This window comes from Hibiscus syriacus, unplaced genomic scaffold (genome assembly GCF_006381635.1).
Source record: "Hibiscus syriacus cultivar Baekdansim isolate YM2019G1 unplaced genomic scaffold, ASM638163v2 tig00111842_pilon, whole genome shotgun sequence".
NCBI lineage: Eukaryota > Viridiplantae > Streptophyta > Magnoliopsida > Malvales > Malvaceae > Hibiscus > Hibiscus syriacus.
The window spans coordinates 489,823-561,911 of record NW_024063197.1 but is presented as its reverse complement, the minus strand read 5'-3'; the positions used below and the strand labels follow the sequence as shown (position 1 = coordinate 561,911).

Sequence of the window (72,089 nt, the reverse complement as noted above, 5' to 3'; positions counted from 1 at the left end):
GTGGTTCGAATCAAGAGATCTCGTAAGAGAACTCGTAATTTCAAGTAAAGGTTCAATAGGTCTTATAATTTTAGCTGACAGATGAAGAGATCATGTAATTTTGGGTGAAAGATCAAGGGATCTCATACTTTTGAATGTAAGATAAATGAGTCTCATACTTTCATATGACATATCGAGGGATCTCACGATTTCAAGCGAAAGATCAAGATATCTTAGCTTTAAGTGAAAGATTTAATCTCATCATATGTCAAAGGTCTATAACTCAGATTCTCAAAATAGTATTTAATCCATTTAATTTTCAAAGAACTTCAAGATTAAAAATTATTTCATTGCTCATAACACAAAGTTTAAAAAATTTATTTATTTATTAATTCAAGAGATTTCAAAAATAAATCTTTATTTATTCAAGAAAATTGAAAAAAAAAACTTAATTTAAAATTCTTACACCATTGTGTATAAATATTTCAAACCTGGAAAATTATGACAAGGGTCCTCTTTGTGTGGGCATCGAAAAAAAAACTCCCACTTGAATTTTCTTATCTTCTATCATGTCGTTGGTGTTTGATCGTGCATGTATGCTTTGGAAATACAATGTTGATGATTCGATGCAAGAATGCATGAGAAAGTATTGGTTCAACAAACTGATCTCATAAAACAGAGAATCTTCGAATAATTACAACTTTCTTTACTTTACTTTGGAACTTTTTTTTTCATTGCAAAATTTTTTTATTTCTCCGAACATTTATAAATCAACACCTCTAAATAATAATGATGCACATGCATGTGGATGAAGAAATAAAACATCACCAAAAATGAGTTAGTACAACATGATAAATCATAGAGTAATGCCATAAAAATTAAATAAATCTTATCGATCAGACTATAAAAAATCACAACTTATATTGAATGCGAGCGCATAAACAAATGAATTTTTGCCTTACTTATGATGGTATTCCCTAAGGTTTAAAGGTTGACATGACTCTAACAAGGGTAGGCTCATATGGTTCAACATGAGATTTGATTCTAAAAAGATACCGAAATGTCCTTATTAACGCCTACTGAGGCTAGTAAGGCCTTTGATCCTCACCCACTATAGGCTCCAAATGGATCAGATTCAACTCGAGAAGACATATTTTCCTATATCTACACGGAGGGTTACTCACGAAGTCATAAGACATATGCACCTCAAAAGTAATTACTAGGCTTACACGGAAGATTACTCATGAAGGCGTAGCATTTGCTCCCACTTTAAAAGGACGGACCTTGAGTAGAAAGAACATGTTATGAAAATATAATCATGATGAGACGTTGACAAGAAATAACTTTTAATAGAACAACCTTCTCAATTTATATATTATGAAAACCTTCTATTTTCACTAGTCATTCGTTGATCAAACGCCTTAAAAACAAAAACTCATTTTATTTTAAAAAAATTTCAAAAACTTTACAAAATATTTTTTTAAAATGTGAAATTAAAATTAAAACTAAATTCATATTCGCAATTCTTTTAAAAAATGTGAAATTGAAATTAAAACTAAATCTACATTTGCAATTCTTTGAAAAATGAACATTGTGTAATTTTATTTGTGGTTTGACTCTCAAAATAAAAATAAAAAAACTTCAGCGAAATCGCTAAGCTGTCGAAACCATTTTTGGGTTGTTTGAAAATAGTTATGGTAAAGTTTTTTTTTTGAAAATAGGAATTGCAATCGGTCGTTTTGGGCTGGGTATGAATACCTTTAAATTGAGTTTGCGTTTAAAACCATATTAAAATGAGTTTGGGAGTCTATTACATGTGGGGAAGGTTAAAGCACCCCCACAACGCTCAAAATTGGTATCTTTATAAAATAAATGATGTTCAATTTTACAAGAACTGGGAATACAAATTTAGCCTAATTTTAACCTCACATGTGAATGCAATTTTTAAAGAAATATAGTAGTTATCGTTTGGAAGCAACAATTTATGTTTGCACCCATTTAAAAAGGAGACTCACGTCATTTGAGGAGAATGTCACTTTGTTACATACAACTAAAAAGGTTGTAATCCAGCTACTTAGGACACTTCATCTTTTAGTCGACATAACAATGTAACATTGCCTCAAATTTTTAAAAGAGGAAGACAATTTTCATATAATATAATTTTAGAAAACGTTGTCACGAAGAAGATCACATCAATAGTCGTCACATATAAAAAATAGGATAAAGTATAGTAATGGTCATTGAACTTTTCTAAAACTTTCATTTAGGTCCCCCATCCTTTAAAACTTGCAATAAAGTCTCCCAACATTTAGTCTGTTTGCAATATGATCCCCCAACAATTACGTTGGGGACCATATTACAAACATACAAATGTTAGGAGACCATATTGCAAATGGACTAAATGTTGGGGGACTATATTGCAAGTTTTAAAAGTTGGGGACCTAAATGAAAGCTTTAGAAAAGTTTAATGACCGTTACTATACTTTACCCTTAATTTATTTAAAATTTTATTTGTAATTTTACATTTCTTCAATTTTGTCCTTAAATTTATATTTTTTTACAAAATTGATCCATGATTATTTTTTTTTTTGTAATTTACTCGGAATCATATACAATTACAACTTGGAATTCAACAATCACGAAAAATGACAAAATAATTAATCCAAAATTAGAAACGACCCGACCTGAACTCAATCTGTATCTGGTAAACATCCGACCTAAATTTTATCTATCAATGATGTAACCCGATTTGAACGAGATCCGACTAAAGTCCACCTGAACCTGAATTAACTGGTCTTTATCTGCTTCGGACCTGAACTATTTTGACCTAAACTGACATCGATCCGAACTGAAAATGACCCGACTTGAACCCGATATGGATCTGGTGTTAATCAACCTAAAAATAACCCAAACTAATTTGACCTGTACCCGACCTGATCCGATTCAAACCATCAAATTAACCTGACTTAACTTGTACCCGATTTTACCCGACCTGCCAGGATCCGACTGAAACCTGACCGATTACCTGATTTTACAGCCTTAATTGACACCTTCTTAAGTAGACACTCCACCACGTCGGGCTATTGAGGTCGCCCTCTAAGAACAAGGGTAAGGATGTTGCTTGGTAAAATTATTGAATTCTTACGTAATAAAGTTAATCACCAAGAAATCTTTAATCATTCAAATTATAATAGAATTTAATTTAATAATTAATTAAAATTTGAATAATCTAACAATAAATTATATAATACTCTAATTATATTATAACATAAAATAAGATTAATTAATACTTGAATATGATATATTATAAAATAAAATATAAAATAAATAATAGGGTAAAGTATAGTAATGGTCACTGAACTTTCCTAAAGCTTTCATTTAGGTATTCCAACTTTTAAAACTTGCAACACAGTCCCCTAATATTTAGTTCATTTGCAATATGGTCCCCCAACAGTTACGTTGGGGATCTTATTGCAAACGAACTAAATGTTGGGGACCATATTGCAAATGAACTAAATGTTGGGGGACTGTATTGTAAGTTTTAAAAGTTGGGGGACCTAAATGAATTCTTCAGAAAAGTTCAGTGACCATTACTATACTTTACCCATAAAAATAATAATGAATGACTATACACAAAGACTAACAAAGAAACAAAAACAATTTTTTTAATCAATTTGGAATTATGATCTAACATCGAATTAATCAAGAATTTGAAGACATTTAATAATCATCTTCAATTTATGGATTAAAATGAATTAATTAAAAAACTAGTCCAAAGTTCATTAATTAATTTTCAAATTATGAACGCAACTAGAATTAATTAAGAAATTAAAATTGAATTTATTAATCAATTATGAATCATGGATCGAATTAAATTAATCGAGAAATTTAAGCCAAATATCAATTAAGAATTAAATTAAACTTAATTAATTATTATAGCATAATTAATCAATTAAACTCTAATTAGGATTCAATTGACGAAATCGATGCCAAATTAATTAAGACATTCTGATTCAATGACCTAATTAAGAGAAATGAAAAATAAATGGGCTATATGAAAAAAGGGCGCGCAAGTCCGGGCTCAAACGAATAACACACAAAGATAAAGGATTGAAAAATGAATATACCCATGAAGAAATGAAACACCTTGATAGTGCTGTAAATGAGACGAGACAGATCGTGAGCTACTCGAGATCGACTCGATCAAGGCTCGATAAATACTCGGATCGAATGGACTCGACTCGAGCTCGAGCTCGACTCGAATTCTTAACGAGCCGAAATGAGCTACTCGATACTCGACTCGAAAAGCTCGTGAGCAGCTCGAAAAAAATGTTATATTATAATTTTAGAATTTTTTAAAATTACATTATTAAAAATATATTAAAAATACACTATTGGACAGTATTAATTTACATGATGTCAACTTAAGATGTATGTTGTTCACTTTTTGGGTCGGGAATTACAAGTTTGCTTTAACTTCTCCCTTCTTGAGTGGTACTTATAATTCCTTGGCTCCGAATTGAACGGATCCGCTCCAGATATAGAATCTTGTGATTTTTGAATCGTCAACACAAAGCTAAAAATGTATAAGTCTTTTATACATGGAAATAGGGCAATTCATCAAGAACACATATTATGCAGTAATGATATAGTTGGTATTTGATGTGTAATTTGACTTCATGTTAAATGAGCTACTCTTTAAGCTTCCTAAGTAGCTTTTGTTTGACGTGACATGTCTAAATCCTTCCTTTGCATGTGTTGGGTGTTATTATGGTCATTTGACTTCGATTTCTTTCCGGTACCATCCGAACTAACTTCCTTCTTTGAACAAAATAGTCAAAAAGTTGGGCTTACATTTCTAATGCAATTTTGGTCAAAAAGAAAACAAGAATTCTCAGGTTGCTCAACTCAGAAGCAAAAGCATTGCACCAGAAAAATACAAACAAAAGCATTTTGTCTTCCTTTCACTCTTTTAATGAGCATGTTAAGCAACACAAAGGTAACATCTTTACTAAGTTCCATTTACATTACCATACAAATTAGTACAGAAATATACCCAAGAAGAGCCTAAAAAACCACTCTTCTCACCATTTCTCTTCACACCATTCTTTTCATTTATGCATCAGTATTTGTCAAGAAAAAAAAATGTTTCTAATACAGACCCGGACATTAGCACAACATTCAAAGTTTAAGTCTTAGTATATATTGTTTTCTTGAAGGAGAAAAAGGGGATAAAAAAGAACCCCTCAAGATAGCCTTCTGTTCTTCTTAATGGATCTCCATTTATTCAGGTATATATGTTGTTTTATTTCCTTCAGGCAGCTGCAACAGTGCCTGTTCGGAAGGGGTAATCTTCAGACTTCCTTTGATCTTTCTTTCTCAAAGCTCTCATTGATGAACAGAGGTTCCTATTCTTTTCCATGGCTTCATCCATGTCGATTTGTTCTTGCTTGCACTCTTCACTACAGAAAGGCGTGTCCCCTCTGCAACACAATCCAGTATCCCACATCGGGGATATTATAAAGGATACGCGGGTTTAAGGCAGCATTGTGTTGGGGGCAATGACACAGCTACATTCGAACCGAGGTGTGTCTATTGCTAGTTGAAAATTATTTATAAACGCCCTAAATTGAGCTCAAAATTGAGCTCAAAATCGAGTTTCAATTTTGTTTTTGAATTTTTTTTGAATTTGAGCTTTTTTAAGTTCGAGTCGAGTTTCAATATTTTTTTTGAGTTTGAGTCGACTTTAAAAATTTTAGGCTCGCGAGTTTTTGAGTCAAATCAAATTTATATTTAAAGTTTTTGAGTTTGAGTTGAGCTCAATAATACTTAAGTTCGGCTTGTTTACACCCCTACACTTTGATTCCAGATCAAGTACGCTGGTTTTGTAAAACAAGCTCACATCCATTTCTTTTTCTTTTGAAAAATGGATACTTTGTATTAATAAGATACAAGGTATACCATTTCATGAACCTCATTAAAAAATATCTCTAAACTTATTGAAAGAAAAAAAGTGAACCATGAGGTGGAAATAACAGGATTAACACATATGGAAGAGCAGCATACACATAGCCACAAGACTCTCCTGCAGAAAAGCACTAAAACAGAACTCAAGAATTGCGACTATATAATAGGCCAACCTCAAACTTCCGGCTAAATCGAGAACAACATGGGAACTACACTGGCCATAAAAGATCAACCAAAACTCCAATCTGGAATACCTGCAGCTCCAGAACATATCAACTAAAGAAAAAACACAAACCAGAAAATCAACAAACAACATCATCTACCACCCAACAAGCCTCCACTATATAGCCCGAGACTCACTCCAGCTCAAACAAAAACTACAAAAAATCACACTAAAACTACCTAAGACACTCCACAAAGAAGACAACACTGATGCACCCCTCGACACATTTCGAACTACTAAAGCTCCTATAGAACCCCAGTTTCGGGACTACCAAACATAATACCAAGTTGCTTATCTAAATACACTACCTCCTGCGCTTCCACAAAAACTTCAGCCTACCTTTGCTTTAATACAGAATCTGAAATAGAAGTACCTGATAATTCAGAGAACAACAGATCCGACTTATTAAAATTAAATTTCTTTAGCACTCGATCTCTTCTTCTTCTCTCGGCTTTAGATAGGACTTTACCTTAAATATCAAATATATATCCGAATTTCTTCAATTTCATATTAAAACTAAAGAACCGATGCGGCACGACCTACGACTCCTCAAAGTCATGCCCAACATTCACAGAATTTGAATTTGGCTTATTAAATGAAATTCCTTTTTCACTAGCACATGCAAGAATTGGACCCACTTTTAATTCATCATCCTTTCCCCCTGGGCAAACATTATTATACTCAACTAATGTATCAACCTTAGTGCCTATCCCACGTGGAAACCCACAATCTGGTGAACCATCACCATCTCCTATAACCATCCCACTAACCTCCTTCCTTGAAGCATCTACTAAAAAGGACTTAGCAATATTAAAACCATCACGCACTACACCATCAACCTCCACTCTCTGAAGCCCCACGTGATTGGATGAATTTGGAGTTTGAAAACCATCGTGCTCTCTACCAACTTCGATACCACAACCTCCCATGGTCGGATCCCCGACATGATCCTTGAAAACATCTCCAAAACTTTCTTTATTGCACGCTTCAGAAAAAATGCCACCACTGGAAATGGGGTTCCCATTCTTGCAGACTGAGCTTCCCGACGTAGCAGATTCCACCTTCAGATCAACGGACCGATTAGCCAATGGAACACCCTCGTTAGTAGTCCTAAACTCAAGAACTTTAATAGAGACTACAAGACCTTCAATGAAAATGGAGACTTTCTCAGATAAGGAACCGTCGGACTGAACTTCCACCAATACCTTGGCAACAGAAAGCTTGGAAGGAAACCTTGCTACACCGTCATCACCAACCCTAACATGAACACCTGCAACAGAACTAAAATCGTTTGAAAATTCTTCAAGCTTCGCGAATCGCTTGAAAACAAATCGACTTCCAATTCTTGGTTGCTATGGATCCAGGCCTAACAATTAGACCCGATAAAATTTGATAATGATAGTTTCTATACGTATTTTACAGATTTTATAAATAGTGATGAGACAATAACTTTATCATATAGTAAAGGGTAAATTACACAATTCCTCACTGAACTTTATTATCTCCTATTTTTCTCACCCAACTTTTAATTTGATCAATTTGCACACTAAACTATACAGATTGAATCTCTACCGTTAACTATTTAATGATGTTATGACATGGCACATGCATCAAAATGACGTCATTTTGAAAAACTCAAATATACTCCAAGATGACGTCGTCTCGGTGAGTGAAACGGGAGAGAGAGTAAAGTTCAATGACTCATGGTGTAATTTACCATTTTTCCCTTCTCTTTTTCATTTTCTCTCTGTCAACCTCCGTAGATGGTGTCCGTTCGGTTCTAAATTTCATGGTTTAGTTCATCTCGACCCCTTGAGTCTGAATTTGATGGTTGTTTCACCGAAAAATGTCTTAAAACTCGTGAATTTGGACTGAAACGTTTTGGTTTTGTCACTTTCAATCTCAAATTCGTGGACATCGGAGCAAGTTCTGACAAAATGGAGGTTGTATTCGGACTCAAGGTGTTAAGGCGAAGCGACCCATCCCATTTTAGGACCAAACGACCACCATCTACGGCGGACGACTGTGGAATCTGATATCTTTTGTTTTTATTTTATTTTTTAAAATTATTTTGTATAAATAATAATAAAGAAATGCCACATGATCAACCGTTAGAGACAAAACGGTCGAGTGAGCAAAACTATTTGATTATAAAGTTTACTGAGCAAATTGATCAAATTGAAAGTTGAGTGAGGAAAATAAGAGAGAGTATAGTTTAATGAGAAATGGTGTAATTTATCCTATGGCAAATAGATGGTTAGAATGACATTTAAGAATTGAATTTGATATCGAGCCAATTTGTAATTTATTGTTAATAGCTTTAAGAAATTAAAAGAGCTCTAAATTTTATACAACTATTTTACTATAATTTTAGATTGTATTGTTCAAATTTTATTGGACTACTCCAATGATTCAATGTGGCACCCGTAAACTCATTGGAGATTGTTCATGAGGTGTTATATTTTTCTTATATATTTGTACATTTTGCGTACTAAATCTAGAAAAAGTATATTAATTGGAATAATATAATTTTCTCAACGTAATTCATATATATTTTTTTATTTAGAGTAAACTAATTATTTGGTCACCCTATATATTACTTAATTTATGTTTTGATCAATTAACTATTATTTTCTCAAAATCATAGTCAACTTTACGATATGATTTTATTTTGATCACATACCATTACAAAAATTAAGAATGATGTTAATATGATATTTTTAATTATTTTTCAATAATGACGAGATATTATCTTATAATTATACATCAACATCACCACTAATGTTTTTAAATACGAGTGATCAAAACGGAATCAAAATGTAACATTATGTATGATTTAAAATAAATAATAGTTGAGTGGCTAAAACATAAACTAAATAATAAATGGATGACTGAATAAATAATTTACCCTTTATGAGCATATGGGGGCATGGCCTAGGTAGGCCTACGCCTAGATACGCACCTAGAACATGATATAAGTTCCTCTAACAATCTAGAGATTTTATATATTGATCCCTTATATATAACAGTGTCAAGCCCTGAATTATGATTATTATTCGTAAACTGATTAGATGATTAAATACAACGACAATCGAATGAATTAGATCGTTACAAATTTGTTGAGTTTATCACTTACAAGGAAGTGATAGTCTACCAAATAGTTCAAATAATTTGAAAAATATAACGCTTTAGCTTCCGAAAGTATAACATTTAGGTCCAGAGGTATAACAATCCTATATATATGTATGCAGTAGCTTCATTGATGGGTCTCTCTCCTTACTGCTGATGTAGCTGTTGGATTATAAATGGCTGGCCTAGCTTACACCATAGATCCTATGTATATTCAACTCCAAGGAACCCCTATCTCTTTGCCTTTGGAACATTGTCAGTGGCTTGTCCTTGTAAAGCATAATAATTATACATGCCTTTTCAGGTAAAAAGACCCCTACCCTCCCACTGCTTGTTTGGGTAATTTTCTCTAGCTTTACTAACAGCTAAATTCAGTAAGTTGTAGTATCCAACCAGACTTAGTTAACAAAAGATTAACTAATATCTAGTTTTATTAGATTATAAAGGCTAGTTAGAGTTGTATTTGATCCCCGTGATACTTCCATTTTTTTTAATATGGAGGTAATTAGCTCTAATATCATATTCTCAACATTTTCTTGTCATAGCATAGGAACAAGCTCTTCTATAAAGAGGAACAATAATTGTTCATGAAAATAATACTCAACAAACTCAAGTGGGGTCAATAATCTATGGAGCATGTGATTAAAAGCAAAAAATTGATATTTTCTTACTTCCGTAAGTTATGAATTCAATACTCTTTAGGAACAAAATTCTCCTTCTTTCTTCCCTGGATAGAAATTGTTCAGAAAAACAAACTCAAGAGGGGTGTAGAGAACAAGTGAGGGAGAAAAGGTTTTCAATTTTTGTATATTTAGAATGAAAAGAAAACTTAATATTTACAAGAGAATACTTACTAAAATAGCAAAAATAGTTGAGACAATTATAAGCAGATAATTTTTAAAATTTAAATGAAAATAATAATAATTTTTAAGAATTTGAAATAGGCTAAATATAATTCAGTGGTTAAAATATTTTTAACTTAGTCAAATTTAAAAGTTATCAATGAAATCATTTATTATTCCTTAGGCTCTATCGTAAATAAAATAAAAACATTACACATCAGATGGACTCAGTTCTTGTATATGAAAATTCAACACCTCACCTTGACTCTTACAAATTAAATAAAGTACAAAAACTCATAAATAAAGTTGTAATAATTTAAAGAATGTGTTTGATTCTTTGAATATCTTAATTTTACAACAATATTAACATATGGATATGGTTAATATTTACCCAATGCATAGACCAATATATGGAATGGATATGGTTAATATATGCTCTAAATATGGTTTAATATTAACATGTCCAGGAATGCATACAAGGATATATTCATTCAAAAGAGAACTGATCATTATAATGTAGATAACATTCCACATTCATCCGCTTCCGATATGGGGCATTCCAGGTTCACCCCGAAGAGCCTTAACCTTTTCGGTGAAGCCTTGGTTTGGACCACCAGCTCCGAATCAAACACAACAGGCTGCTGCCTCTGTACCATTAGCGGTGGACGCCGTGAGATTGAGCGGTGTTGATGGGGATGGAAAGAGACGTCGGGTCTCCTCCTGCAATCAATAAAAAGACAATCTTTACTCAGCTCACCTGCTCCTCTCTCGAATGAAACTATATCCCCAGTATCAAGTTTCTTATCCTTGACAAAACGGCTCCAGCCTTTGGTCATCACGTAGCTTTGGCTGCTATTCCAATAACAGTATCTGAATCTCCATGGCTTCCCATTTCTGTCCTCAAATGTCAACAAAACACCATTCTCGTTGGAGGAAGAATCCAATGGAAAATACTTCTCAGCTTGTTGTTTTAGGATAACAAGTGGGTTCAGTTTCCCACATCGCTTGGAGTTACTATTTTGTCAAACATGTGTTTCTTCTCGATGTCGGCAGCTCTTGCATCACTCCTAAGCTCGAGGGTTGAATGAGCTGCGCTTGCAGTAAGGAATTTGTGCTGAGAAGAAGAAGAAGAAGAAGAAGAAGAGGAAGAAAGGGGAAAAGGGAGCTTACGTTTACCCATCTGTTCTTGTTCATTAAACCCTTGTATGCCTGATGAACCAAAATCCATGGACTTTTAGCAGCAATTGTGAGTTTTGGTGGTGGGTCTTGACGATAAAGATAAAAGGAAGGAAGACCAACCACCAAAATCTAACAAGGAAAAAAGAAAAGCAAGGACTGATTGGACTAGTTGAGATTAAATATAGTAGACCAGAAACCATGCCGTGTTACTATAAGCTTCTACTTTTCTTGGTTTTGCGAGGGCTCAACACAATGGGGAGATTGGAAGGTTGCTTTTCTTTTTTCTTTGGGGAGGGTGGTGCTTTCGTTGGCTAATATCTCCCACCGACCCCTTTCACTAGAATCACTAGTACGAGAGAAGTAAAGTGGATGCTTTGTTCATTTGACCCAACAATTACATCTATGGTATCTCTTCCTAATCTCCTCTTAAATGACTAATCTTCACATAAATCTCTTTTACATAATCAAATTTCTATGATTTTTTTATAGTGAAATTCCCCAAACAACATCTCCAAAGATTGAATATCAAACACTTTACACTTCTTGAGAAATCGTAAATTCTAATAGTCTCACGTGACCTATCAGAGTTAAATTTATTGTCAATCGATGATATGTATTAAACTTTTCAACCTATGAATAATTATCATAACTCTACATCTAATATCAGTACTAAAGATTGTTATAAAATTTTTCAACTAAGATTAATATAAGGATCTGGAACCTCTTTCTTCATTTATCTTTCTTCCACCTCTTTACGGAGACAAAGGATTTTGATAGCGATCAACGACCATGTGATCATCGATTATGACTCTCAGTGATAGATCCAGAAATATTTTTCAAGGTGAGCACAAATATATATTAATCACATAAAAATCTTATACAGAGCGGACACAACTAAACTTTCAAGGTGAGCACAACCATTAAAATATGTAATTTTCCAAATAAAATTCAAATTTCAGGATGGATATGCTGGATCCGTAATGGATCTACCATTGACAACTCTACATCCATACTAAAAAGGATGAATTGTTTCTAGTCAACACAATCCACTTATTTTCATCTACAACTACAAGATCCAAATACAAAAACAAAACAATAGACAACAAAGGACTCCCCCAAATGTTACAACCAACTTCATCTTATATAAAAAAAAACGTCATCTGCCTAAAGAATCAAGTGGCCTCCGTGGTAACAGAATTGTTGTTATTCCTTAAGGACCCGAGTTAGAGCACCATAGATACTAAGGGTGTTGACTTTGACAGAGTAAGAGAGTGAAAGAGAAAACAAATGAGTTCGCTTATTTGGTGTGATTGTATTTTCAGGTATTTTCCTTCTCTTTTTCTTGGATAAATTCTCAGTTTAGTTTCGTGTAGTTATGTCTTAGACAAGTTAGCCTCTCTTTTCCTTCAAGTTTAGTTTTCATACGTAGGGAAGGGGCCTCGTATATTATCTGGTTATATAGTTCCAATTTATGCTTTTTTTATTAATTGATAATGTTTGCTTATCCGACTCCTTTATCAATTTATGCTGCATAAATTTAGATTTAATGTCAGCAACTATCATTACTATCAATAATAAATTCGTCTCGTTCTTAATATTAAAAAAACACCAGGAGACAGGGAGATAGAGAGAGTCCCAGGAGAAACACAAAGGTCGTGTTTAAGTTGAAGCTAATAACTCTTGCCGCCCCTTCTAAAAACTACAAAATCTGATAAGTTCTATGATCTATTAAAACTAAATTCGTTGTTAGTTTGTTATATTTACGAAATCTAATAGCCTACTAGTATTATCAGAATCTTATGTCTAACACTAATATTAAGAATTCTTATAAAATCTCTTTACCAAAATTAAAATAAGGATATAAAACTTCTTTCTTCTACCTCTTTACACGAGAAATTATTAGATGGTCTCGGGTCACCACGTCACTCGTGGTCCCAATCAATAATCTTCACCTCTTTCCTACATGTAAATAAGAAGGTAGTTATTTGAAAGTTATTTTAAAATTTATGGCTCTCATTCACCGGGATCACGGGTGATGTGGTGAACCGAATCCATCAAATAATCTCTCTTTATAGAGACAAAAAACTTTGATACCTATTAATAACCTCTTAATCATCGACTATGATTTCGCGTCTAAATCAAAAGAAATAAATCACCTATAATCAACGTAATATATTTATTTTCATCAACAAAATTTAAATACGAAAATTAAACAGAGGAAAACAACGAATTCCTCTAAATGGTACAAGCAATTTCATTTTATTTACAATAAAAAATAACATAAATTATAATAAGAAAAATCTATTTCTTAGCACTAATTTGTTAACATCGGGATGTGTAGCTTTGATGAAGATTCATGTCGGGCGCATATGTTTTGCAACCCTTTGCTTTTATTCCAACCCCCTTAGCCTACAGCTAGACTGATCTCTTTGAAAAATAGGGTCACCATCGATCCCGGCTCTGTTTCGCCATAATTACATGACGACACGTATCCATAAACGGTTTCTGATTCAATGATCATTTGACAAACCCTAAATCACTTCAAATTAAAATTAAAATTAAAATATGATATACGGTAATAGACGAAACAATTTAATTTGTATAATACTCTGTCATGATCGGGGCTAATAAAAAGGGAAAATTGATGAAAATCAAGAGTTAAGGATTCTGAAATCACAATCGGGGAAAATGTTCACTCAAGACAAAATGAAAACACACGACAGCGTTTTGGGAGCTGAAGGAAACCAAGGAAACGACAACGCTTTAATTAATGAAGTGGAATGGTCCAAGCAATTGTTATGGAGCAGGCTACTGAAGGTAATTGAGAAGAACAACTAAATCATCAGCATATGACAATTTTATAATATTATTGCACTAAAGGACAAAATAGGACACCTAAGAAAATAATTGGTTACTCCTAAAAATTGGCATATTAAACAAACGGTTGTAACGGGAAAACACTCATGATTTTGGCTTTATGGATTCTCTTTTCTTTTCTATAATCTACTCTTTTTCTCTGATTTTCATAGTTAAATTGTGACCATCGGTAATCAGAGTTGAAAAAATCCATCAAAAAATTCAAGCTGGTAAGACCAAGGAAATATCAACCTATGGGAGAGAATTTTGATTTGATTGCTCTACAAGAGGAAGTTAAGAAATGCAAGTGAAGATTAGTTTTAAATAGCGGTCCGCGATCGTAATAGCGTCCGCGAAATAGCGGTAGCTCTACCTTTCGATATACCCGCAATAGAGCCCGCTATGGTCGCAATAGCGCTCGCTATGGCCGCAATTGCGGTAACCGCGACATGACCGAAAACGCGACTGCGATTTGAATCCCTGATGAAGATGACTCAACAACAATGGTTGAACGACAAAATAAACTCTAGGGAAAATAGAATGGGGACTATAACGGCAAGAATGGAAGAAAACAAATCCAACATGGACAAGATACTAAAATATTGACTGGGAAGACGGAGTAAAAGCCACAAGGGGAGGAAGGTATTTCATTTCAACCCCACACATCCATCTCTTACGCAAGTCAATATGATTGATGAGCATGAAAGATACTCTTATTTGCATGAACTTGAGCAAATTAGTGAATTTGTTAAAAAATCATTGGTGAAGAGCTAATGTAGTGGATGTAGAGTTGGTCGAAAAGTTGAACCACTATAAATCGCTGTGCAATTATCTATCTTTTAATCTCCTTACTCCATAAACATAAAGACCAATCCCAACCCTATTTGCAAACCCTTTCGGTTGTCGATTCGAGTTTCCGCAAATCCCAACAATTGGTATCAGAGCTTGACTCATTAGAATGCTTCACATCCTTAAGACGATCCTCGAAGAAGCTCTACCGATTCCAGACGCAACCGACAAAGAAATGGCTTTAACCTCCGGTGCCTATTACATTGAAGATTCACACATTCAAGATTCAAAATCGGTCAACAAGTCACCCTTCTTCAATGGAGCAAATTATGCCTATTGGAAGAATAAGATTATGTTTTTTATTCAAGCCAACGATCTAGGAGCTTGGAACTCAATCATGAAGGGTTACTTCACTCCACCCGATGGGTTCGACGATTGGAGTAATAAAGAGAAGAAAAGGTTCCAGCTTAATGCTAAGGTTATACATATTCTCTTTTTTGCTTTAGGCCCAGATGAATATGGAAGAATATCCTCTTGTTCCAATGCCAAAGCGATTTGGGATAAACTCCAAGTTACTCATGAAGGAATCAACGAAGTGAGGGAATCAAAGATAAGTCTTCTCAACCATAGCTACAAGAACTTCAAAATGAAATATGATGAATATATCAAAGCTATGAAGAATAGATTTTCCGTGATTGTTAACGATCTCAATGGATTTGGAGAAGTAATCCCTAATAAGAAGCTTGTGAGGAAGATGATATACTCTCTTCATAAGTTGTGGCAATCGAAGAAGACGACTATTATCGAAGTTAGAGACCTAAAGTCTCTTGCTCTCAACAAGCTAATTGGTTCTCTTATCACTCATGAGTTGATGGTGAAGAAAGAGAAAGAAGATGATAAGAAGAAAAACAAGAAAAAGAATGAGGTAGACATTGCCTTTAAGTCCACCAACGAGAGCTATCAAGATTCAAGTGAAGAGGAGGATGAAGATTATGATGAAGAAGATGAGATGGTTAAGGTCTTCAAATAACTCAAGAGATTCATGTCTTCCAAAGAAGTGAAGCATGAATCAACCAAGAAGAAGAGTCCCCCAGTGTGCTTCAATTGTCAAAGAACGGGACATATCAAATATGATTGTCCCCTTCTAAAGAAGAAGGGATCAAGCAAGAAAAAGAAATTTGTGGCAGCTTGGAGTGATGAAGATGACTCTAATGATGATAAAGAAGTAGTCAGTATATTCCTCATGGCCATCGAAGAAGATTCTGAGGTATCTTCTAACTCAAATGAATTAAATTCATATTCTTTTGATGAGTTACAAGATGTTTATAATGTGTTGTATTTGGGATTTGAGACCATGAATTCTAAATAAAAGAAAATAATTTCAAAATTTAAAAATGAAAATAATTGATTTTGAAAGCAAAAGTTGATTTTGAAAATCAAAATGAAATTTTGCAAAATGATTTAGAGCTTTCAAAAGTCAAAATCAATGATTTAGAAAAAGAAAATTTTGATTTAAAAGTTAAGCTTGAAAGCTTAACAAAAGAAAAAGAATTAATTTCTAAAAACAACTCATTATGTTTAAAAATGACAAAATGCTCACATTGTCATTTTCATGGTCATTTGGAACATGATTGTCCTATGAAGAAAGGAAAATGTTTTAAAATTAGACAAGTATGGGTTCCTAAGGGAACAAGGGGCATTTGAACTAACGTTCAAGGATCCAAAGTAATTTGGATACCAAAATCCAAATAAATATCTCTTGTAGGTGTGTGGGAGCAATGGTGATGAAAGTGATGATATACAAATGCTCTAGCCACACTTCAAAAAGGAATGAGTAATCTTTAAGCTTAATATTTTTATTTTTGGTTATTTGGTTGCTCATTTGATTTTAGGCATGCATGAGCTATGAGTTTAAATAATTTTATGTTTTTCACCTCATGTATGTTGAAAATATGTTATGATGAACATTTTAAAATTTTAATGATTTTTTTCTTTAGTTCATCATAATGAATTTTGGTCAAGATTGATTTTCAATGCAAATGATATCTCTCTAACAATTAATATCAATTTTTCAAATGCTTTGATTTTATAAATTTTTATTTTTAACTTAAATTTAAATGTTTATGCATATGTTTTAAATGAAAAAGATATTACTCTAATAATTGATATCAAATTCTTCAAATGCATAACATTTTTAAAGGTTTTATGCAAATGTACTTAATTTCATTATTTGGTATTACATAAAGTATTTTAGACTTGGATATATTGAATTTCATGTGCTACTAACATGTTTGTTATTATTTGTTGAAATTCAATTTTGTTTAAGTGTCAAGATTTTAAAGCTAATTTTTGTTTGGAATGCACTTATTGAGGGGGAAGATTTGATTTTTCAAATGATTTTTTAAAATGTGAAATTTATCATTTACTCTCCAAAGTTATTTTAGAACTTTAAAGTTGAATTATTTTTTATATAACAAAAAGGGGGAGAAGTATGGGTTTGAAAAATTCAATTTCTTAATGAAAAAATACGAGGTTAACACTTTCATATACTTTCCAACAATTAGTAACCATTTGTATATTTTTCATTAAACATTTTATTAAGGGGGAGTTTTTCCAAAAATAATTTTTCAAATGTTTTGTTATATCAAAAAGGGGGAGATTGTAGAACTATGTTTCGATATAACAAATTAAGGCAAAATGTTTTTTGTTTCAAAGATTTCAAAAATAATTCAAAGTCCATTTTAAATTGGAATAGAGAAAAAATGATTTTTGTACAAGTAGTACCAATACTGTTCTTTGCAGTATCGATACCACATGAACGGTACCGATATTGTTCTTATGGTATCGATACCATAGGCAAAGATAGTACTGATACCATCAAGGTAGTATCGATACTACCATGAAGGCTCAGATTCCAGAATGAAAAAATGGTATCGATACCATGAAAGGGTATCGATACCATGGTATCGATACCATAGTGCAAAGTAGTACCGATACTCCTGAGACAGTATCGATACTACAAGGCTCCAACGGCTAGCAACAACTAGTTAATTTGAATTTAACAAAGGTAGACCGATACCCCATAATGGAGTACTGATACTTCTAGTTTTGGACAACCTTATTTTGTAGAAAATTAATACCCAACAGCTAGATACGACTTCAAACTCATTTCAAGCTATAAAAACAAGCTGAGGACACTTGAAGAAGTAAAAGAACACCTATCCAAGCAATCAAACACAAGAGAAGAGTTTTTCAATCTTATTTAATCTTTCTCTTGTAAATATTTTGTTCTTGTGAGCTTAATTATTTGTAAACACCTACCTTAGAGAGTTTTCTTCTTTACATTTCTTTTCCTTATAAAAGGGTTGATTCTATCTTAGCCAAGTGAAAAAATAGGTTTTGGTTCTAGCTAAGCCTGCTAAAAGCTAGGGATAAAGTTCTGTTAGCCCGTGAAAAACTAGGAAGTTGTAAAGGTTACTCTTGATCCTGTAAAAAGAAAGAACAAATTAGTGAATTTATTAGAAAATCCTTGGTGAGAAGCTAAGGTAGTGGATGTAAACTTTGTTGAAAAGTTGAATCACTATAAATCGTTGTGCAATTCTCTATCTTTTAATCTCCTTACTCTCTAAACATAAAGACCAATCCCAACCCTCTTTGCAAAACCTTTCAGTTGTCGATTCGAGCTTCCGCAAATCCCAACACATGTTTTTTTTCTTTTTTCTGTTTTCTTTTTTTTTGCAGTTAAAATACTATTCGAACCAATTTTTTTAAACGTCAGTTTTTTGCTTGTGGTAGAATTCAATCTCTTGTCTTGACAAGGTAACAAAAGAGGGTAAAAATAAAATGATATTGGGTTTAAAATGAGGTAAAAACAAAGAAAGGGTAAAAGCACAAAATTGGTAAACTAAGGGAAATAAATGGGTAGACAATTTTAGGTAGAGAAATGGGTAAATCCTAAGTGTCTCTATCATATTAAAGCATCAAGTTCAAACATGCAGTCTCAATATGCATTTAATTACATGTTCTAAAATATCAATATTAAGTTTGGGACACTCAATCAAACAAATGAGCAAGAATGAAAAAGATTGCTCGTTTAAGCACAAATCTTAGAAGAAAGTGTAATATTTGTTGAGTCAAGTACATGTCAACCAACAAACTCATGGGATATCAATCGAAAATTTCAAGAAAACACTAATCATGTCATTTTCACATCTCAATTCAAATAAAAGTGTGATCAATAACTCATATATCATTCAAGGAAACAAAGAAAGAATTAGGATCAACAACACAAAATCTCAACATATCAATCAAGGCATACTCAAATCTAATCATATAAACAAGTAAGAGAAAAATTGATGCAATTATTGTTTATGCCCTCACCGCGTATTACCCCAATACGAAAATTTAAAATGTAGGAGAAGGAATAGAGATACTCTCTACGTCTAATGACGACTGGGGCTACGACCACGGCTAGGTTTGACCGCTTGAAAGAGAAGTTGTCGGCGTGTGGATCGATGCTGAAGTTTTCCGTAAAGACAAATAGTGGTGCATCAGTAATGAGGTAATAAAACTTAACTTGTTATTTACTTCAAAATTTTCTAATTCGATAGTCGGTATTGGATATGATGGAGCGGTGGTAACGATGTACACAATTAATCGGGAGAAGGTAACTATTAAGTTTTTAATTTCTTGTTCAAACCGTGGCGTGATGTGCGAGCATTAAGAGCGGTGAAAGTATAGATGATGGTAGCATGACGAGTTTGGATGAACTGAAAAACAACGAGAGGGTTGGTTTCGTGGTGACATGCGACTAGGTGTTAAAAATCAAAGAAATAAAACAAAGTTCAGCGGCTGGTAGGGGGAATGAATAAAGAAAAAGGTTTTTTTGTTGTTTTAATATTAAAGGCACATAGGGTTTATGAATAAAAGGGAAAGAAAAGAAATTGAAAAGTGACATGGGATGAGGCTATTTAATTGGTCGGTTAATGGGTGGGGTATGAATGAAGTTTATTTTAAATGTTATTGAATAGGTGGGTCGGTCAAAAGCCATAAATGGGAAGGGAATTGTTTTAACATTTAAAAGAAAAGATGATGAGAGTTTTTTGTTTAACGTCATTTAGCTCGACGATCTGATTCAGACTACAAGTTCTATGAGAGATTTCTACTTCATACGTTTTTTCCAACTAATTTTTTATGAGAAATTCTACGATAAAAAAGTTTCTTCATTTTTTCCTTGTAGATTCGAACATTCTCATAAGAAATTCTTCGGATCTTTCCCAGTTTTAAAATCTTGTCTAAAATAATGGCCGACAATATATCGTCTTTATTAAAAAAATGAGTTCTTCAAACGTTCTGACGATGGTTTCACCTTTATTTTTGGTCCCTGCAAAATGGAAGGTGACAATTTAGTTTTTGATGGAGTTAAGTGCAAATATGAATCAACAAACAAAATATTTTTAACTCCTTGGACTCGTAGTCTTTATCCTTCAATTCCCTGTGCAAATAATTGGATAAGTTATATTCTATAAACTCATCTACTAAAGACTCATAAATATCGATGAAACTAATATTTGCAACATTATATGGGTACTTCATCGCCTTGTATATGTCAAATGTAATAGTGGTGATGTCAATGGGAACATACCGAATGAAAAGGTGATAAATGCAGTCATCCAAAAATTCTTAGATAGGTTTTATAAAACAGATTGCACTTAAGTTGGGTTGTGAGATAGGGTGTCTAACTAGTTATCAGTGAAGCAAAAAGACTTGTTAGCTAGTCTGAAGTTGTCATGAATGTACCTCTAAAATATTTTGGTCTCGTTATAATAACACTTTTGTCTCAATGAAGGTTATTATATTATAACATGCACTTTTTAGATTAACGTAATGAGTTCATCATGCATTTTATATTTTAATTCAACTAACTTTTCATTATGTATTCATGATTAAAACCTAAATGACTAATAAAGATTATTTCATTCATAAGGGAAAAAGGTACATAGCCCACCACATCCGCATAACACTCGATTCTAATCAAAGAAAATTGAAGTCAGGCTCAAAGAGATCGAAGAAAACTTCACTAATTTGTAAAAGGAGATGGAAGAAAACCACAAAAGCACCATGGACATAATCGTAAGAAACCATAATAGCCTGGTTGATCAAATCGTGGCCAGACTAGCAGAACTGAATTTTACAAAATCCCCTGGGAAGGGGATTTAAAAAAGTTATGAAACCACCACCGAAACTGATAATCATACTCGGAGGTCTCCAAGGATACCTGAGGAAATCTTCTACAATGAAGCCATAAGATTTTGTGACGAACCCTTTGAATAATCCAGAAGAGTACCACATCCCGAACTTTAATGAAGATGATAAGTCCAAACAATTGGAAGAGAAAATAAACAGTTAGAGGACCAGATTGTTGAGTATCTAGTGATAAACAATGAAATCATGTATATTGAATAGAGAAGATGAATTGTATCTATGATCTACATCTCTATTTTCCTTACATACAACTCTACATTGTTGTTATAGTCTTAACATACTTTGTAACTAAACATTAATAACCTCAGCTAATCATTAACAACAGTCTTCTAGAATCACTATACAACAAGCTCTAGAACATGGCTTGCTCTAGAACACGAGCAGTGTAAGAGCACACACATTGATGCTCACTGACTGATTATGCTAACATTCCCTCTACTTCTACTTCTTCTTCTTCTGTTCTTTTCTTCTTCTGGTATCGCCATAGTTCCTGGGACATTTTTCTTGTTTTCCTGCTGCTATCTCTAGATTTGTTTTTCCTCATCATTTTAATGAATATCGGTTGTGCTGATCAGAGCCCTATATGGAGTTTTCAATATCTGGAAAAAACCTTCACCAACAAGAAGATGAATATAGCACTTGATGAGATTAACTTTCTTATCTGGAAACAAGTGTTGTTGACTGTTCAGAGCCATCGGTTAGAGTGATTTATCACCGGAGAAGTTCAACCACAACCGAAAACTATTCTTGATGAACCAGGAAATCAGATCTTGAATGAAGGTCATGAAATTTTTGTAGCACAAGATATTTCTCTTGCTTATTGGCTCATTTCCACGATTAGTTCGTATCTCCTTCCTTAGTTTGTAGGTATTGAACCGGTAGCATCAGTTTGGTGTACGGTTCTCAAGTTTTTTGCTAACCGATCCACTATGACTGTGATGAGCCTCCATTGTAAGCTCGGTGCAATGAGCAAAGGAGAAAAGGGCATAAGGTCTCTTATCACACAAGTCAAGGAGATTTGTGATGCTCTTGAAGCCACTACATCTCGTGTTTGCAAAACTTTCATTTCTAAACTTTCAAAGTCATTTGAGAAAGGAATCGATGATCTCCGTAACCGATTTGGAACGCCATCCGCTTAGAATTGATGCTGAAATCGGAAGACACTTCCTCTGGATCCTCTTTTATGGTCTTGTATAATTAGAAGGGCAATGGAATTTTCCTGATGGGTAAATGGTGAAGCGTAGTATTAATTTTTTTTTCTTTTCCTTTTCTTGATATCTAGCTGTTACTATTCTGAAACACGTGGGCTTTATTAGCTCAAACAGGAGGAAAAAATGGATTCGTGTAGCTTAACTCTTGATTAAAAAAAAGTCTGTCAAGGATCCTTTTATAAGAGGATGAAGAAGAAAGAGATGAAGGTGAATAAGAAGGACGAAAGGAAGCATCGACACTTTCGATTCAAGTGAATGGAAGAAAGCATCAACACTTTCGATTCAAGAAGAATGAAAAGAAGCATCGGCACTTTTGATTCAAGTGAACGGAAGGAAGCATCAACACTTTCGATTCAAATGTTCATCTTTTCATCAAGAAGGTTGAATGTTAGAAATTAGTTGTAATTAGTTTTTTAGAGCTTGTTGTAATAGTGTGTTCAAGGTCAGAAGAAGCAGAAGTAGAGGGAATGTTAGACTGCTATCAATGCAGCATGTGCATGAGGAGGCAGTTCATCTTTTAGGTTGGTTAGTTAAGATTGTTAGTTTGTTAGACGGTTAATGGCAGCTGATGAGAGCCTAACCTTCTCTTATAAATGTAATGTACCAGCTGAGATGAATGGCAGGACATTCTTTCCTGTGTATACTTTCTGTTATACTCACTTCCTAACACAGATGAAAACTGTCAAAGGGAATGAATGTTTCTATGAGGTTGATGCCCTAAAGTTGAGCTTGTTCCCAGATCTCATGTTGTCGTCGAAGTTCAAATTCCAAACTTTAAGAAATTTGACAGAAATAACTACCTATCGGCCCATATGACTATGTTTTACCGAAAGATAATAGGGCATACGGGAAATGACCAACTCATGATCCACTACTTCCATGAGAGTTTATTGGGTTCAACTATTCGATGGTATAATCAACTAAGCATGACTCATATCCAAACTTGGAAGAATCTTGCTAAGTCTTTTATAAAGAAATACAAGCACATAAACGAGATGAGGTCAGATCGTGTAATGCTGCAAGAAATGGAGAATAAGACCAACGAGAGTTTCTGACAATATGTGCAACGATGAAAGGATGTAGGTGTGCAAGTTCATCCTCCCTTGGACGAAAAGGAGACAAGGAAGTTTTTGTGCACTCTCAAAGCTCCCTTCTTCAGACACTTGGTTGTGATCACTTTTAAGAGCTTCACTGACATTTTGATGGCCAATGAAATGGTAGAAATGTCCATCAAACAAGAGAAGATAGATGGGAGTGAATCCCATAAGAAGTCATCCTCAAGGAATAAAGAAAAGGAGGTCAACAATGTCACTTCCTCTCGATCAAAGTCAACAACAACCACATCATCGAGCCCTCCAAGGCAATTTGACCATATTCTAATGATGTATCAAGAGTTATTTCAACAACTCTATGATAAGTATATGATATTGTCATATCCAGTGGATCCTCTAAAACCACCATACCCTAGGTGGTATGATGAGAACACACATTATAAATATCACGGTGGTGTCACGGGGCATTCCGTTGAAAATTGTACTGTCTTTAAGAAGATTGTCCAAAGGTTACGAGAAAAAAATCGCATTTACTTCAACGATTTGAAAGGCTCCAATGTGGCATAGAGTTCTAATCATGGGAAGCAGAAGCTAATGCCATATCATGAAATGATTAATAGGTTTGGAGTTGTGAAACCTGCAGAATAATGTCTTGTTTGAATGTGCTTTCTATATATGACTGTTCTTTTTCATTGGATAAATATGAGCACTGAAGTATTTTTTTAAAATTCAGTGAATATCAAATATAACAAAATTCACATTTGGGAATCGAGGTTATAGCCTTTTATTGATTGGTTGCTTTGTTTATTGTTAAATGAAAATGGTGCCGCTAGGCATGTATGCCATTGAAAACCCATTTATTGATTGGTTGCTTTGTTTACTGTTAAATTACCAACATTAATCATTTTGGAGTAAAAATATATATATAGTAGAGAACAAAATGAATAAAATCGATTTGTTTGGGGTTATCAAGCATTTTTTTTGTGTTTCTTTTGTTTAGTAGAGGTTTCAGTTCATGTATATTTCAGGAAGTATGAAATTTCAAAGTTCATTTCTCAAATATTAGCAAATTCCTAGCGTACATAATCTCAATTATAGAAGAGAGCATCATCTAATCTCATGGATTTGTTCATTCATTTTGTTATTTTCTCAGAAGAAAGTTTTCAATCAAGGTAAAAGGAGACTAAACAACAGGAAAAGAATGGCCCAGAGAGATGAGATCATCCGTAGAACTGTTTATGTGTCTGATATTGATCATCAGGTATGTATAGTTAGTATTCTGAGCTTGTTAGGATGCTTCTATTACTTATTCAATCTCCGCTCTTTGTTATTTGGATTCATGCAGTCTTTTGCTTGTCGTGGTGTAGGTCACTGAAGAGCAGTTTGCAGGTTTATTTGTGAGTTGTGGGCTGGTGATATGGTGTTCTTTGCTTGTCTTAACAGTTTTCATCAAGGCAATGTATCTCAATGAATATTGCTTCTTATGAAGGTGATGTTCAGATAGTTATTTGATGCACAATTTAGGGGATTGAGAGTATAACTATAAAGCTTGATACTTACATGCTTTACTGCATGGTGGTTTGGCTGTTCAGAAGGTGCACAAGCTGCTCTGAATCCGGCTGGGACTATGCTTGGATTTTACCCAGTTAAGATGCTACCTTCGAAAACAGATATAGCACCTGTTAACCAACATTTTTGCCAAGGGTGAGGCTCATTGCTGCAACTTATTGTACTGAAACTTGTTGATAACTTGAGTCTTTGATGCATGATATTCTGCTCTCCTATGCAATTTTTTTTGTATTTGAGTACTTGTAATTTGATTTTACGATTCCAGAATGAAGATGAACGTCAAATGTGTGCAAGAATTATCTACTGTACAAACATTGACAAGAAGGTGAGGAGTTCTTTGTATTTTGAAATGTTGACCATGAATAATAATTCTGATAGCCAATAAAGGGGCCGAGCCCTTTACAGTTATTGCATGATTTTACTCTGTGCAGATTACTCAAGCTGATGTTAAATTTTTTTGAAACAGTTTGTGGGGAGGTTTGTTATTTGATGAAAACACGGTGTTCTGTTTCTTCAATTTATTACATCAAACCCTATGTGGGGATGCATATAAATGGACACCTTGTCTGATGTAGGTTTACCGCCTGAGGTTGCTGGGGGACTACCAGAATTCAACTCGCATGTCTTTTGTTGAGTTTGTAATGGTAATTGTTTCTTCATCTTCATTCATACGATGATTTTGAACATGCCTGAACAAGTTTTCTCTGGTTTCCAAAAGTTTGGTGAGATAAATAAGGGCTTTTTAGTTCTTTACATGACCTTACTTTTAGCACTTAATGAGTTAGGCAAGACAGTGAGGATGGAGTTTGTTTTAGCTCTAAATATTGGGGATTCTGATCCTTTCTAACAGAAAATTTGTTACAAAATTCGGCCTTCTTTCAGCAGGAAGTAGGGAAAACAAGAAAAGAAGGCAAGGTAGTGAAATGAAACTAAAGATTGTTCCATTCAGTTGATTCTTGGGGAATGCCCAAAAATGGTCCCTTTTTTCTTATCTTAGGAAAGTTCTTTTAAAGGTCAGAGGGGAACGTTTTAAGAAGTCTTGTGGTGTTTGGGGCTTCTATTCCTTTTTCCTAAAACTAAAAGAAGCTTGAGTTTACCTTTGCGTTTCTTGAAGAAATAGCAACAATCGCTACCATCAAATTTTATCTGTTAGCATGTTGCCAAGAGCCTTATTCCAAATGGTTTTGTGAAATATAATGAGCCTTATTCCAAATCTGCAAATGGAAGCATATTGGGACAACTTTCCTTTTGAATATAATGTGCTTCTATTTCTTATAATGAGCCTTATTCCAAGGGTATCTATTTGTCGCTGTCAAATGAATTATTTGAAGTAGTTTGGATTGGGATGCCAAGTGATATTGCGAATTATATCTTGATTGTGTGCCCTTTTTCATTCAGTGAACCCTACATCGGCTTATCAGAGATGTTTTCCAAGTTCTGAAAGGAGTTTATTATAGTTGGCGAATAATATGTAGCTCCTTTTAAATCATTTCGAGATTGGATTGCTTCAGTGTTCATGTGTGAATGATTATGTAATATTCTCTTATTATTTGCAGGCTGCAAGTGCAATTGCTGCTCCCAACTGTAGCGGTGTGGTTCTGGGATCATTGCCTATAAGGTTAGATTCCTGATTTTTTTTCCATCATTTCTCAAAATGATGTTTCCTTTTTCTTTTCTTTTCTTTCATTGCCTTAATTTGTCTCCCAAGATCGATCAACTATTTTGATTGTGTTCTAAGTCAACCTTTGTTCTTGGGTATGATCAGGGTAAGCCCATCAAAGACCCCAGTTCGGCCACGCGCTCCCCGTCTTCCCATCAACTGAATCGTCTTGAACCGGGCTGATTTTTGTACCAGACTAAATATATATGTTTAGAGTCCATACACAACACCATGTAAAGAGGCTTCCCATGTTAATTGGTCTGCCAGTTTATATATGATATAGATTGTCCGATGTTACGCTTGGGATCATTGTAAACCCTAGAGTATCTTTTGTTTATCCTTGGAACTTATGATACATAGAGTTGGATGGAACTTTGAGGCTTTGAAATGATGTTATGCATTATCACTCGCTAATTTGGACAAGGTTTGTCCCAAATTGGACTTTTCTTTGCACATTCCGGTAGTTTAGAGACTGTGATGGAGTGGTTCTTTACTACTTTTCTGTGTCACTAGTACTATGCTAGCTTCAGCTTGATTTCCAGAGATGGACCGAGAGGGATTTGGCGGGGGTGTTGGCTCTTGAGAATTTCAAATTCTCATGTAATTTAAGTATTTTCTTTATATTTTCTATTGATAATCTATTTTTGTTTCCCTAAAATTTTATAGGTTTGTTGCTTAGCATAATCTAATAGCCATATCTTTTATGAGTGACAGCTTAGAGATAATCATCGTGATCTTAGGTCTAACACCAACATTAAAGGCTAGTACATAAATGATCCTGCAAGGCCGATGAAGGGACATTTCTCTCTTTCAGGCTCTCTTTATATCTCTATCTCGATGTCTCAAGCCTTCTCTTACAATCCTTAAATCTTTTAAAACAAATCACATCAACAATATGTAATTCCACCACAAATCATCGGCTATGATTTTTTACTTAGGGTCTGTTTGTTTGGATGTAATTGACTTTTTAGAAATTGAATTCTGGAAAATGAATTATATTTCTGGAAAACATTTTCCAAAAAACAGTTTACATTGTTTGGATGCTGCATTGTAAAATGTTTTACACTTTTTAGTTAGTTTTCCTGAAAACAATTTACGAAATCTATTTTTTTTTTTTGTAAAAATGTATATATTTTTTTATATTTTTCTTGTTATTTACCTTTTAAATTTTTTAAGTTATTTTGATAAAATTGTATTTTATAAAATTTTGAAATTAAAAGTTTTATTTGTATAAGTACACGAAATTAAATTTGTAGATAATATAATAATTTATGTTGATTGTGTTATAAATACACAATTTTAGGTTTGAAGTATTCATGATACTTTATCTATTAGCATTTTTAAAATTAAATTTTAACTCATAATTAATATTATATGTAGGTTTAATTAATATAATCTTGATAATGTATTAAAAATATATTATCAAAGTAAATAATTAAAATTACATCATTATTAAACAACAATATACATTACATTGAAATAATAATATTTTCAAAGTGTTTAACTAAAACTACACCACATTAAGATAACGATATTATCCAACCATAATAATACAAAGATATTGTCTAATTCATAAGTAGTGCTACAACGCATCAAACCAACGTATGATTGAAGTCTATAATTAGTACCACAACACATTAAAGCTTAAATATTGTCTAAGTCATAAATAATAGTACTCCACATTAAAAGTTCACATCCTAACTTTGAGGAAACTATTGAAGCAAATTTTCCTATGTTTTGGGGTTTTTTTTTCCAAGAAAGCTTTGGCCTCCAACTCATTTTTCGCTAAAAATCAAACACATCACAAAGAAAGTTGTCATCAAATCCTTCTTTCTCCATTGACATAACTTCTTCATAAAGATATGGTGTATGGTCTTATGTAAATTTTTTTAGTGCTTCAGCAATCTTCAAGTTTCTCACCTAAAATTTAATATGATCATCCTCGACATTCTCTTGGACATTCTTCCTTTTAGTTTGATGTACCAGATGAAGATAATTTTGGTTTTTCCTCACCGATATCTTGAGTGTCGAAATTTAACGACATTGAACCTTCAGTACACCATCCAATTCTATATCAGTAAAGGTTCTAGCAAAACTCCATGTTGTCATATCTTGACCAACAACAAGAGTCATCTTATCATAAGATTTTTTTTTGTTCAAAAATGGTTCAAATTTTGGGTGTGCCTGTTAAATATTATACACAATTAGCATAAAAAGTAAAATTCAAATATCATTTATTAAAATGAGTATCTAAAGATTACTGTCACTATAGCATCATATGTCACTTCGTCGCAAGTTATCATTTTCAGGTTCTCGTTCCACCCTAATCTACTTTCTTCACGAATTGTACATATAGTTTTCTATGTATTTTTATAGTCCTCAAATGATTTTCCACATGTTTGGTGGCACATTGGACTTGAAATATTTCGGAAATAGCTGTAGCAACTCGATTTATAGAAACTGCTCTAAATGTATTAGATGACTTATTACCTATTTGCGTCTCCTCTGCAAGTATTTCGAGAAAAAAGACGTTCCATTGGTTTTGTCCACCTAAAATGTTTTGATGTGCTCATTTCTACATTAATAATCATTAAAAAAGGGAAGTAATTATACTACTAACAAACATAAATTATCCAACAATTATGTAACAATTTATAATATCAACCCCAAATATACACCAAGCACCTAATACGTAAGACACCAAGCACTCAACTCACAAGCATACGTAAATGTCCAAAAATTATAAAACATAACATTTATAAAACCAACAAACTTAAAAATAATAATTTCAACATCCAACAAATTAAATTCAATGTCCAACAATCTAAAAACATTATCAATTTCAATATCCAACAAACTAAAAACAACAATATCCAACATACTAACATAGAAATATTAAACAAAATGTTCTAAATAAATTAAATGTTCTATGTATATAATCACTCCACATAGCTTGTGCAATTTCATCTCTCTTAGTAGCCCATTCTCTAGCTTTTTCCCTCTCTTTTCGTTGTGTAAGAGTTGATGTTATCGAATGAGGCTCGTGTTCCTCATATAATTCTTCGTTAATTAAATCATTAGGATCAACTCCCATTATATGATTATGGATTATAGTACAAGCCAAAACTACATCTACTTGTGTTTGAAAATCCAAAATGGTTCAACATCCAACACACAAAATGTTTCTTTAAAATTCCAAATACTCGCTCAACAGTGGTTCGCAATGATGAATGACGAAGATTAAACAATTCATTTGCATTTTCTGGATGATGATTGTTGAACTCTTTTAAATGATATATAACACAACGATATGACGAAATAATTTCATTTCGGATGCCATATCTAGCATCAGCAAGATAATATTTACCTACAATTTGACAAAATGTTATTATTACTTAATATATTATGAATTTAATTTAATTATTTTTTATTTTAAAGTTAGTATTTCCTTCCGGAATATTAATCCTTTTCGGTGTGTAAGTGCATCAGTTAAACACGAAAATCATGCGCACTACCTTCTCAACCAGCTAGAACATAAGTAAATTTCAAATCAAAAGTAATGGCATCCAATACATTTTGTGTCGTTCTCCCCTTTACGATTACGAAATCTTCCTTGAATGTTAGCTGGAACAGATGCACGAATATGAGTTCCATCTAATGCTCCGACGCAATCTTTAAAATATGGGTAAAACTTAGAATTGTTTCTTATCTCAAGAGAAGTTGACTCATCGGGTAATCTAATGGCTAATTTTTTAATAGGAAAAGGAGGCTTTATTAAAAACCTCTCTCATAGTTGCCTCTTGAGAAGAGGCAACTAGCAGAAGGAGGAAAAGAGTGACATCTAATGGCTAATTGATATAATTTCAAAATAGCTCTCAACACAATCCTAAGTAACGGTGATTGTTTCAATTGATCTATAATATCTTGATCTAATCACTCGAAATCTTACATTATGACCAATTATATGTAAAAATATGATAACTTGCTCTTTAACATTCACCACTCTTGTCGACTGCAACAAATTGTTCCCAGTAAGGATGTCACACAGATTAAAAAAACATTTGGTTGCATTCGTATTATGTCGATACAATTCTGGTCACATGTATATAAAATACTATTGATGTAGTTTTCTCTTTCACAATCTCGATTCACATGACATTCATGAGTTATTTGCTTTCTAGATTTTAGTCTGTGAATCCAAAGAACCCCAAAAGTCAATGTTAAAGCAACGACTTCCACTATTGTTTTATGAATAGAATTACATTCCATCTATAAAGAAATTAGACATCAATATTAATGAATTTTTTAACTTTATAATAAATTATAACCACTATTGTTTTATGAATAGAATTATGTTCAATCTTGTTGAAAGTTAAGTGTTCTTTCTTTGTTTTATCTCATTTTGGGTCAAGTCTACTATATCTCAAAATTAGTATAAGTTTCATATGAAGTATTAAGAATTTATGCCATAAATCATATGGATTTGATCCAAATTTATTTATACCTAACAAAATATATTATAAGAACTATTCATATTACGTTTAAGCTTTTACATAAAGCTAAAGTTCATATTACATTTAAGCTTTTACCTAAAGCTAAAGTTCATATTCCGTTTAAGTTTTCACCTAAAGCTAAAGTTCATATTACGTTTAAGCTTTTACCTAAGCTAAAGCGGATGTAATTTATGTCGATATACTATTAAGAATTTATGTCATATATCATATATTTTATAAATGTACCTCGTTTCTTGTTTTGATCAATGATATGCCAGGTTCAATGGTCGATCCTCGTATTGGAGAAAATTTCAACCAAATGTGCAGGTGGACTCCAATAAGAAGAACTTGTCAGAAATATTACAACTAATCAGATTTAGAAAAATTGTTTCAATCAAGATAAAGCAAAATTATCTATTACAAAAAAAATGGACACCATCAATCCATGTTAGGTAAATCCAACAAGGATCAAGGGTCGCGTGGAGGAAGAAGGACTACATGCTTGAGGTTTAGGATATTCGTATCAAAAGCATGGGAGGAAGGAGATTCTTGATCGAAACCGAAGATCTGGATTTGCTAGAGGTTGTGAAAGAGCAAAATTGGGCATATCTCAAAGAAGTTTTACACGAAATTGACCCATGGTCAGAGTCTTTCATCCAGAGAGAATAACCTGGATTCAAGCCATTGGGATTCCATTACACTGATGGAACCATACTACTTTTAAAAAAATTGCTGAACAGTAGGGAGAGTTAATCGCATTGGGAGAAAATGCAACTCAATTTATGATTGTGAGATGTCTCTCCTTGTATTTACGAATCAAATGGAAAATATAATCAAACGCTAGAAAAGGATGCGACGAATGTTTGATGTATGATCAGAATTAAGGAAATAAACGAGAACTACTTGTGCAATCAGATCGAAGGAACAAATAAGTAAATTAACAAGGAAGAAACTTGCTAAAAAATGAAACCTCATATGAATCTTCTTCAACCTAGGTTAGTGCAAACTCATAAATATGGTTTTCAGGGTAAAAAACAAGCAACATTTTTATAAAGCATTAACTATAATAGAACATGAATCACAAAAATGTTAGTCTATAAATTGAACTAAAATTTACTTCTTTCCAACAATTTGTTTATGTAATATGCCCACTACAATTAAATTTTAAATAACATAGTACAAAAATAGTCCCCTAAATGTTAAATAGCATAAAGTAGTGTACATTGACAACACAATTGTTGAAAATATTTTGATATACCAAACATTTGTTAATTATTTTTATAAATTTAAGATTATATTCGATTCAATTATTGGAATATATATATTTATTACATAAAGTTTAAAACGTCATTTTTTACTCCTTACTCAAATGAAAAATTGAGATCTATACTGGAAATGTTTTTGAAATAATTTTTACTAAAGGTTTCGAACATTAATCGAGTCAAAAACTCAATTTTAACTAAGTACTACCGATACTGCTAAGGCAGTACTGATACCATGAAAACATAACCTTAAAATTGTACTCAATTTTAACTCTGAATTTTTTATGTTGTGGCCTAGGAAAGTATTTTTTTTAATCCTTGAACAAATTAATGCCATAAATTTGCATTACAAGGCACACACGGTTAACCCTCAACTATTGCATGGTTCCTTTGAAATTTGCATTAGAATGTGGTATTTGACTGAGAAGTGCATAATCAACCAAGAGAGGTTCCTTAATGCAACTCATTGGTAGATAGAACATTGCTTGGTAGCATGATATAGTGTCTTCAATTTACACTGAAGATGTCAATTTACACTGAAGATGTCCTAAAATATCAGAATGCAGTTTTCCTAAATGAAGCTGTTGGAATTCTTGATGTGAAAGTTGTGAGGGCAATGAAGATTAAAAAGAAATATCTCCTGGGAAAATCTAATCCTTACGTGAAACAAAAACTAAAAAATGAGGCTTTAACACACAAGTAATAACTCCTAACTGTAGTGGTAACTGCTTACTATTATATGATAAATTTATGGATGATATGATTATCACATAGGAATCTTACCAGTACCTTTAACAGCTGAAAGATTGGATATGCAAGCCTTTAGAATTTATTGCATTATGTTTGTGCCTAAAAACAATGGATTTTGCGTTAAATATGAGCTTGTATTTGGATTTTCTATCAGCTAAAATGTAACTACCCCAGACCGATGCGGGTAACCCGATCCGATCTAGGTTGTTACATTAGGGTCACTAGAGCGACTCACTGTAAAAAAGTGAAAAATTTAAAACTTTATCAAAACGTAAACTTATAATCATTTATTAGTATTCAAAAATAAAATAGATTTTTAGACTCGTATATAAAAACAAAATACAATTACATGCCCCTAATCACATGTACTTGTACAATTCTTTTAGCCTGAAAATATGAGAAACAGAGTGAGCTTTGGAAAGCTTAGTAATACAAAACTACCAGATGATGCTGATGAACGTGCATATACAGATAAATATATATTTCCTTATTGTTTCCGAACATTTACAGATTTTTATGCTGAGCAGAGATCCTACTGATATTTCAGGTGGTAATGGACAATGAGCTTTTAGCTCAGAGAAATATTTCGGATGAATGAGTTCAGGAGATCAGAATAGGTTATCTACTGTGTTCCCAAAAACCATGTAACTTTTCAGATCTTTTTAAAATATATATATATACCCCATCCCAACACAACATAATGTGTAGGTTCCCAGAACCATACACCAACCCACCCACAACTTTTAAGGCCCTGAGCACAAAGCCGAGGAACCTGCGGAAATACTTCCTTCAACAATACCCCCCCCAATTAAAACATTTTTCCGTCATTAAACGGAGATATCAGAAATCAAAACAGAATTCAGAACATATATCAGAACAGAATCCAGATCAGAAATCAAAACAGAATTCAGGTCATGTATCAGAACAGAATTCAAGTCGGAAATCAAAATAAAATATTATAATTAGGGAACACAGATATTATTCATAGGTACTAGATACTCTTAGCAGGTAGAGAAACACGGATTTTCAATCTACCGATAAAATACCGGAAGTTAGAAATACTATTAGAAAAGTTCATTAACTGACGGAATCATCAGTTATTCAGAATGTGAATTATCAGGATCATATCTTATTCGGACAGTTTTAAGAAGTTGTATGTAATTAGAAGGGTATTTAGAATCCTTTACATCCATGTCAATTGATCGGATAATCGAACAACTTGAGAACGAAGATTGAGAACCTTAACAATCTATGTCGACTGGTCAATTCATTTTCCTTTCGGTGTATTTACTCTTTAATACCACAAATTCTTGTTCATAAATCATCTTCAGAATTATCGCTGAATAGATCTACCAATGGTCTTTATTTCATTTCCAAGCTTCCACGATATCAAGAAATACTGACGTGCTTGATTTGTAGTTCATGTTCCATAAAGACAGTACATCTTATAAACTCGTCATAATTTCCAGACTTATCCAATTCACTTAATCCTCAGTCATTGAGGTTAATTAGCTTATTTAGCAGTCAAGTCCATTCTAGTTACTTTGGGGTTTTCCAGAGTAATTCAGACATTTTTGAATTTCGGATACATATTGTACTTCCGTTCACTTCAATTCGATCTTCATGGTTGATTTGTCAAACAAATATTCAATTCTTAGTGCTGAATGCGATCTATAGTTGAGATGAGCTGAATACTTCCAAAATTATCATCAAGCCAAACTTGAGTAGACAAACACGCATTCAAGTAATATTTATGTCATTCAGGTACTGATATCATTAAGGTTGATCGGCTCACTTAAGTTGTGTTCCATAACTTTTTAAAGGTAGTATAATACCTATGCTTATTTGGATCCCTTAATTAAACCAAGGCATTTACTTAGAATAGGACACAAGGATATTTTGGTAATTTTGGTGTTCGATTTTATTCCATTTATTTCAGAGCTCGAAGATATCCAATCATTCTTGAGCTTGGTGTTATTCTTGGGTCATTTTCATTATAGGGGTATTTTGGTCATTTTACAGATTCAATGTATTTTAATCCTTTTCTTCCGTCCGATCTTACTATTAAATTCAATCTTATCATTTATTTCAGTCCTTTCGAACAATTCTGACAACAGAACACCCCCGACAAATTGTTCTTCAGGTATTTACTCATAACTCGGAAATTTCCGAGTCAAGTACCTTCTCATATTTTACAAATGGAATATCAGGAATTTTCCTGCACTAAGTCAGGATCTTAACAATCAAATCCGTACTTAATCAAGTTAAGTACGAATTCTCAAAGTATTTTCTCATTCAGGGTCAACTCAGACTATTTTACCTCTCAAGGGCATTTTAGTAATTTCTTAACCAGATAATTTCGATATTAGCTCTTAACGAAAATAATTATAATTTAGAGATCCTATGGTCAATTGCTTTCCCCGAACATTCTCTGATCTTGAAATTATTCCTTAACAAACTTCTAGGATCTTGAGCAAACCCTTTTTGACGTTAAAAATCAGTTATCCAAATTTTCTAAACAAAACTATCATTTCTTATGCACATCTGTAATTATATCGGATTAATATATCTTTTCAGAATTATTAACCATCTTCCAGAGACAATTCTTGTCATCCTACATTATAAGGGTATTTTTATAATTTTACCTAATCGAAATATTCTCATAATTTATCCTTCAAATACCTTTAATAAAATAAATTATAATCTACATATCCATGGTTGATTCTTTTATCACTTAATTCCAGAACTTGAAATTTAATTCCAACTGTACTCCAATTCTTATAATACTCATCTGAGCCATATTCAGATACCGAGGTTTTTACTATATTAGAATCAAGTGTAGATCTTCATTAATTACACATATTAGACCAAACATTTTCATTCATGCATATGTTCCATAAAGCATAAAGAGGTAGTAAAGTATTACCTCGATTTCTGTGCCATAATGATCGACCATAAAAATTCCATTTGAACGCCCTCAATCTTGAAATCATCTTCAAATATTTCCTGAGATCCATATCAACAGAAATTACATAAAAAGCGAAACTTAATTCTGAAAAACAGATCGAATCGGATGATAAATTAGTAAAAAACAGCTTATCGGATTCGAATTTGGTGAAACGTACTTTGGATTTAGGACGTCAAAAGCATAAAATATGACTTTTCGAATATTTGAAATTTTCGGTCAAAATCATAGTCAACGGGTTTGACTGGCAATTTCGAGGCCTTCGGTTTCGAATTTCGAAAAACGGATTGCGGATTCGGATTCGGAACGTCGAAAAACGTCAGGATAGGTATACTCGGTCAAAGTCAAAGGTCGTTTAATGTCCAGTCAACGCCAGACAAAAATTAACCCAAATTTTACTAAACAAAAATTAACCCCATTCTACAAATATTTACTAAACTAACACCCAAATTTTACACAAATAGCACCCAAACAAAAATTAATTACAAAATTATCACCCAGACGATGCTCACTCTCGGGGGTGGCGCGGGAGTAGTGCTACAGTGTAGAAAAATTCCTGAAAAAAATCCTAAAAATTATTTTAAGCGATTTTGAGGCACTTACCAAGCTCGGTTCACAATTTTGAACGGCGAAGAGCTCGATTCTGAAATGTCAGAAACTCTGACCGCTTCACCTCCGCACGCGTCGCCGCCGATAGAGACATGGAGAACACCCGCAGACTCGAAACGGCAAAAGGAACACGTGTGGGAGGTGTCGTAAACGGATGATCAAATCGTCGTGAATCGACGAAAAACCAACTAAAATCGAGTTATTATCAACGATATTCCGACTGAAATTAACGACGAACGACGACGATTCACGACAAAAGGTTTGAGGAGTTTTGTTCTTCGGTCGACAACGAATACGATGGTGGTTCGGTTCGTCGATCGGAGGTCGGACGGCGAGTAGATCGATGTTGAAAGGAGGGTTGTTGGAGAGGTAAATGAAAACATTTCTGGAAACTGAACACGACAAAGGGATTTATGATTCAACTCATAAAAAATGGGTAACCATGAATTTAGTCACTGAAGTTCTTGCACTTCTTAAAACGGTCTGCCAACTTGAAATTTTATAATTTAATCCACTGTTTCTTTCAAAAAACCAATTAAATCTAATACTTATATTTCTAAAATTTATCCCCTAAATTGGGGTGTTACAATTCTCCCTTATTTAAAAGAATTTCGTCCTCAAAATTCATTCATGTCACATCATTGCAGAAATGAAACTTCCATCAGTTCTCTTATATCTTTCATGTAGCTCTTATAGAAATATGGATCCTCCACTAATCCTTAACCAGTTGAGTATATTTCTTATCAGAACTCTCCCTCAGTCCAAGTAAATAATCAAAACAACTTTATCATTGTAAATCAATTCAGCTTGGTTACGTGAATAGACTCATAGAGCAACAACATATCCCAATTTCATTTCTGGAGTTAAGTCAGAATTTTTCAGATAAATAACTCTCACATGGCTCATGAGGTACTTCACATGGTTTAGACAGATGTTACTGGTATTCCTGTTTGTACAAGTATAATGTTAACGGATAGAAACTTCGGTTTACTCGTTACATAGCAACAACATATCCCAATTCATTTCTGGAGTTAAGTCAGAATTTTTCAGATAATAACTCTACATGGCTCATGAGGTACTTCACATGGTTTAGACAGATGTTACTGGTATTCCTGTTTGTACAAGTATAATGTTAACGGATAGAAACTTCGGTTTACTCGTTACATATAGAGACTCAGGCCTGGAGTTCCAGCTCAGAGAGGTACGATTGCAGTCTAGGGACATGTACTGATCAGACATATTTTAGCATTCGACCGGCGGGTCTATCTTGAAAATTTTTTACTCAAGCCATAGCTCTGATACCACTAAATGTAACCCTCAGACCGATGCGGATAACCCGATCCGATCTAGGTTGTCACATTAAGGCCACCAGAGTGACCCACTGTAAAAATAGTAGAAAATTTAAAACTTTTTATCAAAACGTAAACTTATAAAATCATTTATTAGTATTCAAAATAAAATAGATTTTTAGACTCGTATATAAAACAAAATACAATTTACATACCTCCTAATCACATGTATCATTCTCTGCAAACAACACCAGAAGAATTTCCTTATTGAAGTCGATAGATGCACTTGTACAATTCTTTTAGCCTGAAAATATGAGTAATAGAGTGAACTTTGGAAAGCTCGGTAATACAGAACTACAAGATGATGCTGATGAACGTGCAGATACATATAAATATATATTTTCTTATTGTTTCCGAACATTTACAGATTTTTATGCTGAGCAGAGATCCTACTGATATTTCAGGTGGTAACGGACAATGAGCTTTCAGTTAAGAGAAATATTTCAGATGAATGAGTTCACGAGATCATAATAGGTTATCTAGTGTGTTCCCAAAAATCATGTAACTTTTCAGATCTTTTTAAATATATATATACCTCATCCCAACACAACAATATTAGAACAGAATCCATATCAGAATTCAGGTCACGTATCATAACAGAATTCAAGTCGGAAATCAAATAAAATATTTAGATGATTAGGGAACACAGATATTATTCATAGGTACTAGATACTCTTAGCATGTAGAGAAACACAGATTTTCAGTCTACCGATAAAATAACGGAAGTTAGAAATACTATTAGAAAAGTTCATTAACTGACGAAATCATCAGTTATTCAGAATGTGAATTATCAGGATCATATCTTATTCGGACAGTTTTAAAAAGTTGTACGTAATCGAACAACTTGAGAACGAAGATTGAGAACCTTAACAATCTATGTCGACTGGTCAATTCATTTTCCTTCCAGTGTATTTACTCTTTAATACCACAAATTCTTGTTCATAAATCATCTTCAGAATCATCGTTTAATAGATCTTCCAATGGTCTTTATTTCATTTCCAAGCTTCCACGATATCATAAAATACTGACGTGCTTGATTTGTAGTTCATGTTCCATAAGGACAATACACCTTATAAACTCATCATAATTTACAGACTTATCCAATTCACTTATTTAATCCTCAGTCATTGAGGTTACTTAGCTTATTTAACAGTCAAGTCCATTCCAGATACTTTGGGGTTTTCTAGAGTAATTCAGACATTTTTTAATTTCGGATACATATTGTATTTCCGTTCACTTCAATTCGGTCTTCATGGTTGATTTGTCGAACAAATATTCAATTCTTAGTGCTGAATACGATCTATAATTGAGCTGAGCTGAATACTTCCAAAATTATCATCAAACCAAACTTGAGTAGACAAACACGCATTCAAGTAATATTTATGTCGTTCAGGTACTGACATATCATTAAGGTTGATCGGCTCACTTAAGTTGTGTTCTATAAATTTTTAAAGGTAGTCCAATACCTATGCTTATTTGGATCCCTTAATTAATCCAAGGCATTTACTTAGAATAGGACACAAGGGTATTTTGGTAATTTTGTTGTTTGGTTTTATTCCATTTATTTCAGAGTTCGAAAATATCCAATCATTCTTGAGCTTGGTGGTATTCTTGGGTCATTTCCATTATAGGGGTATTTTGGTCATTTTACAGATTCAATGTATTTCAATCATTTCTTTCCGTCCGATCTTACTATTAAATTCAATCTTATCATTTATTTCAGTCATTTCGAACAATTCTGACAACAGAACACCCCCGACAAATTGTTCTTCAGGTATTTACTCATAACTCGGATATTTTCGGGTTAAGTGTCTTCTCAGATTTTACAAACGAAATATCAGGAATTTTCCTGCACTAAGTCAGGATCTTAGCAATCAAATCCGTACTTAAGCGAGTTAAGTACGAATCCTCAAAGTATTTTCTCATTCAGGGTCAACTCAGACTATTTTACCTCTCAAGGGCATTTTAGTAATTTCTTAACCAGATAATTTCGATATTAGCTCTTAACGAAAATAATTATAATTTAGAGATCCTATGGTCAATTGCTTTCGCGAACATTCTCTGATCTTGAAATTATTCCTTAACAAACTTATAGCATCTTGTGCAAACCCTTTTTGGCGTTAAAAACCAGTTATCTAAATTTTCTAAACAAAACTATCGTTTCTTATGCACATCTGTAATTATATCGGATCAATATATCTTTTCAGAGTTATTAACCATCTTCCAGAGACAATTCTTGTCATCCTACAACATAAGAGTATTTTTATAATTTTACCTAATCGAAATATTCTCATAATTTATCTTTCAAGTACCTTTAATGAGACAAATTATAATCTACATATCCATGGTTGATTCCTTTATCACTTAATTCCAGAACTTGAAATTTAATTCCAACTGTCATCCAATTCTTATAATAGTCATCTAAGCCATATTCAGATACCGAGTTTCTAACTATATTAGAATCAAGTGTAGATCTTCATTAATTACACATATTAGATCAAACATTTTCATTCATGCATTTACCAATATTCACATGTTCCATAAAGTATAAAGAGGTAATAAAGTATTACCTCGATTTCTGTTCCATACTAATCGACCATAAAAATTTTATTCGAACGCCCTCGATCTTGAAATCATCTTCCAATATTTCCTCAGATCCATATCAATAGAAATTACATAAAAACGGAGCTTAATTCTGAAAAACGGATCGAATCGGATGATAAATCAGTGAAACACAACTTATCGGGTTCATATTTGGTGAAACTGACTTCGTATTCGGATCCAGGACGTCGAAAGAATAAAATATGACTTTTCGAAAATTTGAAATTTTCGGTCAAAATCAAAGTCAACGGGTTTGACTGGCAATTTCGAGGCATTCAGGTCCGAATTTTGAAAAACAAACTGCGAAATCGGATTCGGAACGTCGAAAAACGTTAAGATAGTTATACTCGGTCAAAGTCAAAGGTCGTTTAATGTCCGGTCAACTTCGGTCAAGGTTCTAGTCAATTGTGGTCAACGCCGATCAACAGTCAACGGTCAACGGTCGACCATTTTACACAAATATCACCCCTAACAGAAATTAATTACAAAATTAGCCCCATTCTGCAAATATTTACTAAACTAACACCCGAATTTTACACAAATAGCACCCAAACATAAATTAATTACAAAATTATCACTCAGACGATGCCCACTCTCGGAGGTGACGCGTGAACAGTGCTACAGTGTCGTAAAATTCTCGAAAAAAATCCTAAAAATTATTTTAAGCGATTTTGAGGCACTTACCAATCTCAGTTCATAATTTTGAATGGCGAAGAGCTCGATTCTGAAACGTCAGAAACTTTGACCGCTTCACCTCCGCACGCGTCGCCGCCGACGGAGACAAGGAGAACACCCGCAGACTCGGAACGGCACAAGGAACACGATGATGCGGGAGGTGTCGTAAACGGATGATCGGATCATCGTGAATCGACGAAAAACCAACTAAAATCGAGTTATTACCGACGATACTTCCTACAGAAATTAACGACGAACGAAAACGATTCACGACAGAAGGTTTGAGGGGTTTTGTTCTTAGGTCGACAATGAACACGATGGTTGTTTCGATTCGTCGATCGGAGGTCGGACGACGAGTAGATCGAAGTTGAAAGGAGGGTTGTTGGAGAGGAAAATGAGAAACATTTCTGGAAACTGAACACGGCAAGGGGGTTTATAATTTAACTCATAATAAAAATGGGTAAACCATAATTTAGTCACTGAACTTCCTGCACTTCTTAAAACAGTCTGTCAACTTTGAAATTTTATAATTTAATCCATTGTTTCTTTCAAAATACCAATTAAATCTAATACTTTATAATTTCTAAAATTTAGCCCCTAAATTGGAGTGTTACATAAAACATCTTGCAACTTTCTAAATTTATCTTCTAGCTAGGAGTTAGGGATGAATCACGATATTCTTTATGGATAATAAGGTGATCTAAAACAAGAACCTACATATCGTGTCACTGAAATATGAGAAGTAGGTCTGCTGATGTTGGTTGGTTGGTTGTCCCTTGTTTCCATATGTAATGGGATAAGGGGAGGTAAGATAGTAGATTGCCCCCAACACTAGGTTGAGAGCAACTTCCGTAGGAAACCTCCGAATTATGAAATACCCTTCATGGGACTCGATCCCACGACCTCAAGGTTAAAACCTTGTCCCTCCATGGAATGAGTCAAATCCTTATATATGACTTTTGGATCAAAATTTCGATTTTAAACTGCCATCTGTTTACAGGAATGAAATGACTAGTGAACCTAAGACAAAATCTAAGATGAAGAAGACAAAGAAAGCAAGTTTAAGTCTCTCAAGAAGGGGTCCTTAAATTCTGAAGCAAAACAGGGGGCAAAAGCAGAACCTATGTCCATAGATGATGATGTCGACTGTAAAGAAGACGCTAGATATTCAGTGCGATAGGTACACTGCATTTCTAGCTTCAAAGATGAATTAAAAGATTTTGTAGTGGGAAATATGAAAATATTATATATTCTTGGGTTCATGTAAGAATAGATTGTGCATGCTTTGTTGAACTTAAGCAAGATAAGAAGTTTGGTGGTACAACAATTAAATCAACAGAATGAAAAAAGGGGGAAGATACACCTCATTTTGAAGTCCAAAAAGTCGACCACCATCCCTCGCTGCTAATCCTAGTTATCAGCATATAATCTAAAGCTTTAAAATATTGGAATTCTATTATGTACTCCAGAAACCAAAAATCTACATTCACGTGCAATAAGCATCTCTTATCCCTTTAAAGCAACACAAAACATATGAAAGGAATAACTAGAAAGAAAAAGATTTCCCCTTCTCTGTTTGTCAGCGACTAACTTAATCCATACCATAGAGACCAAAATAATCAAAGATCAGCCGTTCTGCTCTGACACAATGCAAACTTACACATATACACAGTCCAAAAGCCAAATAATATAAACATCTGTAGTTTTGGTGGAACTTTCAACACATTGGCTGGGGAATACAATGTAAGAAGTATCACTCTTTTCCGAACTCTTAGATGAATTATAGCAGCCAATATCACTTTCTCCAAAAGCAGCCTCGAGTAAAATCTTACAATTTTTTTAAATGAAGCACCAAGGAGACTGCTCTAGGCACTTGAAAGTTTAAAATACATGTATTGACCAACTAGGGTACTTCATGTATCTCAGAAATTTTTTACACTACATTTGAGATCCAATGCATAACAGCACGCTCAGAAAAGCATAACCAACAAGCCTAACTAAAATTTTAAGTCTCAAGAATCAATTTCTATGACACCGACCCATAAGCTAGGTAAACATAAAAAAAAAAAACTCTATATGGTACTAGTATAATTTAAAAACATGGAGGTCCTTTGGCATCAGAATTTCTCCTGAACTTCTACAAGTCTGAAGTTGGTACTCTCAATGCTCAACCAGACAAAGGGCTTACCTAGTGTCGTACTTTTCAGCCAAAATCAGATATGGTCACCTTTGTGTAGCTTGTTAATTCATTTGCTAGTAAACTAAACCAAAGTCATAACTAGAAGAAAATTCTGAAGCAAAAGCATAACCACAGAGCCATTAATGGGAAGTTCATGTCTGTTTTCTACTGAAAATGGGTCTATGCCCAAATCACGTATTATTCTACTGCTATAACCTGGATTGCTTTCGACATGAAGCTAGAAAAAACCAGAATACCAACAAAATTACATAATCTCAAGGCTCTAAACAAGGAAAAAGAAGAAGAAGAAGCTATCATTTAGAAAGAAGAAGAAGATCATTAGGGATTCGAAATATTACCTTGGAATCGTAGAGCTCCTCACTTGCTTTTGCTGGTACAAAATCTGCTAATTTTGTTGTGGGCTGAGTAATTGTTGTTGGCGAGAAGAAGATGGTGATAGTTGATCGGAGAATGAAGAAGATCAAAGGCAAAGAAGGGCAAGCAGTTGGTTCATAAAATGAATTCCCGTTTTTTCCATGGTGAGTGGTTTTACGAGATTCCTTAGCGTCTTTTACGTTGACCTTAAATGTAATTACATTGACTAAATACTTTTACGGGAAAACGGGGAAAATATTTTTCGTAAATTTTTTCCCCTAACAAACAAACCCTTAAATCAAAATACTTTCAGGTTCTCTTTATCTTGATGTCTCAAGCCTTCTCATACAATCCTTAAATCTTTTAAAACAAATCATATCACCAATATGTAATTCCATCGTGAATCATCAGTTATAATTTTTCACTTAAATCAAAATAAATGAACTATCTATAGTTATTACAACTTATTGGTTTTCATCAACAATAACTACAACCTATTGGTTTTCATCAATAACAACGATAAACTATTTTTAAATTAATATATTAATTATTTTTTACATCAATATTTATATACCAAACATATGTTATTTTTCTTGTAGGGTGTTTAAAGTTTATAAAGAACTCTACAGATTGGTGTGATTCTCTCTCTTTCATATATATTAACTTTAGTTTCCAAAGCTGTTCTCTCTCTCTATATATATGTATATATATATATATAGAGAATTCCAAAGCTGTGAAGTTGAATGAGGAAATTTTCCAAAAGAGAAAGTGATAAAGAAGTTTGGTCATTGACCGTGGCTTTTCTGCTTTCCCTGTAAATGGTTCCGTTCATCTCTATCCATGTTGATATTTAAAGACGTTTAAAATTTTATGCTAAATATATTCGGGAAAATAATCAAAGTCTAAAAAATATACAATAGAAGGCTAATGTATTTAAACTGGCTCGAATTGCCCCTGTTAATCTCTAGGATTCTCCGCATATATGGTTTCCAAGGGCTCTTTTATCCATATATCACCATTTTTAAAAAGGGTAAACTATATCATTCACCATTAATTATTTAGTCAATCAGATTAATGCTGGCGTGAAAGTTAAAAAGATGGGCATAATTATATATTTAGTTCTCAATACTTATACATTCTATCAATTTGATATTAGTTTAAATTTAATCCAATAAATTATTCTTTTAATCAGATTGTGTCACGTATCATCACTTGACACCTGATTAAGTGAAAAACTAATGAAATATCATAAATGAGATTATGGAGGAATCAAACCTTCATCCAAGAGGGTGTTATAGGCACACCTCAACCACTGCTCTAACCTTTCATGCATATCAAGTTTTACAATATTATATATATACCTTATTATCACTAATGACTGAACAAAACAAATTAAAATGGTCACAATAAGAGTTGGACTTAAATCTCTAGTACAAGGTCCAAATTAGTTAGCCACTAAAATAAATCATAAATTTTATGTTAAAGTTGGAATATTTTATATATGAAAAGAAAAAAAACTAAAATAAATCTAATAGACATTATTTCAGTTAATGCAAAATTATTGATAATATTATTTATTTAAATAATATTTTCTATTAGATTTATTAAAATCATATATTGTTTACTAATAATTTAAATCACATATTTTTTATTTAAAATTATTAATAGTATTTTATATGTGATTTATTTAATATGATTTATTAAAATATAATATAATATTTTATATTACTTTAAATCACATATTGTTTATTAATAAAATATTATTATGATAATTATTATTATCTTATATTATTTTTTTTAATATTATTAATAATAATATTTATTTAAATAATATTTTATATTAAAATTATTTAATAGTTTTATTTTTTCATATATAAAATATTATAAAATAATATCAAATTTATTATTTAGCCTAGCGGCTAACATATTTTGCTATAACTTAATGACCCAGGTTCATTTTTGTTTCAAATTTATTAGTAGTGCAACTGAGTTGCTAGTGCAACGGTTAAGGCGCGCCTTCTAGACTTTTGTGTCATCACCTATTCGATACGAAATTATTTAATTAAATAAATTGAAATTAAAAAATATGTTCTAATAAAGTAACGATATGAGTCACCACTTGACTGAAAGATTAATTTATTAAATTAAATTTAAATTAAGATCAAATTGATAGAATATATAAATATTAAGGATTAAATATATAATTATGTTAATTTTTTTAACTATCACGTCAACATTTCCGTTAATGGTTAATGTTTAATAAATTGATTGTCAACAATTAAATATTTAAGTGATTTGATTGAAAAAATTAAAATATCAATAATAAAAAAATTAAATTGTATGGTCAGTCATATAATTTACATTTTTAAAAAGTATACACTAAAAGGAATACTCATTATGAATTATTATCAAAATATTATATGAAAAAAATCGTATAATGATGTGTTTTTATAAGACTGTGTTATATAAATCACATTTTTAAGTGTGATAACTTTGATGATAAATAAATTATTATTATTTTAAAATGTTAGGTTTAAAAAATATCAAAAATATAAATGTTTAATATAAAATGATTTAAAATTATTTTAAATAAATATTATTTTTATTTATCTCAAATTAATAGAAAAAAGGTGTGTTAAATATTTTAGACTTTTGACTTACAAATTAAATTAAACTAAAAAGAAATAACATTGTTATTTTCCTTCTGAATTTTTTTTTCTTTAAGAATGATTTTCGTTTCATAGAATTAAGACTTTATAATATAATCGAACACAAGACCTTCGAAATCTTATATATATTTTTTAAAAGTTGTGATCATTTACTATGGATTTTTGCAGGTGTTCGTGATCTATTAGAATTAATTGATAGTTGAATATATCAATCAAGTCTATCCTCTATTAGCTTACAAATAATTATTACGATCTTATGTCTGACACTAACACTAAATGTTGTTATAATTTTTTTGGCCAAAATTAAGAGTGAGGGATAAGTCCAAAAAAATTAATTTTAATACTGATCAACAATTATTTCATTATATGTGTTTCTCTACCCAAGTCAATAATTTTATTAAGAAAACTATATAAAATTCTATAAACAAAAAAAAAACCTAAATCAAAGTTTAAAAACTAAATTTGATTTTTTATTAAGTTAAGGTAATTATAAAGTACTATATTTTTTAAAATATTTAATTATTTGAAATAAACACTTTATCATTCATATTAAAATTGTTAGTATTTAAATCTGAAATCTCTGAAAATAATAATTTTTTATTTAATAACTAAGATAATTTATACAACAAATTTGATTTTTTAAAGCCTTTCTTTCCGCGTAAGAATTGTTGGGCAGCTAATTTAGTAATGAGAATATCTGATGTGGATTAGCAATGATAGTGGTCGCATTTCTTTTCTCTTTTCTTTATCCTTTAGTTTTGGGATTTGTATTATGAGCGGTTATTTTTTGAGGAAGCTCTAAAGAAGAAACCCACCGACGCTATATTATTTTCTTTCCCTCCATTAACTTTCCCTCCCTTTAATATACACTCCTCCATTTACAATTTGATGGACCAGGATTCATAAGAAACAAAAAGATGGGGAACTGCTTGTTCGGCGGCTTGGGAGAAGCTGACGAAGTGATCAAAGTCATAACTTCAAACGGCGGCGTTATGGAGTTTTCAGCTCCGATAATAGCCGGAACCATCACCGATGAGTTCCCAGGCCACGCCATTTTCCGGACCCAAGATCTCTTCTGGAAACCACTTTTCCACCACGACGAACTACTCCCCGGAGAATCCTACTATTTGCTTCCGATCAACTGTGGCCAGATTGTGCGACAAGGGCATGTGAGGTCCAACAGTATCCCGGCGGCAGCGGGTGTTGCTCCGTACAGGATGTCGTGCGATTGTCAGGGGACGCTGAAGAGATCTCATACTGATGTTTTGTCTAGGCACAACAACAACAACAGTGGGTTTTGGAAAGTGAAGTTAGTGATCACACCGGAACAGCTGTTGGAGATTTTGTCACAAGAAGGTCGTACTCAAGAGTTGATGGAGAGCGTTAGGACTGTGGCCAAGTGTGGGAATAGGGTCGTCGATGGATCTGTTGGGTTTTCGGATCAATGGAGTCTGTCCAGCAGTAGGAATGCTTCTTCAACCAAAGATGGCTTCTTGTTAGACAATTAGAACCCATTGTCCCTTCCCATTTTCACCCCCTTTTTTTCCTATTAACATTAGACCCCATGAAATAGTAGTTCGAGGACTGAATTGAGCATGTAATTTCGTAAATTTATTTACCCTTTCCCTTTGTTAAATGTTCGGATTTCTCGGTTCATTGAGAGGAAGCACCGGCATTTGATTTTAATTCGGTGTAAAATTGTTTAAGAGATTCTCAAGATCTCGTATTCGAGTAAGATATACGTAAAATATGAATCTTCGAAGTCTCTAAATAATTATTATTTTATTTTCATTCTAGATTTATGGAAAAAAACGATTCAGAAAGGGGAGCTCAAATTTCTTATGAATTACAAGAATCCAACAATTTCATTTTAAAAATTATCACCTGAAACACTGATTCCTCAAGGGGTCCCAAATGGTTGAAATTGGAATTAGAGGAAACACAAGCAACTTCCACAGATTGCATCCTAGTTTGTCAATTAGGATCGTTTGGTTCATATAAGGCTAATTCAGTATAGTTTTTGAAAAAGTAACATTTAAGATTGTTTGTAGAAACGAACTTCTAAAAATGTTGTACAAAAATGTAGTTTAAAATTTAATTGTTCATGATTATTGTTACAAAGCAAATTTGAAAAGATAAAATGTCTATTATAGACATTATATTGTAAATTAAAAATATAACATTTAAAATTATATTTACACTTTTATACATGAATCATATCAATTTAAACTATAATAAATTCAAAAAATTTATTACTATGTATGAATTAAATCAATTTAAACTATAACAAAATATAAAAATAAAAATATTTTATGTAACTTACTACTAATATTTTAATATAAAAATTATGGATTTTATTTATTTTTAAATAATTAAAATAAATATTAAAAGTAATAAAATTATTTTTTAAGGTTGTTAGTATTAAATTATTAAAATAAAATACAAATACATAATTGAGTGGAATCTATGTATTAGTAACTGTAAAATTATAATTTGATTCCAAACATAAAGTCGAAAAATGAGAGCTAGAAATCTTAACTTTTGCTATTGATTTGAAACCACCGTTTCCATTGCAAACTTTTTTCTTCATTTTTTTTTACCTATTTGACATTTATTTTAAGTTCAAAACAGACTTTTCTTAAAGTTCTTTTAAAAAACTTTACTAAACACACCTATAATATAAGATTATCTTTAGGAATATAATTATCATAATGTTGTATTACTTTAAGAATATTATAGTACATTGTTTGGTTTGTTTAACAGGAATATAAGAATATCGTATTTGGTTTGAAGAAATATAAAATTACTTAATGCATAATTTACTAAATTATCCTATGATATATGTTTTCTTAAATAAGTTATACTTTAATATTAAATTATAAATACTTAAATGAAAATCTATAAAAATATTTTAATTGTTATACATACATGAACTATATCTGATTCTCAGTTTAATACATAAAGTTTAAAAATTTTCGATTAACTACATAATGTTTTTTTGCCGTTAACAGATTCACTCACTTCCGTCATGGAAAGTGACGTGAAACCCTATAACCATGACATGTAACACATTAAAAAACATATTTTTTTTTAATTTTTTTAGGTAAATTATACTATTCGTCACTCAATTATCTTCTAACTCTTATTTTAGTCATTAAAGTTTAAATTTTTTAATTTAATTATTAAACTATAGAGTTGCTCTTATTTTAATAACTCAAATTTATTTTATTAATTTTTTATGACATGACATCTATTAATAACTTAAATTTATTTTATTTATTTTATTAATATTTTAATAAGTCAATTAATTTTAATTGAACCAAAGAAACTGGAGCTTTTATCTCCATTAGAAGAGTCATTCACTTCTGGATCATCTAAATGCAAGGGTTTGCTGTTGCCATCGTTGTTTTTCTTCTTACCTTGTTCAACCGAGTGCTTCCTCAATAGCTCAAGGATAGAATCGACTGTTTCACTCTCTTTTCCCTTCCCCTATGAGGCTTTAGTTTTCTTATCTTCTTTAACTACAACTCTTTCTTGAAGTTTAGCTTGGACCTTCCTAAAAAGCTCCACAATCTCCTTCTCTATTGGACCTGGGCTGCAGCAGCTTGAAATTTCGTGGAACCAGAAAGGGAGAGTAATGGCCCGTTCTTTTTAAGATATCATTCCAGATTCATCTACATTTTCAAGATTCTCTCTCCTCATTCTGCATGTTCTTCCCTCGAAACCCATGTCTTTGCCTCGAGAAGTCAGGGTTTCTCCTGTAACCACTAGAACCTGCTCTGCATACAACATATATTCCTCTCGAACTACATTTCAAGGATCTAATCTTCACCTGTGTGCAAATTCTGTGGTGACTATGTGAAGAGCAAAGAGAAAGAGTCATTGCTCTTCCAGAAATGCCCGAGTAGGAGCGATATCTGCAGCCTGTTGGTCCATAACCTACAATAGATCAGAATCATATGACACTGAGTTAAGAAAATAACCATTTCCGATACAATATTATATGTGGGCCTAATTCTTTACCCATAAAGCACTTGTCAAAAATCCGAATAACTAAAAACAACAAATAAATAACACACCAGCAATATAGCCAATAAACTACCTTGGCAAATCCCACATTACAATCAATATCAATCTTCACAAAAACTGCACAGATCTAAACCCAAGACCACCAAACAAATTACTAGCTTGCTCTATTACCAAGGAATCAACACGAGTCAAACGCAATCAACAGGTAGTTCTTTCAAAATAAGAATCTAGAACAAAGAACAAATCCAGTTCTAAACTAGAGAGAGTGAAACGAAGATAACACACCAGATACACCAAATCGAAAAACCTTGTGCTAGAGCTCAATTGAAAATCACAGGAACACCAGATCTATCCATTCTTCAGAGGGATCAGATATACAAAATGAAAAAGGCAGCGGACACTACCGGCACCAAGACTTGGCAACTGATACCATGTTGAGATAGTGAAATAACTATCTAAAGAAGAACAACATTAAGGAAGAAGAAAAGAACCGTTTATAGAAACTTGTAAAATCATTCGCTGAATTATCAATATTACAAAAGCATATATTTATACTAAACTTTCTGCTAAGACTATTAGAAAGCCAACTGTAACAACCGTAACAACTTTGCAACTGATTCTTAACAGAAAACATGTCAAACATGTAAAAACATGCAATGCATGCAAATTCATTCCTTAACAAAAATTAAAAACGTAAAATAATTGCCGTAAATCCATAAATTTCCGAGAAAATCAAGAATCGAGAGCTGAAGAAAACGTAGGAAAATGAAAGAATTGGAAAAGTGAAAGCTGTAGATGAGGTGATCTGAATGAGGATCAACGCAAGAACAACAATGCTATGAACAGATTGGTAAAGTAAAAGAAGAATCCATTATCTTTAATGATATTTTTGTTAATTTAAAAAGCTTTTAGATTCTAAATTTGTGAAGATTGAATTCACCAACTTGAGGCCGAAGATGATGCTTTGGCTAGCAGTGATGAGGGTATTGTTTCACCGGTCAGAACTTGAGGCCGAGGACCACTTGGAACGGCGGTGGGTATCAGATAAGAATCTGGACTACCACTAGTGGACCGTGACCTTAATGAAGATGATGAAGAAGAAGACCTGTTGAGGTCGGTGGGTTGATAATAATTAAATTAAAAATATTGTAAACTTTAGTGACTAAAACAAAAGTGAGAAGATAGTTGAATGATGAATGATATAATTTACCTAAAAATATAAAAAATATTTTTTTAAGTGACACATGTCAGTTTGATATAGGTCAGAGGGTTCCACATCATCTTTCGTGACGGAAATGGTATACCCATTAACGACAGAAAACATTATGTAGTTAATCTAGAATTTTTAAACTTTATATATGAAACTGAGAATCGGGTATAGTTCATGTATGAATAGGGTAATTAACCCTATCTAATTTTTGAGAAAAAATATATATTTAAAATATAATTAATATATCAATTCTATATTCTATTTTTTTCTCATAAGTATCATATTTATTTATATAAAATATAATATAATATTAAAAAAATAATATTATGAGCTCAAGTGGACAAATATTTTTATAATATATAAAAATTATTTTTAATAACATAAACTTAAATATTATTTTAAATAATTATATTTTTATTATTTTTCACTTCATAAAATTGTAAATAATTAATATATAAACATTAAAAATAAAATAATATCACTTAAAAAAAACATAAATATCTTTAAGACATAAAAAAAGTTGGAAAGATGACGGAAAAAGAGGCGGAAGAGGATAGTTAGAGAGGATGGTTTAAATTGTTAATCAGATTTGGGTTTAAGCTTTGAGTAAAAAGAGAATTTGATTGAAGTCAAAATCTATTTCCATTTATTTGTGGGTTTTGATGTTTAGGCTCCCAGAGAACAACAACAACAACAACAAAACCCTATTCCCATATGCAATGGGGTAAAGGGGATGTAGGGTAGTAGGCTGCTCCAAATCCAGGTTGAGAGCAACTTCAGTGGAAGACCTCCGGCAGTCAAAAAATTAAAAATAAAGATAAAATGCAATGCATGTATAAATAAATAAATAAATAAATAGTTGAACAGTCTTCATATGTAGTCTTCATATGCGTGTCTGTAATGTGAAGTAATCCTTGCAAATAAATCCCTACGTAAAAATATCTGCAAATAGACAGAAACGTAAGACCCACCTAAATTTAAAAAGGGGAAACATGAAGAGAATGATACACAGAAGTCAATGATAGCAAGCTACGAGAAGGAATAAAGTCAAATATGTTAAAACCTAAAACTAAGGCAACAGTACTCCGCTACCCTAGTTCTAAGCCTTCATAAATTCCAATGACAGAAACGTATAAAAAGTAAAAATCATGGAAATTACTACAAAGGCATTTAAAGAATACAGAGATGATATACCCTATGGATGTGACCCGCACTACTCGGCTACCCTGGTCTTAAGTCTCCATATTTTCCTATCAGAGGTCATGTCCTCGGTAAGGGCTAAATCCTTCAAATCAGATCTCAAGCAGTCTTCCCACTTCCGCCTTGGTCGTCCTCTCCTTCTAGCACCGTCGACTGTAATCGACTCTACCCTCCTGACCGCATCCGACGGTTGTTGCCTAAGGACATGCCCAAACCACCGTAGTCTTCCCTCCCTCAATTTTTCGGATACAAGCACCACCCCCAAGGACATCCTAATAGCAGAGTTTGGTGTCATGTTCCACAGAGTCCTACCACATGCCCACCGAAGCATTCTCATTTCTGCGGCCTCCATCATCTTTACATGATCCTTCTTGATTGCCCAACATTCTGATCCATACAGCAGCGCTGGTCTTATTGCCATTCTATAAAATTTTCCCTTAAGTTTTAGAGGCACCTTCTTGTCACACAAAACTCCAGTAGCAGCCATCCACTTAAGCCATCCCGCCTTTATACGGTGTGTAATGTCATCATCCACACCCCTCATCTTTATGTATCAAAGACCCTAGGTACTTGAAACAATCCTTTGAGGGGAGAACGTGTCCTTCTATGCATAATTCTACATCTTCATCGTTTTGGTTCCCACTGAAGTTTGAACATAAATACTCTGTCTTTTCAATATTGATCCCTAGACCTTTTTCTTCCAGAGCAGTCTTCCAGGTAGCCAGTCTACTATTCAACTCAGTTTTTGTTTCAGCAACTAGGACAATGTCGTCAGTGAAAAGCATACACCATAGAACACCGTCTGGTGTCGCACAATAGATGTCGTCCATAATCAAGGCGAAGATGTAAGGCCTAAGAGCCGAACCCTGGAGGAGTTCGATTTCCACTGGGAATACCTCGATGTCACCAACTGTAGTCCTGACGTATGTAGTAGATCTACAGTACATATCACGAATCGCCCGGATATAAGCAGTTGGGATCCGTCTCGTTTCCAAGGTCTTCCAGACCGTATCTCGGGGAACACTATCATACGCCTTCTCGAGGTCAATGAACGCTATGTGAAGATCTCTATTTTTTCTCTATATTTCTTCATAAGCCGTCGAAGTAGATGAATCGCCTCCGTAGTAGACCTGCCGGCATAAAGCCAAATTGGTTTTCCGAAACCCTAGTAACCTGTCTCAACCTAGCCTTTATCACCCTTTCCCCATAGCTTCATGGTATGACTGAGTAGTTTAATACCTCTGTAGTTGCCACAATGTTGGGATCTCCTTTATTCTTATAGATTGGTATCACCGTAGACTCTCTCCACTCCTCTGGCATCTTGGCAGTCTCTAAAATAATATTAAAGATATTGGTCAACCACTTAACTCCCTCTTCTCCTAGGGCCAACCACACAGTGATAGGAATTTGATCTGGACCGACAGCTTTGTCCCTCCCCATCTTTCTAAGAACCATTTTGACTTCCTCAAACCCAATCCTACTTGTAAGGCAGTCATTGGCCGTGGTATGAAAGATGGCTGACCCACCAACGGTACTATCTCTACAGGGTGAGGCACCGTCATTAAATAAGCCAAAGAAGTAACTACCCCAAACCCTCTTAATATCATGATCTTTCACTAAAAGAACACCATTGTTGTCTTTAATAAACCTAATGCTACCTAGATCATTTTTCCTATTCTCCCTGGATTTTGCTAGCCTGAAGATGTCCTTTTGTCCTTCCTTGGTGTCTAATCTCTTGTACATTTCCTCGTATACCTTATCCTTTGCTTTAGCCACCGTTTTCTTGGCTTCCCGCTTTTCCTCTGTGTATCTTTGTTTAGCTCACGATCTTTCTTCGATGTCATTGCATTATAGATACTCCTTGAAGCAAGTTTGCTTTGTCTTCACCTTATTTTGAACTTCGTCGTTCCACCACCACGATTCTTTATTCTCCTTGACCTTCCCTGTCGATAATCCAAGGGTTTTTTGCCTACCTTTCTGATAGAATTTGCCATATTTTTCCATAACATATCTGCATTATTTGAGTTTGTAGTTCCAAAACCTGTATTAGACAAAACCTTACTCCTAAAGTCATCAGCTGTCGTTCCATGTAAGTTCTTCCAAAGGATCCTAGGTTTACCAAGTTTAGCCCTCCTATGAGTGCTCCGCCCATGGCGTACAATCTGTGTTGTGATGCACATGTCTCTTCAGGGAACACCTTACAGTCAATGCAAGCCCATCAATCTCGATTTCGAACCAGGATGTAGTCAATTTGGGTACAATGCCCCCCGTTATGGAACGTAATCAAGTTCACATCTCTCTTGTTAAAGAAGAAGTTAGTGACCACTATATCGTGTGCAGTAGCAAATTCAAGCAACGTACGCCCCTCCTCGTTCCTACTACCAAAACTAAAACCCCATAAACTCAGTTATACCCGTCGGTTGCACTACCTATGTGGCCATTGAAGTCTCCCCCTATGAAAACTCTTTGGTCCTCCGGAATGCTCCTAAGTACATCATCTAACTGATCCCAGAAGCAACGTTTTTCCCCCTCCTCTAGGTCAATGTGTGGGGCATACACTGAAAGGACATTGACCACTTCCGCTTCTATAATAACCTTAATCATCATGATCCTATCTCGGTATCTACAAACTTCAACTACATTTTCCTTGAGCCTATAGGATACCAAGATCCACCCCATTTCTAGCGTTATATACGCATGATACCACAACTTGTACCCATTACACTCTCTGACGCGAGCCCCTTTCCACCTAGTCTCCTGAATACATGCAAAATCTATTTTCCTATTACTAAGTACGTCGGTCAGCTCCAACAGCCTAGCATTTAATGTGCCTACATTCAACGAACAAACTCTAAGTCTAGTCTCCTTGACACCACTCTGTAGAGCCCTCCCCTTATACGCCCTATGTGATCTAAAAGAAGGACATGACCTCAAGCAATCATCTATAGCCGAAGCTATGAGGAACTATGAAAAAAGAATCCAAAGAAGACAGAAGATGCACCAATAAAACGCTAGAGAATTTAGGGGTACTAAGAATCCTAATTGGTTACTTAATAGGATTTTAAGACAAATTAACACTATCTTACCTAACTTAAGGCCAACAACTAGAAACCAATGATTGGATTTATATCTTACTTAAAAATCGATAATGATATAAGATACTAGGAGTCTAGGACAATGAAAAAATACAAATAAAAAAACAGTTCAACGTAAAATTCTAAAGAATCTAAAAGAAAGATGCCATTTAAAAAAAAGAATAAACGAAGAATTATGCTAATTGACTCTTTTCCTTTGTTTGGAAAAAAAATTGTGACAAGGATTGAACACTCGATCTTTTATTTTATTAGAAAAATTCAAGTAAATTTATAGCTTATAAAACACAGATCTACACACACTACTACCACTTAGATCTACAAAAACAAACAAGAAAATACAAAATCAAAACGCAACCAAAAATAATAAAAAGTGGTTTCAGCTCAATATCAACACCAGGTAATTTCGAAAGAAAGAAAGAAAGCAACTCAAGATATGTATCTCTTATTCAACGCTAAAGCCAAGTTACAACTTACAGAAATCAGAAACAGACAGAGAAAAAAAACAGAGCAGAAGCTAGAAGAAACGGAAGCATAAAAGCAAAAAATATAGAACAGAAAAAAAAATCAACGATGTAACCGTTGGGAAAATAGATTTGGAATAGTACCCGTAGCGGTTTCCAGTACTTAACAAAATGAAGCTTTGAGGGATCTTGAAGAACCACACAGATCTCAATAGCAGAGAAAATACCTTATTTATTTGTGTTTGGTACCTTCTAAGAAAATTCAAAACCAACCCAGCTTGGGTTCTATAAAACTGAGTTGTTTCCGGGTTGTATTGATTTCCTGATAAACGGCTACCATAAAGACATGCCCAGAGAAAGAACCCAAATTTTCCGGAAGGATTCTTTCAGTCTCACCCCAAGAATTTGAAAATCTTTTCTCCTCTTTCAGTGTCATCTTCCAGGACTTCAACAGTTTTTCAAATCCCATTCTAAAAAACAAACATCTTTACTCTGTGGTAATGGGTTGTGTTTCCTCGAATTTGCTGAACCAGGAGGACGAGTTCACTCAACTTGTATCCCTTACTTCCAAAACCTACGTGTTACTAAACCTGAATCCGCCGCCCACCCCACCGCCTCCTTTCACCCTCGGATCCAACTTCAGTGAATCCAAGTCGCTTTGGTCCGAGCCTAGACCCTTCCCTTCCCGACCCGATATCCTTAACTCCCCGGAACTCATGTCCAGCCTCGACGCAGATAGCTTCCGCTTCTCCCCGTTTCTCAACAGGGAAAATTTTAATCCTAATTTTAGCGAAAGTGAGTGCCTTTCAAAACCACCGCTTTCACGGGATTCGCTACTGAATAAATTCCAGGCCGAAAACACTGATCCTAATTTAAGCAAAGGAACCACCTTCTCCCGTTCTTCCCCGTAAAAGAAACTCGAATCCGGAAACGACAGCGTTTTGGAACCGTCACTCTTTGACAAGTTCGAGAAAATGTGCCCGCCTAACAGAGGAAACATAGTGGTGATTTACACAACGACGTTGAGGGGAATCCGTAAAACTTACGAAGATTGCACTGTATTTAGATCGGCAATTCAAAGTTTTGGATTTGCAATTTGTGAACGGGACATTTCTATGGACCAAGGGATCAGAGAAGAGTTAAGGGAGTTAATGAAAGGAAAAAAAGAAAGAGTCGACGAGCATAATTAAGCTGCCCCCGAGTTTTTATTAAAGGGTTCTACATTGGGGGAGCAGAGGAAGTTATGAGTGTCATGGATGAAGGTTGGTTTGGTGATTTACTTGAAGGCTTGTCGAAGAAAAGAGGAGGGGAGGTTTGCCATGGCTGTGGAGATGTGAGATTTTTTCGTGTTTTCGGTGCAACGGCTGCTGCAAGATTACTGTGGAGGGCAGAGCACGGTGGTGGTCAGGTGTTCCGAGTGTAACGAGAACGGTCTCGTGCATTGCCCCGTTTGTAGCTGATAAACTGTGGGGTGATCACTTTTGGTATATTTAATAATTATCAATGTTGAAGAGATTGATTTCATGCTTTAAATGGTTTACCTTATTTGCTACTATCTCCTTTGATAAAATCTTTGTGTTGCTTGCAATGCCAATTTTAGTAATGTTGCCTATGCTGTGTTCATTAAACTTGGGAAGAACTTCAAATGTTGTTGATATCATAATTATGTGCTTGAAGCTAACATTATGGTTGAATCTCAAGTTCCTAAGTTCTTTTTAAGATTCAAGTTATTTGCCAAAATAGCTGAATGGAGCATGTGCTGCGGAGTTCTTAGTTATCTAGCTTCTGGCTCCGTAGGAGCTTCACAAAATAGGCTGTTATGTTATTGTGCCGATAATGTGATAAACTTCGATTGTACGTATCCCGAACAAAGTTGTTCTGTTACTGGCCTTGAAGGCAAGTAATGGACAACAATTGCAAATATCTGGTATTGAGAAGGCTAGTGGATAACATGTTATTGATCGGTAATCTATCGACCTTGGTGAAATTTGTCACTTTAAGTCCTGTGAAAGCTTAGAATGTAGTTATGTTTTCCTGGAAACAAATTTATCTAGGTAGAAACCTGCTGCTAGTTGTTAGTTACATGATAGCTACTAAGCGTACAGTCTGGTTTTGCATAAGGCTTTTATAGACTGATAATTTCTGGAAACAAATAATGTTGATTTTGATGTTTGTGTTCTTTATATGCACTGATTGACATCATTATAGTATTCAGTGCATTAGGTATTTAGGGTCGATGATTTTAAATCTTATATTCATGTATCTGCCATGTTCTTTTCTGCATGGCATCCTGTGTAAATATTGAAATTTGTATTTGATTGTTGTTGCTTAGAAGGGTTTTCCCTTTATAGGTTTACCTTATTAACTGTGAATTCTCCTGAAGTTTTCAGCGAAACTATTACTTGGAAATGAAGGATCATGGGTACTAATATATAGGTTTAAGTAGTAAAATGAAGAGGATGATGAAACAACATTCATGGAACTATGGATCCAATCTTCCATATTTCTTGTAATCACCAATTTTTGTACCCAAATATATATTAATAAAAAAAGAGAAAGAGAAGTCGAGCAAAGAATCCATGCTGTGCCAGCTGCCAACGCCACACCCACTGCCAGCAGACCCATGCCCTGCTCCACAGTGCCAGTGCCAGTACCATTCCTCACAGCATCTATACTTGCTTCCTCACCCCCTGCTGCACATCAACAACAATTTTATTATTTTTGTAACAGGGTATAAAACCCAATCAAACAAACAATGTAAGAAAAAATTCTCAGCAATAAACAAAAACAATTTCAGCAATCCAAAGATAGAACCGAAAGCAAAATTTCAAAGAGGTATTCTAACCTGTTTTCTCTGTTTTTGTATTAAATTCGTAAAAATACAACAAAGAATAGAAATTAGTTTATATGTTCGTTTTCGTTTTATGCTAATTTCATAAAAAAAATCATATAAGATATGGAAGGAATTACCTTGTGGCCGTTGGGTTCTTCGGGGTAGCAGTGCCATAGGAGAGGAGATGGGGTAATCGGTTTTAGTTTAGGGTTGGTGATCCACCGTGCATGGTGGTTATTAGTGGGTTGGTTCTCGGTAGAAGAAGATGAAAGGGGAGAGGGAGATGGAGAGTTTAAGGGTGTTTGGGTAGTTTGAGACCGTACTCGGTCGGAGTTAAGAGCGAGAACGGCCTCCTTTCTGTGGCGTCCGACGTTGGGCTCTTTGGGGGTTGTCACCGTTTGAGCGAAGAGAGGAAGTGAGGGTTGAAATCATCGGGCATAATTGATTTCGAAAAGGAGAGAATGTTTTTATTTTAGGTTTTGGGTAAATCACAAGTAAGGTCCTCCTTTTTTTGCCTCCTTTTGCATTCTGATCACTAATTTTGGTTTAACCACCAATTAGGTCCCCGTATTTTAACCATGAACTTCCATTTTGGTCACTAGTTCTCTTGTTTTTTTTTTATTTCGAGTTTTGCATATTAATTTTATTTTGTTTATGTTTTGGTCAAACTTGCACTTTATTTTTAGGACATGCAAATTTATTTGTTTACATTCCAGTCTGTCACGGCCGTCTTTCGGGTGGGCTCAGAATTGGGCTTCGACTTGCATAAAAATGTTAAAGTCGTCACCGATCATTTAAAAAACATTTAGGCTGATCGAACATTATCTTACCATATCTGCATTTTACTAGAAATATGTTGGATTCGGAAGTCAGTTACAGTCAAGGAAGGATTATCACCCTTGTAATGCCATTTCGGTATCAATTAACTTGTCGGTTGTCTTTAATTGTGAAAATTTAAATTTAAATTAAAACTTAAAAATTCAACTCGAATTGCTTACCTTTGATCGATTGAGATTATTACTGAAAAAGGTAAAAGGAATTTTAAATTAAAAAATAAACATAAAAAATGTCAAATAAAGGAAAAAGTATTAAAAAGGTTTTTAAAAAATAATAAATAAGTAAAAAATAAAAAGACCAAATTGAAATTAATGGGTTAAATTAGTATTAAAAATGAACTGCAAAAGAAAAAAATAAAAAGTTAGGGGGCCAATTTGAATATTAACAAAAAACATACATAAAATGTAAAAAACATGACTAAAATATAATTATCGAAACAATAGTTCTTGAATTAACATAAATCAAAATTCATTAGCTGGATAAAAAATAATATTACAAAGGATAAGGGACTTACAGTGCTATTAACCCCATTCACAAAATTACAGACCAGTCCCCATCAAAACTACGTCGTTTCGTGGGGAGTATTTAAAGGCCAACACAAGGCCAAAATTCGGGAATCTTCATTTTTCTCACTTTGGCTTCTCGAGAAGCTCTCCATTCTCTCTAGCTTTCCCTTACCGGAGGAATACCGGTTAACGGCCGACCACCAGCCACCGTTGCCACTATGCACCGTTGTTGCCGGCCACAAAAAAAAACCAAAATGCCCCCAAAATTTTCCTCGCAACGTCTCAAACCCAAACCCGAAGCCCAAACACCCAGAAAATATCCCCACAGGTGTAGATCTAAACCGAGAGGTTTCGGGTTTTACCTTTTTATCGTTTCTTCTCCGTTTCTCGGTGACCGTCGGTTTGGTTGCTTCCTTGCGGTTGTGTTGCTTTGGTTGTTTTTCTTTTTGTGTTTTTATGCTTGGTATTTTCGATGTGTTCTGTGGTTGGTTATTCTTACCCTCTGATGTGGTTCGATGGTTGTTTGGCTTTGTCATTGATCATCTGTTCGTTCTGGTTCCCCCTTGTGTTTTGATCCTCAGTGGTATTTATATAGCCCCCGATGGGGTTGTTTTCGATGGCAACGAGATCGTTCCCGGTTATTTCGGATTGCTCGTGGTTGGGTTGACCGAAAATCCCAGGATGGTTCAGTTTCGGTATCTCGGTCGGCCGTTTCAAAGTTTGACTGGCGCGTGGTCCTCACGTGCCCTTTAAGAACCTTTTTTGTGACGCCCGTGCTAAGTGTAAAAACCCCTAGACCCTTATGGCTTCCCACCGGGTCTGCTCGCTGGGTCAGGCTTGTAGGCTCGGTTGGGCTTTGACCCGAACCTAGACTTTGGACCACAATAAAAAAATAAAATTAATAAAATGAAATAAGATAAATAAAAATAAATAAAAAAAAATATATTTAAAAATATTTTAAAACTATATATATATATATATATATTAAAACAGTTTTCAAAACTATATATTATATAATTTTCAAAATGTTTTTTTAAACCATATATTATATATGTTTTCAAAAATGTTTTAAAACTATATATTATATAAGATTTTAAAAGGTTTTCAAAAACTATATATTATATATATTTTCAAAATGTTTTTTAAAAACCCATATATTATATAATTTTCAAAATGTTTTCAAAAAACTATATAATATATATACATTTTCAAAAATCGTTTTCAAAACTATATATAATATATAAATTTCAAAAATCATTTACAAACTATAATATATATATATATATAATAAAACAAAATAAAATAAAATAATTTGGGCGAAAATGAGTGTCTACAGTTGCCCCTCTCTGTCCTTTTTCGTGGAACGAAAAATAGGACAAAGATAAAAGGACACAAATTTTTGTTCGGTATGAAGGGGTCCCTGAGTCTAATATCCTCATTTATGGAGCTGAAATTGACTCTGATATTGCATGACTCTTTCGTCGCAAAGTCAAGTCCATCTTGAAATGATATGAAATTGAAACCGTAGTTTAGAATTTGAATCGGAATGCGGCTTCTTGTCGTTGAATCGTAGTCAACTTTGGTCTTCATCTCGTTTTAAAGACCTTGGTTTGAAAATTCGACTGAAAAGTAGTTTCTCGACACTACCATGTGGTTGATAGGCCTTCGAGTTGAATGAAATCGAACTCGAAAGTTCTCGTTGACAAATAGCTTTTCTCGACACTACCAGGTGAGATGATCTTTGGATGACTCCCCTTTACGGGAAAGCCATGTGGGATTATCTTCGAGTAACTCCTCTTTGTGAGAAAGACAAGTGAGGTAGTCTGTCAGTTGGATATCATCCGTCTTGGAGTTGAAATCTGGCTTGAAAATTTTAACTAGAAACTGGCCACTCGTCGTTGAGTTAAGATGAACTGGATCCGTTTTGAACTGGCTCTCAAACCCGTCTGAAGTTGATTTTCAATCTTTCAATATGTCAAGTTGGTTGAGGTGTAGCTTCTCGCTTCTGAGTTAAACAACCACCATCGATCTTTAAAGGTGCTTTTCAATCGAGTATCTTTCGTCTTGAAATCGAAACTTGACTCTAAAAGCTGCAAAAATATGTATGCTAAAAAATGATAAATGTGATGCTCTTAAGTATGCCTAAGATGTATGCAACATGAATTAGCTCTTGTTTTATCTTTTGGATGGAGCCTCTTTTTTTGTCGTCTTGTACTCGGAATCGACCATGCCCCATTTTCTTCTCAGGTTGCAGCCTTTCACATTTGAGATTGTCCTGTTTGAAAATGTTTTTCTTCTTTTTCTTATTTTAGGAGGGAAAAAGATATGAGAATATAAGAATTTTGTAAAACATTGCCCCTTAATTCAGGCTCGCAATCAAATCAAATCATAAACATGAGTTCATGAAAAATCAAAAGAATCAATAGCTCTTTTTAATATTTTCAGAGTTATAGCTCTTTGACAAATATCCTAAATTGATGAGTTGGCTTTAGGTTGGCATCCTATTTTCTAAGGTTTCGGCCATCAAAATTTCATTTTTTTCTCGGTCCTTTTGATAATTGCAACATGTCATTTTCCTTGGCTTGGTATTTTAATCGGATGCGAATAAAATGACGCAACTTAGCATAATCAATCACTAGATCTTCTATTTCGGTTCTCTGAAATCTTCCACTTGTTCAAGCTTTGTAGGCTTCTCTAACAAAGGCAATACTGAAATATCGGTCTAAAAATGAAATTCTTGAGTGCTCGTGTGAAATTGACTATAATAGGTGTTCCTTAACTCCCTTAGTCCATCTTTATCGAAACTCCTTATTTAGATAAATTTGATTTAATTTACCATTGTCTGGCTAGCTGAATCCATAAAGCCGGGGCGTGTAACCAATTTCTCTAGAGGGATATCTTAATATTATAATCACCTTTATCAGGCTAGCTGAACCTTATCCATAAAGTCGGGGTGTTTAACCAATTGCTTTAGAGGGATAACTCAAGCTTTATTGTATAAATATTATAATCACCTTTATCAGGCTAGTTGAATCTTATCCATAAAGCCAGGGCGTTTAACCAATTAATCTAGAGAGACATCTCAAGCTTTATTGTATACAATAATATTATAATCTGGGTATATGGATCCAATTTCTTAAGTTTGTCAAGAAACTGTTATAGTTTAGGTGTTGTTGAAAGTCAAGAAATCTCATCTTTAGAGTTCAATTTCCAGGCAACTGATATGAACTAGGTTCATCTACTAGACTATTCCATATGTAAAGATCGTGATCATCATTGAACGTCTTAAATAAAAGTATAGTAATCTCATACGTAACAGATGCCCCATGTTGTTCGCTCCTATACCTACCTGAATACCAAGCCTCTTGTTCATTCCCTTGTGAGATAAGAAGGTTGTATCGGTTCTTTTAAGAGAAGGGTATAGTGTTCAAGCTTATCTTATGGGGTAAGGATAAGGTCCTTTGTTTTATCGGTTTTTAATTATGTTACTTTGTCAAAGATCTGTAACTCTGAATCATTTATAGAGTTTTTTTAATTCAATTGGTATTCAAAGAATTTCAACTACAAATTTAATTCATTGCTTGCCATTGTTAAAGTAGCATAAATTCATTTAAATGGGTTCCATTGGGTATGGTGACTCTACGTGGGTATCAAAAGGTTGTTGATAAAGCTCTTTGTATGTCATGGGAATGGGGTCGAAATGTTCCATTTCCCTTTCCTTCATGGGTTCCTTGGAATCTTGTCTATAAGTACCTGATGGTACAGCTATAGTTGATTTTGGGTTGGAGATTGTAACACCTTTATTAGTGTTATAGGTGTTGACGTTGTTAATCTCTCCATCTTTCTTTTTAATAGGAGGTTACTTGCTTGCCTCCCATTCCTCAATCTTGCCTTACTTTATGGTCATTTCTACCATCTCCCCAACCATGACTAAGTCTGAAAAATTACTGGATGTGATTGCAACCAGGTGTCCAAAATAAGGAGACTTTAGTGTTTGCATGAAGAGTTTATGGGTTTCTTTCTCATCCAAGGGTGAATAAACTTGCACTGCTAAATCCCTTTATTTCTGAGTGTATTGTCTGAAACTTTCGTTATGCTTTTTCTCCATGCTTTGTAGCATAACTCGATCTGACCTCATATCATTGACATGTTTATATTGTTCCATAAAAACTTGGCTAAATCCTTCAAAGTCTTGATATGGGATCGACTTAGCTGATTGTACCACCGGATGGCTGAGCCGATAGACTCTCCTGGAAGCAATGGATCAGGATTTGGTTGTTTCCTATATATTTTGTCATCTTTCGATAGAACATGGTGATGTGAGCGGATGAGTAAGTGTTCCCTTCAAACTTCTCGAATTACAGGGACTTGAATTTCAGAGGAAAAACCAAGTCCAGGACTAGACTGAGATCCACGACATCGACTCCATAGTAGTCATGGTCTCCTTTAACTACATTCATTTGGTCTTCTAATTGTTTGATTTTCTCCTCCATCTTCTTTGCCTTATCCTCTTCGTCCAAATCTGGTATATGGTAATCACCCGAATTATTCTCAGGGTTAGATATAGATGTTTGTATCCTTATAGTAGACGAGGCCTGCTTTTGTAGCGGATGAGTCCCCTTGAAGTCCTGGTGAGATTCCAGGTGAAATAACCATTTGCGGGGTAGATGGCACATCTACCCCATTAGAAGAACCTGCCCCAGGCACACTTTGATGTAAGCCAGATAACTTGGCAATAATCTGATTGACCAAGGACTCTTGGCTCTTTGTGATTGTATCTAATGTACTCTGATTGTTCTGGTTTATCTTATCTTCCAAATCTCGTTGCAACCTCAACATATTCTCTTCGAGTTGAGCAATTTTTGCCTCCATCTTCTTCTTCTTCTTTGAGCAAGTGTTATGAGGATGAGGTGTGTCAATGCTTGGGGTGGTATATCCAGTATTTGTTCCTTTTTTTGATGAGACATTCTTCTATTAGTTAATGCGAATGTAAAAGAAATGAAAATAGCAAAATGCAAAATATGTCTAAATGCATGATGCATGAAATGTTCGAGGCATTGATCCAAAAATATGTCTGTTATTATAAATAATCTTTATTGGGGACAAAAGTGTTATTTCTTAAGAGATAAAAAAATGTATTAAATGTATATTATTCTAGACCCCGAACAACTTCTAACAGGTTAATTCATCTTCCGCCTTCTTCTGTCATCGGTTGAATACCCTATCAAACCGTTCAGGCCTCTCTGAGCTGCTTCTTGTACTTGTCCCAAGAAGTCTCGAATGGTTGATCTCTAGTTTTCACTCTCTGATGAGTTTGTTCCCTAACGAAAACACCATTGGAGCCTTCCCTCTATAGGAATTATCAGAAGTTTATCTGTTTGTTTCTTGAATTCGTCAACAATGGCCTCGAGTTTCAGCTATAACTTTGTCATCTTGTTCTTGTTGTCTTTAAAAGGACTCCCCAGGTCAGTAACCTTTTTCTCGTCTGCCCCTACAACTTTTGCTAACTCGTTTTGGAAAAGTTGACTTTTGATGTGCTTGGTGTAAACCCGGTCCATTATGAGTCTTTCCTAACTATAGCCGGATTTCTGAGCTTTTCATCTCTTATATTATAACCTCTTTGTCCATTAATGCAAGTTATTTACGTTTAACGAACATGTTTTAGTGGATCAACACCTCTTTTGAATGATGCAAATGATGAAAATAAAATGAAAGAGATCAAAAATGAAAAAAGTTAGCGAGGTAAGGATAATAATCAAAACAATAATGAAAATAAAAGTTCTTAAAAGTCCTACCCACGTGATATATATCCCACATGCTTATTATTCCTACCCGGACATGATCTCTATCCCACATGTTAATTTTGAACCAGTCCTAACCTCATAAATTTCTAGTTCACATGCTTTGAACAGAAAATAAAGCAGGAAATAATCTCAAAGCAACCTAGAGTTTGAAATGAGGTTTTGGGTGGGCTCTAATTCCCTGTAGTCTCCCGGTTTAGGTTCTAAAGAAGGTACCCGAGTTCTCATTGCTGGTGCCCCCTTGGGCTTGCCAGACCCTTAGTAATAAGCCCATTACAAGCTTATGTGACTAAGTTAAACTCGAGAGGTTACATTCCCTTATGCCCGCACGGTGAATAAATTCACACATAGACATAAGTTATATGAATCTCAAAGGTTACTTGCTCGGCATATGCGGAGAATAAATTCTCACGAAGGCGTCGCTTTCACCCCCACTTAAAAGGGTTCGGAGCTCGGGTATAGAGCTAGAGATGAAAACTTTTTCAAAAATCTTAAATCATTGAAAAAAACGTCAGTACAACTATTTACTTGAAAAATAATCAACGATAAGTAATAAGAATCGAATAAATAAATTAAAATTTAAACTTATAATTTTCAATCAAAAAGACAACCGAAAATTAATTTCAGCTTGACTAACTTATTTGTCCCAACAGAGTCGCCAAGCTGTCGCGATCATCTTTCGGGTGGGCCCGGAATTGGGCTTCGACTTGAATAAAAACGTTATAGTCACCACCGATCATTTAAAAAAAATTTAGGCTGATCGGACACCATCTTACCTGATATGCGTTTTACCAAAAATATGTCGGATTCGGGAGTCGGTTACAGTCAATGAAGGATTAGCACCCTTGTATTGCCCTTTCGGTACCAATTAACTTATCGGTTGTCTTTAATTGCAAAAATTTAAATTAAAACTTAAAATTTTAACTCGAATTACTTACATTTGATTGATTGAGATTATTACTAAAAAGGCAAAAAGAATGCTAAATTGAAAAATAAACATAAAAAATGTCAAATAAAGAAAAAAAGGATTAAAAAAGGTTTTAAAATATAAAAAATTAAAAGGACCAAATTGAAACAAATTGAAATTAATGGGTTAAATTGGTATTAAAAATGATCTACAAAAGAAAAAAATAAAAAGTTAAGGGGCTAATTTGAATATTAACAAAAAATATATAAAATGTAAAAAATAGGACTAAAATATAATTATCGAAACAATAGTGCTTGAATTAACATAAATCAAAACTTCATTAGCTGGCTAAAAAGTAATATTACAAAGGATAATGGACTTAATGTGCTATTTACCCTATTCACAAAATTACAGACCAATCTTCATCAAAACTACGTCGTTTCGTGGGGAGTATTTAAATGCCAACATAAGGCCAAAATTCGACCAGCTTCATTTTTCTCACTTTGGCTTCTCTCTATTTCTTCTTATAGCTTTCCCTCACTAGAGGGAAACTGGCCAACGGCCAGCCACCGTGTGCCACCGCTGCTGGCCACCGAAAAAACCAAAATGCCCACCCAAAATCGAAGCCCAAACACCCAGAAAATATCCACACCGACATAGATTTAAACCGAAAGGTTTCGAGTTTTACCTTTTTGTCGTTTTTTCACCGTTTCCCGATGACCGTCGAGTTGGTTACTTCCTTGCGGTTGTGTTGCTTTGGTTGTTTTTCTTTTTGTGTTTTTGTTCTTGGTATTTTCGATGTATTTTATGGTTGGTTGCTCTTACCCTCTATTGTGGTTCGATGGTTGTTTGGCTTTGCCGTTGATCCTATGTTCATTCTGGTTCCCCCTTGTGTTTCAATCCTCGGTGGTATTTATATAGCCCCCGACGGGGCTGTTTTCGATGGCAACGAGATCGTTCTCGTTCCCACCGGGTCTGCTTGTTTGGTCAGGCTTGCATGCTCGGTTGGGCTTTGACTTGAACCTAGACTTTGGACCTGGACCACAATAAAAAAATAAAATAAATAAAATGAAATAAGATAAATAAAAATAAATAAATAAATATATATATATATATATATTTAAAAATATTTTAAAACTATATATTATATATATTTTTTAAAACAGTTTTCAAAACTATATATTATATAATTTTCAGAATGTTTTTTAAACCATATATTATATATGTTTTCAAAAATATTTTAAAATTATATATTATATAAGTTTTCAAAATAATTTCAAAACTATATATCAGAAACTATATATTATATATATTTTCAAAATGTTTTTTAAAAAGCCATGTATTATATAATTTTCAAAATGTTTTCAAAAAACTATATAATATATATACATTTTCAAAAATCATTTTCAAAACTATATATTATATATATATTTCAAAAATCATTCAAAAACTAATATATATATATATATAATAAAACAAAATAAATTAAAAAATCCGGACGAAAATGAGTGTCTACACAGTCATATTTGTATTTTTGTTATATTTTAATTTTGCATGCTGGTTTTTGTTGATTATATTTTGGTCATTCATGTTTTTTCTATTTATTTTTAATACAATTTGGTTCTATTTTTTTATTTATTTCTTTCATTTTTTCCTTTTAATTTATGTTTTAATTTCATATTTACATTTTTAATTTATTTTAATTTAGTCCTTTTATATTCAATAATTATTTTTAATTTTTGTCTTTAATTTTAATTTCTTTAAAGTTAGTCCTTTGATTATTGCACTTTATTTTGTTCATTTCATTATTCCACGTGAATATATACAAAAGTCTCATAAGCATAACTCAACTGATTTCATAATTAGATTAAAGGTAATATTTATTTATTTTAAAATATTAAGAATGATCGTCTTAAAGTATTTAGATGTCCTATTTTGATATTTTAAAATAAATTGATACCCTACTAGAAGAACCTAAAAAATTGAGTATGTTTAATTAAATCGAGAATAAAAGGAAAAAATATGTTCTTTTATTTAAACTTGTCGAGATATTTCGTCTAAGTTTTATTAGGGATTAAATATCAGTATTTTTAAATAATTGAACATCCCTTACCCTTTCTAATTAAATCTGTAAGTTGGATTGGTTGGCTTTCTTTTATTTGGTCGAATTAAATTATTTTAATCTTGAATTCTTGGGAGAAATTATTATATTCTTTTTATTTCAATTGGAAAGAGAAATATTTGTCCTAAAGTATTTTAGAGATTATTTTCTCTTCGATTGGAAATATTGGAAATTTTTTATTTTTCCTTATAATTTTTTCGTTCAATAGAATTGCATGGTTTAATTTAGAATAATGGTATCGTAACTTAAATTAGTATTCGAATTCTGAGATTTCCACTATTAGAGACAATTTATAATCGATGAGGTACCAATTTTTGGGCGTTGTGGGGGTGCTTATCCTTCCCCGCACGTAATCGATCCTTGAACCCCTTTTTTATTACAAAAAAGAATGAGTTCTAGTTACACAAGACTGATTTATCTTTTAAAATGATGTTTTCTTAAAAACTCTTTTAAAAGAAAATTTTTAGGTTTTCGACCTACCTAACTCAAAAGGTCGATGGCGACTCCAAAACATTTCAAAACCTTTTTAAAAGAAAACCCCCAAGTCGTACTAAGTTTTCCCCCGCCCGGGTGAACAACGATGTCGACAGCTTAGCGAATCCGCTGGGGACTTAGTGGATCAAGCCCTAAATCGATTATATATTGTCTCTATAGTTGGAAATTGCAAATTTAGTTTTATTTAATTCACAATTCTTTTGAGTCCTTCCAATTCTTTTATTATTTTATTTTACATCCTTGTATATTAATGTTAGTATTTGATTGATTTTCATATATTAAAATTTTGGATTCGATTTAACTCGATTTTAGTGTGGTTGTTTTTCAAAGGTTTGAGAATTTCTCCTCACACATGACACTTTCATTGTATAACATAAGCTCTATACTCGAGCTCTTTCACCTTTAAGTGGAGTGAAAACGACGTCTTCGTGAGAATTTATTCTCCATGTCAGACCTAGCATGTAGCTTTTGAGGTTTATATACCCTATGTCTTCGTGAGGATTTATTCTCCGTGTCAGGCATAGGGAAATATGCCCTCTCGAATTGAACTCGATCCACTTAAGCCTATAATGGGTGAGGATTGAGGGTATGGCTCGCCCAAGAGGGCACCGACAAAGACAATTCGAGTACCTTTACTCCTAGAACCAAAACCCCTAGAACAAGGACAATGTCACTCAAAGAGGTAGAATAGAAATTCAAAAACACATCGATGGTCAAGAAGGGTGCTCCAAGAAACAACTAAAAAGGTACATCAAGCTAGAATACATGAAGCTCAAGTGACGCAGTAAAACAAGCTTTTCAAGGGTGCTATGACGATGTTGATACAACTAGCCAAAAAGAAATAATATGCTTGAAGTCATCAAGCGACAACGATAACCTACATGAGATAGTGGATGATGTCAGACCCATATGGTCACTCAACAAATGCATTTCTGAAAAAGAAGTCGAAGCGTTGGAATTTTCCATCCGACCAAGGATAAAAGAAAATTACTTCCTTGCATGTTCATTCAAAATTCAAGAAGTCGAGTAGTATGACGTGATTTGTAGTTTCCATCTGCCTCGGTTTATTGAGATGTGTTTTCTTTGGAAGTTATTTTATGATAATTATTTTGGGGATCAATTCTTTTGATGCATTTTACATTTTTGCATTTTGCATTCCCATTTTTGCATCTTTGTATTTGCATGAGCATCTTTGCATTAGCATCTATACATAGTATATTGCATGATATACATTGCATTTCAACGTGCATTAATCACGGATCCTGGGAGTAACCCACTGAATCTTTTGAGGTAAATTGAAGTCACTCATTCGTACAAAAAAAGGGTTTGAGAGCTCTGTACGTGATGCTACCACCATTTGAAGATCAAAGCACATCAGTGAGAATGGTGGGGCATTGAAGCTCAAGGTTCAATATTTAATCGATTCAGGGGCATGGACATTTAATGAATGAGGGGCAGTCTGATGCAAATCGAGAAAAATCATTGCAACCACTAGAAACTTTTTATGCACTCGTATATTGTCTTGTTTGAATTTTTCTTTATCATTTCGCTAAAAAGTTTGTAAGTCATTTGAATAATTGATATTTTAAATAAGGTGTTTCTTTCTTAGGAAGATGCAAATCGAGAAAAATCATTGCAACACTAGAAACTTTTTATGCACTCGTATATTGTCTTGTTTGAATTTTTTCTTTATCATTTCGCTAAAAAGTTTGTAAGTCATTTGAATAATTGATATTTTAAATAAGGTGTTTCTTTCTTAGGAAATGAACAATGAGAAAATATTAATCTTGAAATTCATTGAATATCATCTTAATTAAAAGCTTTTTAATAATTGAGGTTGTAATCTATGACAAATGACAAGATTGAACCCAGCAAAATAAGGACCCCTTGATCCCATTCTAGAAATACACCACAATACATACCTTTATTTTGAATAGACCGATCTA

At 33.5% G+C, this 72,089-nt stretch overlaps 1 protein-coding gene, 2 long non-coding RNA genes and 3 pseudogenes across 3 annotated transcripts; 4 read left to right on the top strand and 2 right to left on the bottom strand.

The window, feature by feature from the left end:
• The first annotated feature begins 5,522 nt into the window (after positions 1–5,522).
• On the top strand, positions 5,523–5,656 carry LOC120172139 (annotated as a pseudogene).
• Positions 5,657–25,642: 19,986 nt separating this feature from the next.
• LOC120172106 lies at positions 25,643–27,152 on the top strand. Its single transcript, XR_005520937.1, has 3 exons — positions 25,643–25,704; positions 26,617–26,678; positions 26,826–27,152. It is a non-coding gene; the product is annotated as an uncharacterized LOC120172106 (long non-coding RNA).
• Positions 27,153–47,460: 20,308 nt separating this feature from the next.
• LOC120172110 lies at positions 47,461–48,278 on the top strand. Its single transcript, XM_039179666.1, has one exon. The coding sequence runs from the start codon at positions 47,565–47,567 to the stop codon at positions 48,153–48,155; it is 591 nt and encodes a 196-aa protein (XP_039035597.1). The 5' UTR covers positions 47,461–47,564; the 3' UTR covers positions 48,156–48,278.
• Positions 48,279–49,947: 1,669 nt separating this feature from the next.
• LOC120172135 lies at positions 49,948–57,111 on the bottom strand (annotated as a pseudogene).
• Positions 57,112–57,142: 31 nt separating this feature from the next.
• Positions 57,143–58,202, top strand: LOC120172121 (annotated as a pseudogene).
• Positions 58,203–59,102: 900 nt separating this feature from the next.
• On the bottom strand, positions 59,103–59,898 carry LOC120172122. The gene is made up of 2 exons (XR_005520941.1): positions 59,613–59,898; positions 59,103–59,335 (listed from the first exon to the last, which is right to left on the bottom strand). It is a non-coding gene; the product is annotated as an uncharacterized LOC120172122 (long non-coding RNA).
• Positions 59,899–72,089: the final 12,191 nt, after the last annotated feature.

Coding starts and splice junctions, on each gene's coding strand:
- LOC120172110 (XM_039179666.1), top strand. CDS start 47,565: ATGGGGAACTGCTTGTTCGGCGGCTTGGGAGAAGCTGACGAAGTGATC.